We start from the raw sequence: 67,655 nt of genomic DNA on the forward strand, positions 1-67,655 counted from the left end.
GGATAATGAATATATTGTTATTATTAGCCCCCTGAAGTTGAAGGAGGGGGCAGAAAGGACAGCATAAATGTGTCCCTGTTGCAGAGGCAATGGTGTGTGTAGGTTTGGCCGTTTGTCCCCTGACCCCCAGTGTTGTAGACTCATCACAAACCCTGAGGGCCAGTGCTGAGAAGGGGTCAGGAGGAAGGTTATGGTCAAGTCTCCCCATTATATCTAGTTTTCTGGAGGAGCCCTAGACAGGAGAACTTGAAATGCAGCAACCTTGAATCTAGTCAGGGCTTTGCTGTTTGTGTGATTTGGGCCAATGCTCCTTTCCCTGTTTGCAGTTTATTATCTCAGAGCCTGTTCTGTTGAATATTCCCACAGACAGGGAGAGGGGGCAGTTCCTTCAAACTTGCTTGGAGCCTGAAGCCCATCCCTCCTCCTGTCTGACTGCCTGTGAGATCCACGCCCCCACTACCCGCTCTGGGAAAAGATGCTGCTCCCAGCTTCCTGCCATAATCCTAACAATCTCTCTCTCTCTCTCTCTCTCTCTCCTGCCTTCCTTCTCCTGACATATGTCCTGTGTCCCTCCTTTTTCAATGAGGAAACAGGTTTAGAAATGAGGTAACTGGCCCATGGTCTCCCATAAGACACTAGCGGAGTAAGGCTCTCATCTCTAGTGCTCACGGCTCTTCCCCTGGTCGGGCTCCCACCTTGGGCTCCTCTTGTTTTCTCTTCTCCCGAGACCCACTCTGCTTGCTGCCCCCCACCAAGGGTCTCAGCTTCAGGAAGCCCCAGGCCTTGGCTCCCTGGCACTCCCAGCCCCACCCAACCCCAGCTCTTAAAGTCAGGGTGAGGTCAGGAGCCAGGGAGGGCCCTCATCCACTCCCTGCCTGCCCACCTCGGCCCAGACTGGAGCCTAGGTGCCCCACCCTCGCGGGAGCTGTCATGTATAATCACAGATGCTGTCAAGTTCAGCCTAGCCACGCTCTGGGTGGGGGCTGCCTGCCTGGCCACCAGTACCTTGTAGACAGAGGCTCCTTTCACAGCTTCCTTCCATTTGCCTGAAACCAGGGTGGGGAGCTTCCATCCCTGTTGCCCCAGCCAGGGCAAGTTGTGCAACCCACAGCGCCTCCCCCAGCACTCGGCGCATGGCGGCAGGAGTGGCAGAAGACAGAACTTTCACATCTTACTTTTTTTCCCACATCGCAGGACTTGTAGGATCATAACTCCCCAACTAGGGGATTGAACTTGGGCCCTTGGCAGTGAAAGCGTGGAGTCCTAACCATTGGACCACCAGGGAAGTCCCCAGGTCCATCTTCGGTTGGTCACTTCGTGAGGGACTCTGATCAGAGCTGCCAATCACAAGGGAGGGGACCTGGGTGGCTCTAGGTGGTGGTAAGAGGGGGTGAGCGAGGGAGAAACTGGGTTTTGGGGTCAGACTGGGTGGGGCATGAATCTGCTGCTGTTCACTGGCCTGCTGACCTTGCTGAGCCGGAACGTCCCCATCTGCAAGCCGCAGATAACAACACACCCATCTTTCAGGGCTGTGCTGAATCTATAACATGATAACTCCAGTGAAGAGCCTGGTGCTCAGAAGTGTTCATTGTTATAATAACAAAAGAGGAAAGAGGGCCTTTAATCTTGGATATTGAGACTTAGATTAATGAGAAATACCTGGGTGGATGCACTTTACAGCACATTCAAGAATCTTATCAGGGTCTTATTTTGGAGATGAGAAAACTGAGTCACGACTAGCCTAAGGTCACAAGGCTGGTGATGGGTGGAAGGATTGGAACCTGGGGCCTCCTGCCTCTCCAGCCTGGGAAGTCCATCCAGGGAGGGCTGTGGACTGTGGCGAGATGAGGGGTGCAGCCCAGGGTTACCTGTGGGACGGAGGGTGGGGCCGGCCTCTCTGGGTTCACTTCCAGCCCTGACCAAGCAGAGCACCCTTCTTCCAGGGGACTGAGCTGCCTGGGGTAGCTTTTTGGGGATTAAGGGGATAACTCCACCCCCAGGGATTTCCCAGATGCCAAGGGGTTGGGGGGCAGGTGGGCACTGCAGGGACTCCTTAATCAGAGGGCCCCTCCCTTCATTCCTAGCCTCTAAGTCTGGGGTAACCTGCAGCAGCCCAGAGACCAGCCTCCTGGCCCTGTGCCAGAGGCCTCGGCCACATTAGCCACTCCCTTGGCAGGCCTTTGCCAACTGCGGCTGTTCCAGCCCCTCCTTCCCTTGGCCCAGCCTCAGAGAAAGCTCGAGAGTGTTCAGGCAGCTACCGGAGCTCCCAGGAGAGGCCTGACAGCTGATGAATTGCCAGTCGCTGGGCCTGCTGGGAACTAAAAATGTGGGCAGCCGTAATTAGAATGGGGGTGGGAGGCACTGGGTCTCTCTGGAAGCATCTAGATACTTCTCCTGCAGGAGTTCATTTCCACAAACCCAGCTCCTAACTGAGCCTTTGGCTTCTGGCTGGCCTGGGGGGTCATCTCATCTCCACCATCTCTGAAGTGGGGGAGGGCGCCAAGGAGAGGCCACGGGGGAGGGCTGGGGTTCTAGCCTCTTCTTCCCGCCTTGCCATCCAGCAGGGGACGTCCATGTCTCTGATTGTGACCTTGGCCAGGGGCCGGTCTCTATGACTCATTTGCTTCATCTGTACAGTGAGACCATCGGACTGGATGTTCTCGAAGACTCCTTCCAGCGCTGGTGAATCAACAGATTCTCCTCCACTCTCTCCCTCCCTCCCCTGCCCCGTCCTGCAGCCCCTCCCCCCAGGGATGTGCGCATGGTGAGAGGAGACAGAGGGGGCCAAAGGATGCTGAGATTTGGAATCCCCGGCGGGTGGTGGCCATTGGAGGTGGGAGCCCCGGTGGCTGGAGCACCCTCGTGGGCTGGGTGTCCTGAAAATCCTTTCCCAGGTGGAGGGGAGCTTGGCAAGGGAAGGGCAGGTGCCTGGTGATGAAGCTGGTTTGCTGAATATGCCCTCGGCTAAAGAGAGGCTGGGGAGGAGGCCAGGGGGCTTCCAAGAGCGTTTCAGAGAGGCAGGGGAGGGGGTAGTCAGCTGGAACCCCAAAATAGGGCATGTCCACTTGTGATCTGCTATCCTGGGTCTGGGGCTGTAGGAGACGGATTAAGTAAAAGGGGTGGATTTGCCAGGACACAGGAAAGCCTCGTCCAGCCTCCTGGCTGCTGTGTGTTTGGGAGGGAGTGGACGGAGGGGTCCCTGAGGCCCCGCATGCAGAGGAGAGGACTACTACGCCCCAAACGCCACATCTTCCGAAGGTTCCCCCACCCCTGCCCCCATCTCCCCTCCTTGCTACCCGATATGCAATTCAAGTTTCCTGTTTTCCTGCCTGCCTTCCAGTGTTTTTCCCTTTTCCCAAGGTCAGAGCAGAAGAGTGCAGGCTCAACCCTCTGGGGGAGGATGGTGGGGGAGCACGAGGGGGTGGAGTATCTCCCTGTCCTTTTCAGGGGAACAGGTGCCAAGTATCCAGCGAAGTGCTGAGGACGAGAGCTTCGGGCTTTCAGGCTGACATGGACCCTCCCCCAGGGATCTCTCCTCTCAGTCCTGGCCAGTTTTGTATCCCTTCTGGCCGGGGACCAACCAGCAGTTTTTTCCCTTCTCTCTGTCGCCCTCTAGGGTCTTCCTGCCGCCACCTCACTGTTTGTCTCCACCGTCCTCATTTCTCAGTTCCCTCATTCACCCCTTTACTCATTCAACAAACATCGCAAGGGTGCCTGTTTGGGGGATGCAGAGATAAGAAGGCACGGCTTGGGCTCCAGAAGCTCACAGATTTAGGGTGAGCGAGACATGCCAACAAATAACTGAATCAACAGTTTGATGCCCTGGGACTTCCTTGGTGGCTCAGTGCTAAAGAATCTGCCTCCTGATGCGGGGGACTCGGGTTCGATTCCTGGCCGGGGAATTAAGATCCCACGTGGCTCAGGGCACCTAAGCCTGCAAGTTGAAACTACTCAGCACAGACAGTCTCTGGGCTCTGCAACACGAGAAGCCCCTAAGATGCAATGAGAAGCCTTAGCACTGGGGCTGGTGAACCACAGGTGGGGAGAGAGCAGAAATGAGCCGGTCATGTTGCACAGTCCAAGGTCAATGGGCAACACCCCCAGCACTGAGTGGGACATCCCTTGAGTGATGAGGAGGTTGCACTGAGTTTCAGCAACCCCTGTCAGATCCACAGGTGTTTCTGGATCAGATCACCCTCCATCCAAAGCGCCTGGTCGCTCATGCCATTTTACAGATGAGGAAAATGTGCAGGTCAGAGATGGGGGCTCTAGCCAAGCTGGGAGCTGGGGGCTGGAGTACAGGGACCACCAGCAGAGGACGGACCTCACAAGGCCAAGAGGGCACGTGGTCTCCCAGCTAGTGGCTGGTGCAGCTGGGTGAGGGTGCGACCCCGTCTGCCCAGACCCCGCGTTCCCCCTGGGCTGTCACCTCCCCTCTGTGGTCAGCAGAATAGAGGCCCCCAAAGAAGTCCTATTGGAGAAGGAAATGGAAACCCACTCCAGTATTCTTGCCTGGAAAAGTCCATGGACAGAGGAGCCTTGTGGGCTACAGTCCATGGGGTCGCAAAGAGTTGGACATAACTGAGTGACTAAACAACAACAGTACCACAGCAAAGACCCAGTGCTGCCAAAAAAAAAAAAAACAACTGCTTGATGCCCTAAAGGCAGGAACAGACCCAAGGCTGGAGGAAACCAGGGGGAGTGAGTGGCCACTGCAGCTGGCAGTCAGGAAGTCTCCTTGGAGGAGGAGGCAGCTGAGCTGGACCTAAACCGGGAGCTCCCAGGGAACCTGAGGACAGGGCATGTGGGGGGCTGAGGGACCCTCCAGGGATTCCAGGAAAGGGATGGGAGCTGAGGTTGGAGGGTGGCGGGAGGAGAGGATGGCAGTTTCAGGCGGGGCCATTTGGAAGGCCTTCTAAGCCCTATGCCCGGTGGACATGGTCCTCGGATCCTCGGGGCAGGGAGTTCTGCTTCATTAATCCCAGTACTGGGTCCTCAGAGCACATAGTAGGTGTTCAATAAGCATGTTGGGAGGAGTGAGGGAAGGGTCAGGTTGGCATTTTAGATATGGTGGGAGGGGCAGGCAGGGATGGAAGGGGCAGGCCAGCTAGTGAGGAGGTGGGCATGGGAGGAGGGGTCATGGGAAGAGGCCAGGAGCCGGGGGCAGGGTAGAAAAGGGAGTGGTATTATCTGGTCACAGCCTGGCTGTGGGGTGTGGATGAGGAAGGTTGGGCAGGGAGGGAAGGGAAGGGGGAAGGCGGAGGGGCAGGGACAGCTGGGTGGGAGACAGGCTGGACTTGCATGCCCACCTTCGGTCTGTTTCGTGCCCCGCCCGCCCCCTCCAAAAAGTGGCATCTCTAGAGTAGGACCAAGTCTGCTCTCCCTGTAGCCCCAACCCCTGCCCAAAGCCCAGTTCTTGCTGGACAGGTGTAAAGGGTTAAGGAGATCACCAGTGCTTCTTTGAACAGCTTCCTCAGATCAGAAACAGAGCCAGTGGCCAAAGGCCTCCTCAGGTGCCCCTTCCAGCCTGAGGGAAAAGAAACTAGAGAGGGGTCATGTGTGGACACAGCCATAGGCTTCAGAGCATGGCACCCCCTCCCCGGTTCTGCAGCCAGTCCAGACCCAGGACATCTCCTGTGTGGGGCCCTAAAGGACTGAAGAGTGTCTGCGATACCAAGCTGCCTGCAGATGCGGGCGTGACGGCCTCCTTTCAGATTCCCAAAGAGCAGCTGATTCAAAGCAAGGTTAGAATCTGTCACTCTAAGAGGAGAAGGAAGATGAGCAGAATGTGTGTGTTTAGATCTACATAAAAGAATCTGCCTGCAATGAGGGAGACCTGGTTTCGATCCCCGGGTTGGGAAGATCCCCTGGAGAAGAGAATGGCAACCCACTCCAGTATTCTCGCCTGGAGAATTCCATGGACAGAGGAGCCTGACGGGCTACAGTCCATAGGGTGGCAGAGTCAGACATGACTGAGTGACTCACACACATAAGTAAAAGAAATAAATACAATGTGAGTAGCTTAAAAACAACAGCAAAAAGCCACACCAAGCTCTCCCTTTTCAAGCTCTCCCCCAGCCGGGGCTGGACACACAGTTTTCTGTAAGTGGCCACCCATGGGTGACTTGCTGTATGGCAGGCAGGCCCTGTGCCGAGCACTTTCAGGACAATATCCCCCCTTTCGGCTTCCTCCCAGCCCCGTGTGGAGCCCGGATTCACAGCCAGTATTGTTCTGAGCTGTGTTCCAGCTGTTCTGAACACCCTACCTGTAAGGAAGGTCCTGCACGTGGACCCTGCTTCCCCATTCACTGCTGAAGTGAGGCCAGGTGTTGGGGGGTCGGGGAAACAGGGGTGTTCAAAGCCCACAGGGCGGGTCTTCCCTGATGGTAAAGTGGATGACACTCCGTGCTCCCCATGCTGGGGGCCCGAGTTCCATCCCTGGTCAGGGAACTTAGATCCCACATGCCACAACTAAAATCCGGAGCAGCCAAATAAATAAAAATAAATATTAAAAAAAAAAAAAAAAGCCACAGGGCCTCCAGTCTGGGAGGAAGAAGGCCTTTTGGGGGCCCCGTTTTTCTCCCCACCGATCTGCAGACTCATGCATGGAAGCTCGGTGCCCGCTCTTCTCCTGGGTCCCTCTCATTTCTCAGAGGGAAGGACCCCAGGACCCCCCTTTCCCTCCCTGCACGCCCCAGGTACTCAAATCCACAGAGGCCTGGTCTCACCACCTGCCGTCCGGGCTCCAAGTGTTTATTATTTAGAGTCCGATTTCAATCCGCACTGCGGAGAAGGAAGGGGAAATTGGGGGTGGGGGTGGGGGGAGGAAACCCGGATCAGACCCCAGACCCCTCCCCCCACTGGAGCCCAGGGCATCTGCCCTGTTGGGCCAAGGAAGACTTTGTGAGATCCCTGAGGGCCCCAGGAGGAGGGGGCTGGGAGCAGCAGGAGAGGGCTGGGGGCTCACTGCTTCCCCGTCCGTCTGTCCGTCCGTCCGTGCCCCAGGCCACCGCCCTCAGTCTAGAGTCTACCCTTTCTTCGAAGGGCTGTAGCACCCCACTCTGGGAGAGGAGGAACGAGTGCTCCCCCTGGCTCCCTGCTCGCATGGGCATGCCCTGGAGTGCACATTATCCTATGCCCGTGCCATCTGGCCCAGGTCCCAGCCACTGGGCACGCCGGGACTCCGGAGCCTGCTCAGTCCTCCCACTGCGCTGCTTTCCCCCCTGCAGGCTCCTCCTCCATCCCCCCCTTCTCTCTTCCACCTCCTGACCTGACCCCTTTCATCTCAGAGTCAGGGGCGGCTGGGGTCTGTAGGCCCCATCTCGGGTCACGCAGACAGCCTGACCTGTCTGGGCCTGGGGAAGCCCTGGCCCAGAAGAGCACAGGGCAACGGCTGGAGGGGAGAGCCTGGCCTGAAGAGGTGGGACCAAGGGTGAGCTAAGGCTCAGGGGCCCCACGGAGTCTGTGCACTCTTGAGCCAGGGAAGGGGTTTGTGGAGGCCGTGGGGCCAGCCTCTAGCCTGCAGCCAGGGTCCTTCTGCAGCCAGCTCAGAAGGAGGGGGTTCCCCAGCCTGGAGGGTGGTGCACCGAGGGTTAGGCCGTTCCTCCTTCTGTCTAACTTAGCTCCTGCCTGCTGTCCCACTCCGTGTCCACCCAGAGGTGGAGAGGAACTGAGGGCCCTAGGGAGTGGCAGGGGAGGCTCCCAGGTCTGGCACTTTTAAGAGGATGTCCCTGGCTCCACTGGACTGAGGTCCTCAGCCTGGTGAGCTGGCATCAAGCAGGAAAGGGTGATGATCCCTGTGTTCGAAACGGCTCTTTGTTCCCTGGACTGCGTGGGTGAGCAGGAGGTGGGGTGGGGACCCTCCAGAAGCAGCAGAATCCAGCTCCTCTTTGTCTTCAGGGCACCCACCACCCTCAAGGTCTTCCCCAGTCCCGGGACCTCTTTGTAGCAGTGGGGTGCAGGCCCCACTGCCTCCCATGGCTCCTGGGGCCCTCGCCTTGCCCTGTGCCAGGGGGCATGAAGCTGGGTTCCCTGGGCTCAGAAGCCCCCACTCTCTGAGCTGCTCCGGCTGTGGTAGCTGGGAGTGGGGGTCTGGGAGGGACTTCGTGTGCGGCTGCGGGTCCGACTGCGGCTGCTGTAGCTTCCGTGGCTGTGGCCGGGGCTGGGGCTGTGGCTGGGGCTCCGGCTTGAGTAGTCGCTGCTCAGGCAGCTGGAGGAGGACGAGGGGCTGGGTCGGTAGTAGGGGATGGGACGCTTCCGGGCACTGCCGGGAGGGAAAAGCCGATTACAGGCCATTCGGGGCCCTGAGCTCTGCCAGTCCCGGGCCCTTACTCTGGCCCTGAGCCCATCCCCAGCAGTGGCCAGGGCTTGCCTGCCTCAGTTTCCTCTGATCTCGGCCTTGGAATTCTCCCCGCCTCCCCCTCCACCCCTGCCCCCACAGGATTAGACAGGCAGTGGTCCCTAGCCAATTTCATGTTGATCACTTTGTTTTTCCTGCAGGGAAAGGGGACCAAGTCTCTGCTTGATTGAAGCAGGTGCTCAATAAATATTTGTTGAATAAACGAAACTTTTAAATATAGTCAACTCACATCAGCCAAGCTAAGCAGCGGCTTCTGTGCCTGGGAGGGTTTGTGAATATGGCTCAGTCCTGCTTCCTTGTTCCTCCAAAGAATTGAGGATTTTGGTTTTCAGGTCACTCAGAGGGAACAGGAGGAGGCCCCTGGCCACTGCTGCCCAGGCCCAAGGCCCTGGCCCAAGCCCCCCAGCCCCCCACACCTTACTCCACTACCTCCCCCTGGCCCGGAGTTAGTCTGAAGCCAGGAGACTGGGACCCAGAGGAAAGAAAATAGGGTTAAGGAGGCGACAGCGTCCCACTGCGTGGGGTTAATTCTGAGAAAGAAAACAGGTATAAGTTAGTTGCAGGGGAGGAGGAGGCAGCCTGGGAGCGGGCAGAAGTGGGTGCCAGGTGGAAGGCATGGAGGTCTAGCTGTCTTTGGGCACCCTGCTTATGTGGGTTATCTACTGGGGGGGATATCCCAAGCCTGGCAGGCTGGCCTCTAGCTCTGATAGGAGAACTGAAGCCCAGAGAGGCAGGCTTATCTCCTAAGGCTGCCCAGCAAGGCTAGAGCAGAGGCAGCTCAGCATTTTGCCTGTGGCCCTTTATCCCATGTCAGGGACCTGGGGCTGCAGAGTGATTTTCACAAATGCACACCATCCTCTCACCTGGAGACCCAGGCCCAGAGCCCCAGTCCTGACAGACTGTGTGGGCACAGTGGGAGGGACTGGCTCCTCTCCCAACTGCCCCAGAGACCAGACTGCTGTTGCCCCCTCCTCCAAATTCCCTCCCCGGGGGTGAGGCGGGCTGAGAAGTGAGCAGAAAGGGTTAGTGAGAAAAGGAGAGGCAAACAGACAGCTGAACAGAGCCAGTCAGCTCACATGGGTATCTCCCCTGCGGCCTGTGGAGAGGGGGTCCACCCGGCCCCCAGGCTGGCCACAGGCCACTCAGCAGGCTGGACCTTAAGATGAAGGAGAAAAGGAGAGAGACATCATTGCCAGGAGGTAAATGAGGGGCGGGAAGGAGGAGGGAGGGGCTCCAACAGGGATGGCTGGAATCTTCCAGAGCCGAACTCCTTGCCTGCTGCTGTCCCCAGACCGAGTACCGGCCCCTCCCCTCCAGGCCTCCCGGACGCTTCCCGGCCGGAGGCCTCCCTCCTCCCGAGCCTGCCCCAGTCTTCGGGTCCCACCCCCCATTTTCCCTTCCCCAACCCCCACCTCCTCTCCTCCGGCGCCCCCTCGTCCCTGCACCAGGTTCAGGTGGGGGACCCCCGCTGCCCGGCCCCTGACTACCTGGTGATGCGCCGCGGCTCCATGAAGCTGGGCGAGTCCCGGCGCCGCTTGCGGATGGGCGAGTAGCTGCGGGAGCGGCGCCGGGCGCGGGCGGCCTCGGCCTCGGCGTGCCTCGCGCGGCTCTCCCCGTCCTTGTCCCTGCGGGGCCCGGCCCGGGGTGAGCGACGCGGCCCGGCCGCCCCCGGCCGGGGCCGCCGCCGCCGCCGCCACCCCTGGACCTGGACTTACCGACCCAGGGTTTTCTTGGGCGACGGCGAGCGGCTGGGGCTGCGGGCCCTCTTCTCCGCCGAGCGCGAGCGGGATTTGGAGGGCGAGCGGCTGGAGCTCCAGGAGCGCGGGTGCTGGCCTGGGCTGCGCGACGAGCTCCTCCCCTCGGGCCCGCCGTGCCTGCCCGGGGACGGCGAGGTGCTGGCGGGCCGGGTGCGCGGGGCCCGCTCCTTGGCCCTGGAGGAGGGGGCACGGCGACAGGAGGGGGACGCTCAGCTGGCAGAGAGTGGGCCCTGAGCAGGGGAGGGGGAGCCCCGGGTGACAGGAAAGGGAGTGAGGGGGGCCCCCTCGAGGGGAAAGGTCTTGGGAGGGGAAGGGGTTCTATGGGGTTGGCGAGGGGACGGGGGTTAGGGGGTTGGGGGAGGGGCAGGGAGTGGGTTCCGGGAGGAGGGAGCGGGGCTCTGGAGCGGGGAGAGGAAATCAGTGAGGAAGAGGCCTTTCCGTGCCGTCGAGGGAGAGTGATCTTGGGGTTGGAGGGGCAAGTAAGGAAGGAGGGTTTGCTAGCGTGGGAAGAGGGCCTGGATCTTAGCGGGGAGATGGGGGAAGAGGTCTGCTTGGGGGAGGAGGAGGGAGGGGCACTCAGTGCGTGGGGAGGGAGGACCACCAGGGAAGGGGGAGGACTCCGTGGGGGGAGGGTGTTCCGTCGGGGAGGGCAGTGCTCCGTCGGAGGAGGGTGATCTGCGGGGTGGGGGGAACTCGGTGCGTGGAGAATGACGGGGGCGAGGGCCTGGTGGGGAAAGGGGGCTGGCGGAGGTAAGTGCTCAATGCGGGGAAGGGAGCCCCGGGCGGGTCCCTGGGGCCGAGCCAGCTCACCGTTTCCCGTGCCCGCCGTGGCCTCGCTCGGAGCCGGGCTCGGGCCCGGGGCCGGGGGCGCCGCCGCCCGAGTCGCTGCTGGAGCGGGCCCTACTGAGCGAGCGCGACGAGCCCCGGGGCGGCGCTGGCCGGGCGCGCCGGCGGCCCCTGCGGCGGGGCGCGGACGCCGAGGACCGCGATCGCCGCCTCCGCCGCCGCCGCCGTCGCCGCCTGGCCGCCCCGCCCGCCGCGCGGCCTCCTCTGCCCCGCGACGACGGCGCCGAGCGCGGGCTCGGGCTCTCCTTCCCCCGCGCGGGCGGCGTGGCTGCGCCGGCCTCCGCCTGGTCGCGGGCCCTGGGCGAGGGCGAGCTGGGCTTCTGACGGGGAGAGAGGCAGAGAGGGCACGGAGCGGGGTGGAGAGGGGACGGGGCGGGGGCGACAGGGGCGGGCAGAGACGGGGCAGAGACGGGGCAGAGACGGAGAGTCCAGAGGGGGGCAGACAGAGCCGAGCAGAGAGGAGAGACAGGGGAGAGGTTAGCGCAGCAGAGAGAAAGAAGAGGACAGACGGAGAGAGAGGGCAGATCCAGAGGAGGAACCAGAGGGCGAAGGGGGACAGAGAGGGCGGGTGGGGTGGGGGGAGAGAAGGAGAGGGAGCTTTCACCGGGCCCGGGCCGGGGGCCTGCCAGTCCCGGAGCATCGCACACACGGTTCCCCGCGCCTGCCCTGCCTCTGCCTCTCCTGAGTGTCCACCTTCTGGCCTCAACAGTGCAGCTCATGCAAGGTTCTCGGCATGCAAACACAAGAGGGACGGAGCGGTGGGGGCGGGGGGGGGGGGCTGACAGGGAGGGGCATCCAGTACGGGCACGGGGGATGGGGGGGCTGGCATTGCCCCCCGCCCCTCGACGGGATGGAGGATCCCGGCAGAGAGAAGAGAGAGGGCGGGCACTGGGGAGGCCGGGCCAGGGCCAGCCCACCAGGCCAGGCCGCCCAGCGCGTGGGGGTGGGGGGGGTGGAGGTGGGGGGCACACGGCACACAGATGGGGTGGGGGCGGGGCGGGACAACTGAACTCAAAACTGAACCGAAGAAAGGGAGGAAAAACAGAAATAAAAAAAAATCCACAAATGTCATTAGATACCAAAAATCAAAAACAATGTCTGAACTCCTGGGGAACTGACATTTTTCTGTTAACATTTTTTTTTTCTTTGTTTTCCGACCCTGCAGAGATCTGTGGAGCTGTCAGTAGCACCCGACTGTCTTTCTGTTTCTCTCTTTTTTTTCCTTTCTTTTTCTTTTTTTTTTTAAGTTCTGATTTTTTAAGTCCCTCTTGGTTAACGTCCACTTACCAATAAAGTGGCACTTCCTCCTTTAGTAGGTAAGATGTGTAAGAGAAGGGAAAAGTGTGGTAGCGTAAGTTCATCATTAGATTCACAAAAATGCAAGAGAGATAGAGAGAGAGAGAGAAACGCAACCACCCCATTCTAGGCCGGGAGGAGGCCATGCCGCCTCTGGAGGAAGGATCGGCAGCGCCCGGCTCCTTGGGCCTGTGCCCAGGGGTCACCTCTGGAGCGACCGCTGGATAGAGATGTGGAATGTTTTTCCGAAAGTGGACTCAGGACACAAGGATCAGGCTACAGAAAACCGGTAAGCGCCCTGGCTGGGAACCAGAGCTCTGAGAGCCTGCCACTACCGACCTCACTGAGTGACCCTGGCCAAGTTGCTTGCCCGTTCTGGGCCTCAGTTTCCCATCCACGAAATGACAGGACCAGACTTTGCTTCTGGCTGTCCCTTCCAGAGCAAATGTTCCAGGATTCCCTGACTCCCCTTTCCATCCCCCTCCCTCCACAGAACTGACCCTTCCTCCTGTCCTTGGGCTTCTGGCCAGTAACAGTTGATTGCACTTGTCTGTGAGTCTGTCTGTCCCTCATTCCTCCCCATCCCTCAGTCACCAGCACCAACTTGACTATGAGTACCTTCAGGGCCAATTTGGTGTAGGAGTCAGCTTTGTAACCTCAGTTGTTTTTTTTTTTTTTTTTTGCTGTACCACACTGAGCAGCATGTGGGATCTTAATTTCACAACCAGGGATCGAACCCACACCCCCTGCATTGGAAGTGCAGGATCTTAACTACTTAACCAGGGAAGTCCCCTGTAACCTCAGTTTTTATCACAGAACTTGGCATCTAATACGGCCTCGATACAAGTTACTGAGGTAGGAAGTCAGGCCCTTACATGGGCCAGGGCCCAGCCAGGGAGTCCTGGGAAAGGGGCAGGCTCTGGGCCAAGCTCCTTTGGCAGCCTCTTTGGAGGGAAAAGCAAAACCACCTGCCACGTCTCAGGGCACCTTGCTGCCAGGGACCAGAAGGAGTGTGGCTTCCTTGGTATGGCCCTGGGTACTTCCAGATGGAGGTGGTGTGGGGGATTGGGGGTGTCAAGACCTCTCTGTGCAAGCATGAACCCATCAACCAAGAAGTCAGCCCCACTCGGGGCAGGGCGTAGCTAGCTCGTGATTGGTGGGTGCAGCAGTCAGTGAACACCAGCCATAGTGAGGACAGCAGCTGTTCAAAGCCAAATGGGCCATGAAGCCTGGGAGAGCTTCTGTTTAGAGCAGAGGCAGGCATAGGCAGGCAGAGTGGATATCACTGGGGACTGGGGTGCCCCTTGAGTACCCTGACCTTCCTGATCACCAGCTCACCTCTACTGGGAGACATGGAGACCGGAGTGTTCAGCCATGGCCCCTCTGAAATGGCAGTCCATTCTCAGTAGACATCACCAAGAGACCTTCATCTCTTCTAACATAGACCCCCTCCACCCCAGTGCCCAAGCTCCCAGAACTAGGTTCTGTTATCCAGCATCCTTTTCCTTCCAGAGGAGGCAAATGAGAAAGACGTCTCCAGGATCTTAACCACTAAGGTCCAGGCCCCTGGACCACACCCCAGCATGGATCTGGATGCCTTCCGCTTAGCATGTCTTGAAGTCCAAGCTCTTCTCCACTTCCCTCTCACCTCCTTCAAGGCAAATGGCTGCCAGAGCCCAAGATGATACTAACCGGCAAGGTGGAACACCTTGGGATTAGCTCTGATTTGAGTTCGCTACGAAACCTTAAGGAAGTGGTCAACTCTGAGAACCTCAGTTTCTCTGTTGGTATCGTGGGGGATAAGTGGATCTTTGCTTGGTAGGCCTGTACAGGGGTTGAGAGGTTCTCTTCAGAGGTCAAATGACTCATGGTCCCTTTACAGATGAATAGGGTCAGAGCAGGGCAGGAAAGCCTGGGGTCCCATGAGGTATCACCCAAGTCCCCAGATGGAAGAGGATAGGAGGAAGGCTGTGCTGGACAGGGTAGCAGATAGCACCTCCCTGGGGAGACTTCTAGAGCCCGTCTCACCCTGATCCATCCATGCCTCCAGAAGCCGGGGAGAAAGAATCACCCTGATCCTGCCAGAGGGTAAGCCTCATCTCCAGTTGGGCTCTTATTCTTCCCAGAAGTCTAGGGACATCCAAGTCCAGACACCATGGAACTTCATAGCTGGGCAGAACTGGTGGCCAAGGACCTCCAAACATCTCCAGGAGCCTGCTCTTAGGGACTCTTGTCCCTTCCTGCCTCTTTCCCCTTCACTTTCTTTTCCACAGCATGGCTGCTGCTGCTGCTGCTGCTGAGTCGCTTCAGTCGTGTCCAACTCTGTGTGACCCCATAGACGGCAGCCCACCAGGCTCGCCGTCCCTGGGATTCTCCAGGCAACAGCATGGCTAATTCCTATCAGTCCTCTACCCTAGCTCAAGGCCGCTCCCTCCAGGAAGCCTCTCTTGATCCTCACCCTGAGTTGGGTGCTCTCTTCTATGATCCCACAGATCCTTGTTCCTTCCCTTGGTGTGGACTGAGCCAGGCTGTGCCAGGGCTGGGGGTACCATGACCAGCAGGAACTAGCTCCTTATCCATGGTTCATCTCTTCCCTCGCATCGTTCTGAGTGACCTTTGTCAGTCCTCCGGCCTGGCAGGTGGGGGCTGTGAACCCAGGTCTGCCTGCCTCTCCCTGGCATGGACACCCAGATGGGGCCCGGCATGGAGGAGGGTCAGCAGGTGCTGGCCTAGTGTGTGCATGCAGGAATGAAGGACCTCACCTGCCTCTGAGCCTTGCTCTCAGGAGCCTCTCAGCTCCTTGGTACCAATTGCTACCTGCCATCTTTTGCTTATTATGTAAGACATTTTGGGGGGGAAAGACAAGAATAGTAAGGGAGAGGGCGCTCATCTGATCCTGGTATCCTTTAGGACAAGAACAAGTGAGCATCTGAAACCATTACCCCCTCTAACTCAGCATCTGAAAATCCCATTTCAGGAGCCCTGGTCACATCGGATACTCCTTGAAAGTGAGGCCTCCACTCTCCCATGAGGCTGGGACAGAGTCTCCTCCAGCAGACCAGCAGTGCTTTCTCCCTCCCTGAGCAGTTTCCTTCTTTGCCCTCCAGCACCACCCAGGAATGAGGGATGCTCTGGTGGGTGACCTCCCCAGGACCTACCTCTGGGGCCAACATGGGGGTGGGAAGGAGAGGATGAATAGGCAGCCTTTCTCCTGTCAAAAGCTCAGGATGGAGCCCTGCTGAGGCCTCCCAAGGGCTGTGATATCAAACTTCTGCAGCGGCTCCCAGGTGGGACAGGAGACAGTGTCAAGGGCAAGTATGGGGAGGTGAGGTCCCTGAGGACCGACTCCTGATCCTCCGCGTGCCTGGATGAGCACTGAGCTGGGAGTCCCAGGTCCCCGGATCGAGGCCTAGTTCTGCCTCAGCATCTTGGGGGGACCCTGGCCCTTGCTAACTGTCCCTTCTGGATCATCTGCACTGGGGCACCGCATTTAGCTCAAATTTGGAAGAATGGAAGGACGCTGGGGGATTGAGGGAGTCCCGGTCTGGTTGGGTTATGGTCCAGGCAGTGGGCAGGTGAGCTGAGAGTCATCCTCTCCATCTCTCAGATTGCCCCACAGAGACTGCCGAGCAGGCATCCTACTGTGTACTTCCGGCACCTGTTCCTGGCCAGCTGGTGTTGCCCCTGCAGTTCAACTACCATTTAATGCCCAGAAGATACAGCAGTGAGGCAGTTCAGCCCTGATGCCAGCTACCACCCCAGAGTCTGTGGCTCCCTGCTAGCTCCACCTGCCGCCAGGGCAGGACCGAAGGGGTCCAGCAGGCCCTGGAGGGTGGGACAGAACTGTTTCCTTAGACCTGACCTCAGCCAGAGCTTCTTCCAGGATCTGGAGGCCAACAGGCCCAGCACAGACCCCCTCCAACACTGCTCATTGCCCAGGGTGGCCCCGGGGATGGGCAGGGCTGAAGGGTCAGGGGCTTAACAGCTACTCCAGAAAACAGAAATCAAGTTGGCTCGACCGAAGCATACAATTCAGGAAGGGAACACAAACTCAGAATGCTAAACCACACAGAAATGCATTCGGACAACAAAATGAGAGAGAGAGAGGGCCACGAAGGAGGGGCTGGGGGCAGGATGGAGAAGAAGGGGAAGGTGGGAAAGGAGGGTAGAATGAACCAGAAAAGCTGTGGGGGTGGGGGGTGTGGAAAGTCAAGAAAACTAAAGGACAAACCAGGAAACACAGCTTTGCAGCTCATTTGGAGAAAATGCAAGTTACAAATGAGTAGTCACTAAAAGAAAGAAAATGGAAGGGGCAGAAAAACCAACCAGAGATTGAGAGATTGAGAGAGAAAGAAAACCACATTCAAACCAAGCAGAGTGGCGGGGCTTATCTGGAGATGGGAGCGGCGCACAGCGGAGCCGGAATACCTACCTTCTCAGTGGTCAGGGACGGGAATGCAATAATAAAAGAGAAAAGAAGGTCTCCGCATTGGGAATGCAGAATCCGGGAAGACAGTGACGCTAAGCTGTGCTCCCCCTCTGAATCGGCACGGGGCAGCCTTGCGGCTTTCGGTCTAGTCCCAGGGATGGGAGTGAGATCCTGCCCAGCCATTTCTGTTTGCTTTTTTTTTTTTTTTAACCCACGCGCTCCAAGAGTCAACCTTTCCTTAACTCTTTAAACAACAGAAAACCTCCCGAGGGCATGCAGGAAGCAGCTGATGGGAACAGAACCACAGCACGGGTGAAGGAGGGGCTGGCAGCATATGGGGAGAGAGGCCCAAGTCAGGGGGAGAGGTGGTGAGGAAGAGAAAGAGGGACACACATAGAGACAGACAGACCAAGAGACACAGAGAAACAAGGGCAGAAGGAAACACAGACAGAGGGGGGAAGACAGAGGGGAAGGTGGACCCAGACAGAAGAGAAAAGCTGTTTAAACAAGGCCGATCAGAGTGGACTGATGGGGTGAAAGGGATCATGCATTTAAAAGGGAAGGCAACCACGGACTCAATTTGGAGGACTGGCTCAGCCTCAACTCCCCTTTACCCCTGGCTTCAGTATCATTTTAGCAAAATTCATCCCTTCTGTCTTCATCCTGGAAGAAATGCCAAGATGTCCCTTCCTATCCTGACTGCCGCCCTACAGCTGTGGTCACTGCTCTTTCCTGTGGGGGTAGGGTGGGAGGGGGAGGCTGAGATGAGGCAGGTTGGGGAGATCCATGGGCACGTTTTCTTGGAGTCACTCTAGGCCACCCATTAGATGATGAGACTTGAGCCCGAGGCACAGGCCAGAGAAAGGCTGGGGGCCTTGCTCCCAAAGTCCTCTGCCATCCTCACCAAACAGCGAGGCTTCCTTTAACACTAGGGGCAGGTACAGCCAAGGCAGGTGGCCCTACTGCCTAAGGCTGCAAAACCTGCAGCCTGTGTGCTGGGGAGCGCAGAGCTAGCAAGCATGTTCTTGGGGGTGGAGGGAGGCAGGCGAGATGGGGTGGAAGGACTTGTCCCGTGAAGTCATCTTCCTCGTCTGTCCCACATAGCGTGCTTTGAGTCACTCCTTTCCCTTTCTGTGCCTGTTTATTTCCCCACATGTATGGGAACTGTGGGGGCGCAGGACTCTGTGGGTCTCTGAGGCACCAATCGTGTAGAACTGGGCTGTGTAATGTTGGGCCCACCCACAGCCTGGTTTTGGTGCGGGCAGGCTCCCGTGCTGGGGAGCTGAGAGAGCTGGAAGCTGGCCTTGACACCTGGTGGGATCCCCAGGGAGGGAAGCAGGAGCTGAGACACCCAGCAGCCACCTCCCACGTCCTCCTCCCCTTGCTCAGGGCTCCTGGAGTGGGTTTTCTATTGACAACCCTCCCACATCTTGGCTGTGCCTGGGAGTCTTGAGGTTAGAAGGCTGCGGTCTCCTTTTGGATCAACCTCTAAAAAGCGGTGTGACCTTGAGCTGGTCACTTGACCTCTCTGAGTCGCAGGGAACAATAAACAGCAGAACCCAGAAATCCCTCTGGGGCTCAGTTCTGCCCTGGAATGGGACGACTAAGAGATGTGTTGGGAGCTTAGCACTCAGTCTAGCCCAGGATGGACTTTTTCTTTTGCCTGAGAGTATCTGGCTTTGCAACCCTCACCTGAATTAAACTCTATCGGGTGTCTTCAGCTCCCTGCTCCAGGGCCTCCTAAGGATCTGAGACCTGGAAGGAATGGCACTGAGAAAGTTCAGGGCTCTGGGAAGCAATGGATGATGACCTCTTGCCTTCCCTGTGTTTCTCAGCTTCTCATCAAGGTTCCTTATAGACTGAGACACGGATGCACCATCTTTTGTTAATTTAAAAGCTGAAGCAGTCCCAGCTTATGCCCTGAGGTGGAGGGGAGGGCTGGCTGGTGCCCAAGGTTTGGCAGGAGCTGTTGGTACAGGAGTCTTTTTTTTTAAGAGTTATCTTCCCTTTTAAATCCTGATTACAAAGGAAAAAAATATAGATATGTATATGACTAATGTTCACTTGAGATTCAAAAACCATCTCTGCATTAGAAGGAGCAATCCCCACAGAAACACACAGAAAAGCAAAATTCTAGAACAACATAGAAGATAGAGGAAAAAAAAACCCGAGAGATGCTTTGCATTTCTGTACGTCACAAAATGAAAAAAAGAAAGGAAATACGAAGAAAAACAAAATAACAGGAAAAATTACATAAACTTCCCCACCCTCTCCCCTTGCCGGCTAAACAAGAAATGGAATCACAGTATTACCACGTTTCAAATGGGAGGCTAAAAAAAAACAAACAAAAACATAGACGGGGTTAAAAAACGGTGAGCTTTTTCTTTTCCCATTTGCTTCTCTCTCTCTTTTTCTTTTTTTTTTAAAGGTAGCATCCAAGAATACCTCCCCACCCTCTGGTACTTTTTCCCAAAGACATTTTTGGTTACTGGCCAAAGTCTGTGACCCCAGAGCCCACCTCACCTCCCTGGAATGAGAACTCATGTCATTTCACTCCTCTGAAAGGATCTGCAGGCAAGAGGGGATGAGGTTCGGGGGAGAGGCCTGGGATGTTCTGAAGTCCCAGACCTCCTAGGATGCAAGGGGTAGAAGGGATCTGGGGGGCATGCTTGGCGGGAAGAGTAACAAAGTGTTGTCTTCTAGAAAACTCCCAGGGCAGTGCCAACTCCTATGTTTGATAGGGAGACAGGACTGGGGTGCTGTAGAGGCTTCCTCCCCACGGCCAGAAGCTAGGCGGCCTTCCGTGATTGCCCTCTCCTGGGGTTTTACTTAATTGGCCATTAAGTCTGTACAGGCCCTGGGCGCTTTCTGGCTGTTGTTCGGGCCTCCAGGGCCGGGGGTAGGGGGATGGGGGAGATGGAGGGCCCTGATGGAGAGAACCTGCATTTCTGGCCTGTCAGAAGATAGGAAGTTTCCAGGAGAAGGTGTCTGGGGCGCTGTTCTAATCCAGCTCTGTGCCCACGGGGTTGGGGATGGGGACGCTCTATGGGGTTTGTCTGAGTTGGATGTCTCCTCTGTGGCCTATGGCACCAGTCCCTCTCCTGGCCTCCCTCAGCTACCTCTGTGAGCCCTCTCCCCTCACCTAGACAGACCCAGGGACACGGGAGTGATCCTCCCTACGTAGCCCAACGAGTCCCCTCGGAGCCCAGGAGCCTGGCACCCTGTCCAGGTGGGGCAGTTTCAAGACAGGGGATGTCCTTAAATAAAAACCATCTTGAGACTCAGAGCCTTTTGTCAGCTGCCCTTGGCTTTGCTCGCTGAGGCCATGGGAGTAAGGGTGTTTGAGAAAAGAAAAGGAGTGAAAGGAAACAGCCGAAAATCAAAATGAAACTGACCGACACGTACATGTTTGCTGCTGAGACCTGAGGTCTGGGGCGGGTGGGGGGGACCTGCTGGCCTACCCACCCCAAGTCCCCTGTGCCCATCCGGTGCCCCTGCCAGCACTGCAGTCCCCTTCTCCCTGTGAGGGGCTCCACCCTGGACTCTAAGATGGACAGACAAAAGGGGATGTGGGCCTCTGGGGGGACCTGGGAGAGCCTCCCACCCTGGCCCAGCCCATCCACCCAGGAAAGGCTTCTTCACCAGTCACCACACCGCCCATGGGTCTCCCGGAGTCTGTGCGCCTCCTAGAGGTTGGGTGGGGACAGCACCTCTGAGGGAGCCGTGTGTGTGGGGAGGTGCCTTAGGAAGGATGGGCCGAGGGAAGTGAAGCTGCAGGTTTGAGACCCCTGTCTAAGCAATGCCCCCAAAGGACAGGTTTTCCCTGGAGCAGGGACTGCAGAAATGCAAGGGGACAGACGAGGGAGGGATCTGAGAGAGGGAGAGGGGCTGTGAGGGGGCTGAGGAAGGAAGGGCTCTCCAGAGGAGGAAAGGAATCGGTGGGGAGAGGGAGACTCAGGGCGCCAATGACGCCCGGGGGGTAGGGGGGGGGCGGTCCTGATTCTTGAACCTTGTATCCCAACTGCGACCCCTACCACAGTCCACGCCCCCTCCTACCCCCATACGCCCGCGGGAAGCGGGGCGAAGGCCTGGGTTCCTTTTCAGCTCGTTACCCAACTGGCTGATGCCCAGTGGTCAGCCTGCTCTGGCCTTCAGTGTACCAAGGTCAGGGGTGCAGACTCCCCTCACCCTGACACTAAGGCCAACTGGGCGAAACCACCCGGCCTTCCTGGCCGCTCTGGTGCGGGCAGGGCCCCGGGGAGCGGGGAGCGGCCGGCCCCCTCGCACTCACTGGCCCCTACCCCGCGGCGACCCGGCGCGACCCCGCTCCGCCCCCGACCCCGCTCGGCGCAGCCCGCGCGGCGGGAACCCTCCGCAAAGCCGAGCGTACGTACATCGAGCGGGCTCTGCGCCGAGCCCGGGCGGCCCCCGTGCGCTCCGCTCCGCTGCCTGCTGCCGCCGTTCTGCTGGGGCGACCCCCATCCGCTACCGCCGGATGGGGACGGCGACCGGCTCCCGCTGGACCGCTGGCTACCCGTCTTCCGCCCGTCGTCTCGGTGCTTGGGGCTTAGCCTGCATGGGGGGAGCCGGCGTGGGACGCCCGGTCTGCAAGCTCCCGCCCCTCCCTCCTTCCTCCCCCACCCCCTCCCCTGCCCCCTCCCTTCGCCAGGAAACCCTTCCAGGGAGAGAGCAAGTTGCCAGCCCTCACATTGCCTTGGTCCCCAATCACAGTCGGGGGCGCCTTTGGGCAAGGGCAGTACCACGGTCCCAGGTGGCGCTGGGGGTAAAGAACCTGCCCGCCGAAGCTGCAGATGTAAAAGGTGAGGGTTCGATCCCTGGGTGGGGAAGATCCCCTGGAGGAGGCCATGGCAACCCACTCCAGTCTCCTTGCCTGGAGAATCCCATGGACAGAGAAGCCTGGTGGGGATATAGCGAAGCTATAGTCCATGGGGTCACAAAAAGTTGGAGACGACGGAAGCGACCTCGCATGTGCTCAGCACAGCTGTCCTAGTAAATTTACCCACTGAGCTGTTCCTGTCTGTCCACCAGCGCCACTAACCAGCCTTGGGGACTGCAGGCACCCTCTCTCCAGCAGAAAGCAAGCTCGGCCACCCCTGAGAGCCCCCTGGTAGCCTGGCACCTACCTGCTGGGTGATCTGGAATTACTGTAATGGGAGGACAGGGAGGGGCTGTGGGAGCTGCCGCTGCTGTGACGATGGGACCTGCGGCCTGGGGACTCTGTGTGCGGCCTGGGAGAGAAATCGGCTGCCCTCACGTTCTGCCCCATCTCCCTGGGGGATCCCTGTGAAGGCCTGATGGAAGCCCCTGCTTCCATCCCTCATGTAGTTTACCCCTGCCCCCATAGCCCATGGGGGGCACCCCCATACTCTCCCCTCCCATAACCTCCACCTCCAAAGCCTCCCTCTCCTCCCATGGCCCCCATACCTCCCCCCACATAGTCTCCTACAAAAATAACACAAGCCGTGCCCATCCTGGGTACAGAGCTAGTCCATGTGGGTCATTTGTCAGTATTAGGAAAAAGGCGTCCTTCTCTCTAGGCAATCCCAGCCTCCCAGGATCTCACTCAGCCCTCAGCTGGTATTATGACTGCGATGGGGGCGGAGAGGGGGCACTCTCCACTTCCTCTCTGGGTCTGAATTTTTCCATCTGGGCAGCAGGGACAAAAATGAGCTATCTTCAAGGGGCCTGATTCTGTGATTCCAGAAGGCCAGGGGGTTTTTATAGGGGGATGGGAGTGCGTGCTGAGGGTCTGGAGAGTGGGAGAGGGTACTCACCTTTTCCTCTCTTTGTTCTTTTCTTTTCGTTTGCTCTTGGGGCTTCGAGATCTACAGAAAGCAGAGACTACCATGACAGCACAGCCTGAGCCTGGAGCTGGCCTGGGGAGGGTGGGGCCTGGGGGCCCTGGGCTGTGTCCAGGTGTGGTCCTGAGGTGTGCTCCTCTCTTGGGCTGGTGTGGACCTGCCCACCCCACCCCACTGCTTTGGTCCCTGTTACTCTGCCAGGCCTTCTTCCCTCCTTCTCCTGTAAGTCCTGGCCTGGATCACCTTGCATCTGGGCCCCACTTCTGTTCCCCAGGAGTGCCATAGGAGATGTGACCACGGCCCCAGAAGGAGGGGTGACCTGCCCTTTCCATCTGACATTGGTCTTGGGAGAGACCCCTCTGATGAGTCGCCATGGTGAGGGTGGCCCCTCCAGACCTCATCTGTGTCCCCTGGGCCTCGGGTTCCCTCGGACGGGGCTCTCTAGGGCAGAGTCCAGGCCTCCTGCCCCTCTGTCTTATGTGGTCCAGGCCTGGTGCTTAGGAAAGAAATGCTTTCCCCTGGGCTTAATGATCTTCCTGCTTTGGGATTACTCTTCTGGCTCCTCTTCCATCTCATCCTGCTGTCTGGGATGAGCCCCTCAGCCCAGCTCCTTCTGCCTTTGACTGAGATGGACCAAGATGGACCAAGAAGCTTCTGCTCAGGCTTCTAAGGTCTTACCCTTTGGTCTCTCAGCCCCACTCTCCTTGATGTCACCAGACTCCTGCTCAATCCCTCTAGCCCTGAACAGATGCCTCCTTCTGACCAGAAACAAGGTGATGCTAAGAAATGCCAGAATGTGTTTCACCTCAGAGCAGAGTGGGTCGGGGGCAGGCCCAGGATTCTAGAGGTTTGGGTTCTAGAACCCAGGCTGCCTGCTTTGGGCCTCAGGCTCCCCATGGGGAGCGGGTCTGGCTCCAGCTCATCTCTAGGTCCTTCCCAGGACTGACGGGAATGGGACAGAGGATCTATGCAAGCTGATGCTGACCACTGAGGGGCAGGAGGGGCCCCCATTGGCCCAGAAGGACTGGAGCAGGGCAGGGGAGGGGGGAGATGGGAAACCGGGGGATTGGGAGAGCCAGGATTAGGTGGTGGTATTGTTTAGTCGCTCAGTCATGTCCCACTATTTTGTGATCCCGTGGACTATAGCCCACCAGCTCCTTTGTCCATGGAATGTTCTAGGCAAGAAGACTGGAGTGGGTTGCCATTTCCTTCTCCAGGGGATCTTCCCAACCCAGGGATCGAATCCACATCTCTGCATTTCCTGCAATACAGGCAGATTGTTTTACCGCTGAACCACCGGGGAAGCTCTGGGATTAAGGTGTGGCCATGGGCAAATGCTCACTGCTGGAAATGGAACTGAGAACTCTGCCCCTCCTCAGGGGTGCTGGGGGGTGGTGGGTCTGGCTCCAATGCCAACAGTGGGGATGTGACTGCCCCACAGCCTGCTGTCCTCCGCGCTGAGTTTTCTTCCACTTTCCACATGCCTGCCTCTACCTGGGTTCTGGCCTTACGCCTCCTTCTCTGCAATCCGTCCTGAAAAAGTCACTGTCCTACTGTCGTGCTCAGAGCCCCTTTCTGGCTCCAAGCCCCACAGAGTGGAGGTTTCACATTCTGGCAATTAGGCCTGTTGGGGATTGGCACCGGCCCCCCAGAAACTTCACATGTAGGCACAGCCTGCTTGCCCTATCTCCTACTCACTGAACCTTTCTACTTCAGGGAGATCCTTTTGCCTGCAGGCCCTTTCTCTGCGAATTTGGGGTCCTTATGTTTCTGTCTTCCCGACTGGCACCTCCACAGATATATCCCTTGGACACTGGATCGATATACTGTGTTGTCTGGACATTCTTGGGGCTCCCAAGGCAAGGCTGACTCATTGGGCAAATGAGAGTTGTGATGGCCTTCCTCCTCCCCCACCCTCCAGCGCTCTGTCTGGCTCTGGGGAGGAGTCCCTGGTGTGGGAAGATGAAGCAGACAGGACCCTGGCAACGCTCCTCCCATCGTGGCTTCCTCGGGCCCTGCAGGGCAGCCACTGGCCTCTGTCCATGTCCTCCTGTTCCACCTCCATGGGGCGCCACTCACCTGTGCCGCCTCTTCCTCCGGGACCCAGATTCAGACCTGTAGGGCCACAGAAGGGTTCTCTTGAGCCCACGCACAGCCTTGGTCATGGTGGGGGGCGGTCCCACGGAAGTGAGCGGAGGCCCCTGGGGACAGAGGGTACCTGTCTCGGCGGTGTTTCTTCACACTCTTCTTCTTCTTGCGAAGGGGTGAGGAGCTCCCACAGCTGCGGACATAGTGACAGGCATGGGTGGGTGTGTATAGTGAACTGGGGCCCCGGGATGGGTGGGGGTGGCATGGTGGTGGAGATGGCTGGGAAAGCCCAGGAACCTGGGGCCTTGAAGTTGGAAAGGGGATTCCAGGGCTTCAAGCCAACTGCCATCCTACAGCGAATCAAGGCCCTGAGGGTCCACTAGGTCTCTGAGAGAGGTTGATGGAGCTGCCTGCGTTGTCCCCTCGTCACCTTTCCAGGCTCCTAGGCACTGTGAGCCAGGACTGTTTCAAACCCAAAGGTTAGAGGCTCCAGTGATGGTATTTCTGGCCTCTGCGGGGAAGCGCTGGCATGTGGGCTGGTGCCCAGGCCCTGAGGTGCAAGCCTCCAGCCTCTGGGGGATGGCTCTGGACCCTCTCCCACCCAAAGACATCCTCTCCCCGCCCAGCTGGACCCTCCCTGCCCCACCCTCATCACTGACCTGCACTCAGAGTCTAGTCTCCTCTTTTTGCTGAGGGTGGGGCAGAAAGAAGGGGAGACAGACAATTGGATGGGATTAGTGTGGGCTCCAGACATTTGCCATGGCCTTACTTAGGACAAGGGAGAAGGCGCGTGTAGAGATGGGGAGCCATAGGTGACCCCAGCCAAGCCCCTCTTCCCCTGCCGCTGGCACTTGCAGGGGGGAGGGGGAAGGCGGGGGGGGGGGGGGGGGGGAGGTGTTGGGGAGGAGTGCAGGACCCCTGCTGAAGGGTGCTGGGGACCAAGAGCAGATGGTCCGAGGTGTGAGGCTGGGTCGTAGGCCTGTGCAGTTCGGGGGTGGCTGGACATTGGGGTGGGGAGGGGGGACTCAGTGGGGGAAAGGGTCTGGTGAAGGGGAGGGGCTCATTGGCTCATTGAGGGGCGGGGCCCACAGTGCGGGGTGTCAGAGCCCTGCCTGCCCGGGGATGGGCACCTGGGGCCCCGCGCCCTTCCCGACGCCTCCAGCCCGGGAGGGGGGGGTGGGGGTGGGGGGGGGTGCGGCTCTCACCGGCTTCTCCGGTGGCCGCCTTTCTTTTTCTTCTTCTTCTTGGGAGGGGGCGACGCGGAACTGCTGGACCAGTGCTTGGTCCTGGGTGAGAAGGGGGGCGGGGTGGGGCGGGGCGGGGGGTGAGGGCAGAGGTGACGGGGGAGGGGCGGCCCCCGCGGCCCCCGCCCCCACCCCCTACCCCCCGCCGCGGCGGGCGCTGACCTGTCCCCCCGGTGTCCGCGGTAGCAGGAGGCGGGGCAGTCGCAGTCCACCGGGCCGTCGTCCTCATCGAAGGGCGCGTACTCCAGGCCCAGCTCGGCGCCCTCGATCAGCCGCGGGGTCTCCGCCACGCTGCCGGCGACAAGGACGCTCAGCACCTGCTGCCCGGCGGCCGCGCCTTCCCGCTGACCCGGGCGGCGAGGTGGGGATGGCCCCGACCCCTCGAAGGTCATGGCGGGGGGGATCTGGGGAACCACACCGGGAGCCTCCCTCACAGGGCGCCAGCCTCAGCGCTGCTCTATTTTGTCCCCATCCTCAACCAACCAACCGTGCCCTATTTTGCAGAAGAGAAAGAGGAGCACCGAGCCCTCCCCCCTCACTTAGCCCCCTCTTCTAGGTTCTCACCCTCTGGGCGCCCCCTCCTCCTCAGTGCCCCTCCCCTCGCTGAGGCCCCTCCCGACACGGATTCTTTGCCCCTCGGTCCCCTTCATTGCGCCTCAGTCCCCCTCATTGAGCCCCCCTGCACCCTTAACCCCAGAGGCCTCGTCCCAAGCCCCTTTCTCCTCCGCAGCACCCCTTTTCCGCCGCCGAGCCCCGCTCTCTCTTTGAGACCCTTCCCCCTCTCTGAGCTCCCCCGTCTCTGATATCTGTCCTTCCTTAATCCCGCGGTCCCCTCGCCCCCTCCCCGCCTCCCCCCGGCCCGGTCCTCCCTCCAGCCCCGCTGCCTCTCTGAAATATTCATAGCCTCTCCTCCTTCTCTCCGCCGCCTCCGGAGGCCTGGCGGCTCTTCTCCCGCTGCCGGGCTGTCATCAATCACTGCCCAGTGGCAGCGGGCGCCGGCCTCGGCACCCTGCCCGCCTCCGGGGCTCCCCATCCATCTTGCCGCGCTCTCCCCTTCACTCGGCAGGGACCGCGGCATCTGGTCCCCACTCCCGGGCTCAGGAGCCCCCAGCCATCTTCTGCCACCGACGTTTGCTCCCGGAGGGCACTTGGACAAGCGGGTGCTTTGTCCTTAAAGGCTGCTGGGCTTAAGGCAAGGGTGGGAGCTTTGAAGCTGCACATGTGCCCTAATTATGCACTGTCCCTGAGTCGCTGTGTGACCCAGTGCTTGTCACACTCGCTCCCTCTCTGAACCTCTTTTTTCAACAGGGGAATCCTAATTATCTTATAGGATGGTTATGACAATTCCCTGAAGTCCTGATGTTGTCCAAATTTGTTTTTTTACTGGACACGCCCAGAAACGGACCCTCCAAAGGCCCAGGTCCAGGGTGATGGCCCCACATCTTGCATTTTTCATTCCTGCGCCGGCTCAGACAGCGCCCCTCCCAGATGGAGCCTAGTTTTGCCAGGCTCATCCTTTTCCTGCCCAGAGCAAGGGAGGCCAGGGCTGGGATGGCAGAGCATTAAAGATGTGACATGAGCTTTGGATTCACACAGACAGGTCTGAATCCAGGCATTACCACGCTCACTGAGCCTCTGGGTCCTTATCTATACAACTGGGAAAAGAATAGCCCAGCTTTGAGGAGAGGATTAAGTATGAGTCTGGCTATGAAGCTCCTGACAGGAGGCCTGGCCCGCGACTGTGGTCTTCCGCGCAGTCACCATTGCTAGACAGTTGGACACTCACACACCAACACCTCCTCTTCCAGGGAGAAAAGTGGTTTTGACACATGAAACAGACTGGGCAAGATCACAGCTACAAGGTGAGCTTTTCAGGCACAAACTCCAGCAGAGCACCCACTAAGTAGCTCTTTGAAGACTGATTTTTGTATTTAAAAAAAAAAAAGAAAGAAGAATGTAACCCAAATTGGTCAAGGTTAGCTAGCCTTGAGGCTTGTGTCAAGAATGTCATTTGGTGGACTTCCCTGGTGGTCCATTCTCCCTGCTCCCACTGCAAGGGGCACAGGTTTGATTCCCCGTCAGGGAATCAAGATCCCACATGCCTCACAGTGCGGCAAAAAAAAAAAGAATGTTATTTGGATCCCAAACATGGTCCTGGCCTTGGCAGCCTAGAAGTCACACAGGTGTTACAAGAGGTTTTTCTGGGTGGATGGATGGTCATGTCGTTGCTCTGCTCCCACAGAGCCAAACACCCACACATCCCTTCATTCAAACCTCTCCTCTCTTCTCCACGCTCCTCTTCCTGAAGCCAGGGGCCTCCTACTTCCTGTCCCTGAAATCTCCAACTCCACAGCCTGTCCCAGGGCCCATCATGCCCACACAGCCCTCAGCCACACAAATGCCTGACAACATACACCTTCAGTTCAGTTCAGTTCAGTCGCTCAGTCGTGTCCGACTCTTTGTGACCCCACGAATCGCAGCACGCCAGGCCTCCCTGTCCATCACCAACTCCTGGAGTTCACCCAGACTCACGTCCATCGAGTCGGTGATGCCATCCAGCCATCTCATCCTCTGTCGTCCCCTTCTCCTCCTGCCCCCAATCCCTCCCAGCATCAGAGTCTTTTCCAATGAGTCAACTCTTCGCATGAGGTGGCCAAAGTACTGGAGTTTCAGCGTTAGCATCATTCCTTCCAAAGAAATCCCATTTGGCAAAACTTAAGGGCACCACAAACATTGTGTGGGTGAGCTGGTGGGAGGAGGGAACTTCCCTTGATCCCGACAGAAGGCAGGGAATCCTTTCTTGCCTTCTGACATCGAGCTGGGTTAGCCACTAAGTCCAGGCCCTCACTGGGCCCTCCTTATTGCGCTGGCTGTACCCCTAGACACGTCCTTCCTTTCTACCCCTGTGCTGGGGACAGGGCTCCCCACCCCTGCCCCACCCCATCCTCCCTCCCTGAGACCTTATCGTTTGACCTCTCTTACTTTCCAGACCTTTCTAAGAGGCTGACTTGGGATCTTTTATCTGCTGGAAGCATGGAAAGACAGGCATGGGGTCTTCCCTGGTGTTCCAGTGGTTAAGACTCTGTGCTCCTAATGCAGGAGGGCCCAGGTTCAAGCCCTGGTCACAGAACTAGATGCCACATGCTACAGCTAAGAATTTACACGCTGCAGATAAAAAAAAAAAAAAAAAAGATCCTGCATGCTGCAATGAAGATTCCATGTGCCGCAACTAAGACCCGATGTAGCCAAATAAATAAAAAAAATTTTAAAGAAATAGACAGGCATAGAGGAGATGCATGTTTGGAGAGACATACAAGGTCTCAGAACCTTCTGGTTAAGACTTGTCCTGGCAGTTCCAGGGATGTAAACAGACTTAGGCTGAGGCCTCTACTGCTGGTTTTGTGTAGCTGGTGCCACCACGCCCACTTCGCAGGCTTTCTCAGGGCTAGAACACTGGGTTCTCCTGTTCTGACCTTCCTGGCTCATAATATAATATATATCACAAATAACACCACTCATGAGAATGTTCTCTAATGTATAAATGGTTCTCCATGGTTCACATTCCACTCAGAACCAATTCCTGATTTAGAGAAATTGCATGATCCCATTTCACAGATGAGAAAATTGAGGCCCCAGAGAGGGAAAGAAATATCTATGGTTTGGGGACCTTTGATTAAGAATGCAAGTTCACCTAAGCAATTGACTTTGAGATTCATGTGCACACAGGCCGGCCCTAGACTCTACTGGCTGGGCTTCCTCACTGTGGACGTTAGCTTAGCCACCCCTTCCCTGCTTTGTAAACACAGTTGTGAGTGTCTGCGCTGAATTCTAGATCATTTTAGTGTTTTCTGCTCTTAAGTTCACATTTGTTAGCAAGTTTACTCCTCACTACGTCTGTGGAATAGGCAGGGGAGGCGTTCTTCCCCAGTGACAGAACACACCAAGCCCCACAGAGCTGACCAAAGCAGGCCCAGCCAGAGTCCACTGCAGAGGGACCAAGGGCCAATCGGGGCTGAACCCAGCATCACCCGCGACTCCTGCTGGACCGGTGCTCCCGGGAAGGGCTCTGACCTGGGAAGAGATGCCTGTCACACGCTCTTCCTCCTGACAGCAGTTTCACTAATTAACTAGTTCTGTTTCCCTTTTGCCAGGAGCCTAATGGCCAATTGACAGATGACTGAGTTCACACAGAGGAGAAGGAGGCTTCCAGGCAAAGGGGCTGCCCTTTCTGCTCACTCAGCCTGCGTGCCAGGCCTACTGGGGCTGGGGGGAGGGGGCAAGGGTGGCAGGAACAGAGATAAATCAGGCCTGGGGCCTCTCCTATAGCTCCTCATAGCACAGGGCAAATATATGAGACTCTTTGCAACGCCATGGACTGTAGCCCACCAGGATCCTCTGTCCATGGGATTCACCAGGCAAGAATACTGGAATGGGTTGCCATCCCTTCTCCAGGGGATCTTCCCGAACCAGGGATCGAACCCAGGTCTCCTCCTTTGCAGGTGGATTCTTTATTGTCCGAGCCACCAACCAAACTGCTAACAAACTTGTCTTCTATGTCTTTGACATTTTAGTAGGATCCTGGGACCCTGCCAAGTCTATTCTCCCCTGTTTCCAGAGCAGGAGTCCTCCTTGGAGGTTTGTGTTTCCACCCAGAGAGCAGGGAGCGTGTCTTTTTCTTCTTCCCTCCCCGCCTCATAGCACAGGGTTGGGTGTACAGCACAGACCCTCAAGACATTTCTTCGGACGATGGAACCTTTCTGTGACCTCTTTCCCAACATGTTCTGGTTCTCAAATGCGTTATTCATTCATTCAAGGAAAGAGAAGATTAGGACTACTGGAAAAAGCTTGGTAGTCATCCACTAACAGGAGAGTGTTCCAGCTGGGGATGGATGGGATCCCCAGGAAGAAGAGGGAAGGAGACCTGAGGACCTAGCAGATCCTTGTGGGGAGCCAAGACCTTAGAAGTGGGCAGGAGGAAGGGAGGAGCAGAAAGCCATCAGAGGGGCAGGAAGACAGTCACAAAGGGCTGACTCTTGGAAGCCAGGGAGAGGGAAAGCAGGTTTCCAGAAGGGAAATGGAGTGGTGGCACGTGCCAGGAGAGGCCAGGCCTGCAGAGGTGCCCGGGCCAGGCCAAGCAAGACTCAGACAGCTGCAGCAGGTCACGCGAGTCATGGGGGCAGAAGCCAGATCTCCGTGGCTTAAGGAAGTGGAGACAACGTGTACCACATGCTCTATAGAAATCTGATGGAGAAAAGAGAGAAACGTGTGGGCTGGTGGCTGGAGGAGAAAGCAGGGTTGGGGAAGGACCAGAAGCCGACTAAGAGGAAGGAGCCCAGGGGAGGGTAGAGCAGCAGGTGTGGGCTGGAGGGGCGGTTATCACTGGAAGGGCCCTGAAAAGGTGGCAAAGGTAGGTTCTGGAAGAGGCCTCCTGCCCTCACACTGGATGGAAGGGGAGAGGGTGGCTGTTTTTCCAGAGGAGGCCTGGGGGCATTTGAGGGGGCACGGGTCAGACAGGCAGGACCTGATGGTTTTGGAGGTGGTACGGGCAGCGCGGACAGATCTGGCTGTCTGGAGGTTTGAGAAGGGAAGGAAGGGAGGAGCTCACCCTGGCCTGGGGGCGGGGATGAACCTGCGGGGTGTTTCTGAGTCAGCCACAGCCCCTGCCGAGGGGGTGCTGTGGGCTCTGGGAGGCTCGGGAGACGGTGGTAGTGGTGTGACCTCTTCCCACCTTGTGGGGAGAGAGCAGGCCGGCTGAGCCTGGCTCCCCTAGAGCACCCACAAACCCCCACAAGCCTGAGGCTGGCGTGACTCTGGTTTTTGGGTTTTTCCCCCCTTTTTGGCCATACCATGTGGCATCTGGGATCTTAGTTCCCTGACTGGGGATTGAACCCGTGCCCCCTGCAGTGGATGTGTGGAGTCCTAACCATTGGACCATCAGGGAAAATCACCATCACCAACTCTGCTTCGCGCTCTTGCTCAAGCCAGAGAAGTGAGGCTAAGTGGGGTTAGCAGGGGAACCCCCCAACCCGAAACAGTCTACAATTTCTATAGGCTGGGCTTCCCTGTCTTCGAGGTCCATCTACTTCTGCAATGCTGTTTGCCCTCAAGACAACAGCAAGGAAAAGCATTCAGAAGGTGCTGCTGCTGTTTTACTTTCCTGCCAACAAAGGTGCCCAGGGACTTAGGGTCTCAGCAAGATGCCCACCCTGCCGTCACATCGGGACACTTGCAGGGACAGGCCAGCCCCGCCCTCCTACGGCAGCTGCTCCACTTTATATGGTTTCGAGTGGTTGATGGTTCTCCGAGATGAAGTCTGCCTCCCTGTAACCTCCTTGTTTTATCTGAAGCCCACAGCACCCGGTGCTCCTCCTGTCCTGTGACAGCTGCAGAGATGTCACCCCTACAGAGCCTGTGCTCTCTTTACTGGATGGGCCTTTGGCCGAGCCAGTGATGGCTTTTGGTGTGCTGGTCATTTCTCTCCAGCATCCGTGTTTACTCTGCAGGCCACTATCTAGGTGATAATAGTTGGGGCGGAGGGACTATTCTATCAGCCAATAACAACACTGAGGACAGAACACTTCTCTAGTCTCCTGGTTTGCAGCCCAAGATTCCCAGAGATGAGATCTGGGCTCTCTCTCCCACCGCTGGGCCAGACATAGAACCCCAGGCAGCAGGGAGAGGACTTCAGTGATGCCCAGGTGCCCAGCGGCTCTTGCCTAGTGCCCTGGGCCAGGCCAGAGCTTCCGGTGGACAAGACCCATGGCCTCTCCGCCTCCTCTTCTTTCTTCCCACCTCCAGCCCTGACCACCTGAGTGAGCCCTGGGAAAGGCTGCCCAGGGCTGGCCGCAGGCTGCACCCTCCCCTGCCCTGGGCCTCCCCACCCTGGCAGCACTCACATGTGGCCCCCAGGCCGGTCCTCCCTGGTGAGCATTCCCTCCTTCTCCATCAGCATCTGCCGGAAAGTCCTGACCTTCTGCCGGGTCTCCTCCTCTGAGTACCTGCGGGGCACAGGGAAGGTGAGAGCTGCAGTCTGGGTTCTGGTTTCCTCCCCACCTGCCCCCCCAGCCTCTCCTCCCAGCTCTCAGTCACGTGGGCACTCTCCAGCTTGATAGGACCTGTCCAAGGTCACACCACCAACAAGGTTCTCAGCACTGGGGAAGCTCAAAGCCAACCCATTTTGCACCATACCAGTCAACCAACCAACTAAACCAACAACCAGGCAAACCAACACATAAACTAAAGGGAGTGTTCCCAGAGGTGAGGAGACCTCCTGGGGAGGTCCTCAGCACATCCCCGCCTCTACAAGGTCAAGCTGCCAAGTAGCCAGTCCAGGATCCCAGGGGTAGATCCATGGCTTCCCAGCTTGGGATGGGGTTGTGGGTGGATGTAGTCTGGGCCTTGGATGGAGGCTCCTGACTTCTCTCCTCCGCTCTCCCTCCCTCCCTGAGCCCAGTCTCAGGCTGGGGACCAAAGCCCAGAATCATCTACTCCACAACTTTGTTCCTGCATCCTGGGGTCGCTGTCACCTCTCTCACACCACCAGTGTGACAGCTGTCCAGGCCTCCCAGCCCATGTCCATGCTGACCCCTGGGGCGTCTGTGCTCACCCAGCCCCTGGCCCTGTGCCCAGCACACACCAGCTGTCAGTGGCTTTTGCTGACTGAGTCTTGTCTCCTAAGTTCCCACCCTCTCCTCCTCCTGGGCCGCCCTGGACAGAAATGATGGTGGCCAAATAGGAACTGGAGTCCCACCTCCTCTCTCATGCGGCTATGAGCTCTCTGTGCACACAGCAAGCCCACCCCCCAACCCTATCCATGAAAACGGTACATCCTTCCCTGTTAGGGACCCCATCTCTTTTCTCCCTTCTTCCCTCCTCTCCTTCAACAAGCATTTGGGATTGATTCAGCCTTTTTGGAGAGCAATTTCGCAATTCTTTTCAAAAACCTTAAAAAAAAAAAAAGGAATACAGCTTTTGATTCATAAATTAACTTCCAGGTTTACTCTGTGGAAATAACCATGGCTGAACACAAAGATGTGACTCATGGGAAGTTTACAGCAGGACGAGTCCTCCTGCCTCCCCAGTCAGGTTAGGTGCTAACATTTGTGTTTCCATAGCAACCTCAGCCTCCTGGTTCCTCCTGGAGGAGTGGTTTCTGGGCTAGTCTTCATCTGTTGACTCTTTTGCATCCTGCACTGGCCTGGGAATTCCCCGAGGACAGGGACCTTGTCTGTCTGAATTGACCTTGTGTCCCCAGCATCTGGCACCTTGCCTGCTACATGGGGCCTCCAAAAATGCTTTTGAATTCTGGTGCGACAGTTTTTGAATCTTAGTGCTCCCACTTTCTAGATCTGTGACCTTGGACAAGTCCACATGCTTCTCTTGGTCTGAGTTTGTACATCTGTGCAATGGGATAGTAACCTGCCTTTCAATATTCTTGTAGGATTAAGGGAGATGATACGTAAAAGCACTTTGCACAGTGCCTAGCACACAGTAGGTGCTCAAGAAATGGTGGTGATTGAGGATTATTTGTCCCAGATCGATGGGGACAGAGGGTCTAACTGTCCCAGGCTCTGTGCCTTTTTCTACCCTAGACCCCTCCCAGGTCAGCAGGGTCCTGGATCCATAATCACCTGAACCTCTCCCCTCTGCTCTCCCAGGAGGCAAAGGCTGAGATGGAGAAGGAGGCTGGTACCCAAACCTTCCATGCCCTGTGGGTGTAGCAGCACCTGCCAACTCAAGGGCATGCAGGAGGCCCGGCTGGCTAATAGTCAAGGGCTCGGACGGGGAAGAGGGTAGGCAGGGCGAGGATGCCTGTCTCAGCACCCCAGCCTCCTGGCTGAGCTGCTTCCCCAGCCAGTCTGGCTCCCTCGCTGCCACTTCCACCATTTGGGAAAAATGCATCAAATTCATTTTTGCTCTGGGGACTTCTTGGGTTGCCCTCTGGGGCTGGGGTGGGGTGAGGGGACAATACATTTTAAAAGAGGTCTCCAGAGTGGAAAATGTCTCCTTCTGCCTGCCTTTGCCCAGATCCAGCATTTCCTAGAAAATCACTTCCTTGGTCATTAAGTTGATCTTCATCACGGCTCTGGGGGGCGGGGGATGTTTGTGGTGGTAGTGGCCCATTTTACAGATGAAGAAATAGAGCAGGGAGAGGGGAGGGCTCAAAGCTCCAAGCCCAGCTCAACGGTCCTCATGAGAAGGGGCATGGTGGGTAGGATGTGGGGAGGGGGATGGTTGGGGCCAAGCCTGGAACATCACCTCCTAGAGGCTGGGGGCTTTGTCCCCGTCTCCTCAGGGACTGTGGGCTGCCCATAGAGACTGCCCAGGAAGATGGCACCAAAGGCAGCATCCATCACCAGTGAATTAGCCACTATCCATCAGTATTAAGAAAGGGATTGCTTTTTAATGGGGCCAAAGAATGTGTGTTTCCATGACTAGCGGGAATATTTGTCAAATGCCTGCAAACCTGGTAAATAAATGCGAATGAACCAGTGTTTCTAGAAATGGATATTAATGACTGGATTTTTAGCAGAGCAAAGATCCCTAGTGTTTGTGGAGCACTTTCTGGGGACTGGAGTAGGGTGCAGGAGCCCTGTACTTGCTTTAGTCCACAGGCTCTTCAGAACAATCCCCTATTTAACAGGCCAGTAGCTATGGCTTGCCCAAGGTCACAGGCCAGAGCTGGAAGCCCCGACTGTTGGGTTCCAGAGTGGCTGTGGCGTCTATCGGCGCGGCAGCCGGTAAGAGATGGCAGAGGGAGAGGGTTGATAACCGGAGAGCTGGCTTTATAGGAGACCCCAGTCTAAGGACCACCTGGAGTGAGGGCTTGGGTGGCGGAAGGGCCCCTGATGGAATATCTGGAGACGACCTGTTGGGTACACCCCAGCGAGGAATGTGCCTTTGATGCCAGGGGATTAGACACGGTCAAGTGCCATCCCCCTTCACCTGAGGCTGCCCCCCTGAGATAATAAGCCTGCCACGGCAGGGGGAGATAGGGAACTTGTGGGGAGGGGGTGCCGTGAGTGAGGGCCCTTAGGAGTTCTCTGAAAGGTTGGGGAGAGGAGGGCTTTCCTATGGGGAAAGTTAGGTGAAGAGGGTGGGGCTTAGGAAGGAGACAGGGCCCCATGAGGGGGGCGGGGCTTTGTGTGCGGAAGAGGGCGGGGCTTGTGAGGGGAAGTGGGCAGGGCTCTGTGAGGGGGAAGGGGCGGGGCTTGTGTGGGGAAAGGGGTATTTTCCTAGAACGAAGCACGGAAGGCTGGCTCTCGTCTGTCCCAGGCGTCTGTTCCCTAGCAACGCCCATCCGCCCACACTCCCTCCACTCCTGGAGTCTCTCAATTCAGCAGGATCTGCAGGTTTAATTAAGGTCTGGGACTCTCTCTGTATAAGGATACTCCACTCCCCATCCTAACCCCCGGGGATCTCATTTCTTCGGTCACATCCACAGCTCATCAAGCCTGTTTTCATTACCAGCTGGAAGTCTCCTGTCTGTCTCCAACAGCTTTCCACCCATCCATTCCTCTCTGCAGGGATCCTCCCCACCCCGACCTGGTCTCCAGCTGGAGGTGAACACCAAATTCCTGCGCCCTTTTCTTACAAGCCGCCCTGCCTGGCAGCCTTGGCCCTGCCTTCCTAAGGGCCTGTGGTGGCAGTGACAATCTCTGTCTGAGCCTCAGTGTCTTCTGGGCTCCACAGGGACGAGTGAGCCTTGTCTTGGCTGCCTCTTGGGGATGAACAGACAAAGGTGTGGTTTGGAAGGACAGCTGTACACAGGCGGTCTGCTCCCAGGTGGCTCCAGGCACTAATGCACTGGCCCTCCTGATTTCTCAGCTCACTGACAGTGCCAGCCTGTTAGGCAGGCCCTGCTCCCCACTTTGACTCCCTCAACAGCAAGCCCAGTAGTTTCAAAGTACTCAGGCAGATGCAGAAAGGAGCCTTGGGAAATCCAGTTTTCCTTGGAGTGGTAGAGATGGGAATGACTCTGTTCTCTATTTTTTTTTTTTTGCCTCCAGTTCCACATATGATGGCTGTCCCGTCTCCACTGGATTTTCAGGGGAGGTCCCTAAATCCTTACTGACTGATGCACAATCCTTCCTTCTCAGCCTGACGAACTCTTATTCATCCTTCAAGGCCCATTCAAATGTCTTCTCTCAGAATCTCCCCTCTGAGCTCCTGAAGCACTTGACCCTTTCCTGTCCTGCTGTCCTCTCTATAATCCTGATTCTAACCTATTTTATGGTGGAGTTGGTGTTAACATGCCTGTTTCCCTTCTGAGATGGGGAAGGAATAGGGGTTGGGAGAGGGTTCTTTGAGGAAGTGACTCCAGTTCGGCTCTGGGGACCAGTGTTGCCCAGCACAGCATCTGGCCCACTTGTGTGCCCCTGGTTCTGAACTACTGCTGCTGCTGCTAAGTTGCTTCAGTCGTGTGCGACTCTGTGTGACACCATAGACGGCAGCCTATCAGGCTCCACCGTCCCTGGGATTCTCCAGGCAAGAACACTGGAGTGGGTTGCCATTTCCTTCTGCAATGCATGAAAGTGAAAAGTCAAAGTGAAGTTGCTTAGTCGTTCCCGACTCTTAGCAACCCCATGGACTGGAGCCTACCAGGCTCCTCCGTCCATGGGATTTTCCAGGCAAGAGTACTGGAGTGAGGTGCCATTGCCTTCTCCGAACTAGACAGGGTGAAATCTAAGCTTCTGGATGTGGCTGCTGGCTGGAATTCCCTTGCTGAAATCACAGGCACCCTCACACGTAGTAGGAGCCCGCTGTGCGTTCTTGCCTGGCTGCCGCACCTAGCTTTAGACCAGGCAGCTCGAACCACCCATTTTACATATGGGAAAACTGAGGCCTCGAGTTGTCATTAACGTTTACATGCCCCTCTCCTACACCAGACTGGATGTTTCCCGAAGGCATGGACTGTGTCTCCTTGGCTGCTGTGACTCTAAGCCCAGATGAGAACTTTATATAGAGCAGGAGTTCAAGACAGCTTATTGGTAGAATAAAGTAATACATGAATGAAAGTTCAACTGGGCCTGCAATAGCTCAGATTCTGACCTTTCAGGCTCCGGGATCCCAACGCTGGCCCCGCCCTGGCCCCGCCTCGAGTCCCTCCCGGCCCCGCCCACAGCCCCGCCCCGCCCCCTTCCCCGCTCACCCTTGCTCCTCCATCATCTCCTGCAGTTCCATGCACTTGAGCTCCACGCGCCGCTTGCGCTCATGGTCCAGGATCTCGCGGTGCGCGCGCTTCACCAGGCCGGGCTCCGCGGCACGCAGTTCCTCCTCTGCCCGCGGCCAGGCCCCAGACGAGACGCCCGGCTGCGGGAAACCGTTCGCCGCGTCGGGCGGGGACGGCACGCTGGCCGCCCCGTTATTCACGGTGGATGACATAGTGGCTGCCCCTGGAGCGGCTGGCCTCGGCCCTGCGGGACAGACACAGACACCCGGCGGGATGGTCACTTCTCGGCCACCTTCTAAGCTCTTCTCGGAGCGGGTTAATCCTGGAGATTTAAAGGCCCACTCATGGCTCTAATCCGCTTCCACTCTGGCTGCAGAGCCGGGCGGTGGCAGGTTTGCACCTGTGGGTCACACCTCAGGGCATGAGGGGGCATCGGACACTGGGCTGTCCCCATCGGTAACGTGGGGTGGATTCAAGGCGGACTAGATGGCCTCTAAAGGAGGTTTGTCGCCTTCAGGGACCTAGTAACCATCCAAGACAAAGCTCTCTGCCCGGGTTCCAATGCCTGGGCCTGACTGCCTGGTCACTGCCTGTTCCCTGCCTGCACACCTCCTGGCAATTCCCCAGGTTTTATTCTTGTTTTTCCTTCAGGCTAAGTTTAATACCGGCTTCTCACTCCCCAGTACCCATTTTTCTGGCTCTGGTCCCTGGAGTCACAGACCACACGTGCTCCCCATCCCAGTCTGCTCCGGGACAGCCATGCAGAGACCAGAAGATGGAACCTTCTCCAGGCTCAGCTCCATTCCCACCACAGATGCAGTTTTCGGTTCCTACTTCGATCTGGCTAACTTTTCTAAAGTCAGCATTCCAGGTGGGGCCTTATCTGGGCTGAAGCCCACAGGGCCGTCCCCTCCTTTGTTCTGGAAACATCGCTTGTGAGGATGTGACCAAAAGTGGCACTGACGTTAGCTTTCCAGGCAGCTACATCCTTTCGCCGGCGCAGGGTGGGTTGGGAGCCAGCATGGCTTGGAAGGTGAGAAGTGGGGGCTCCACGGCCCAAAGTAGAACGTGCACCTGTATGCACCCTGCACACGCATGTATACACACACACATGCACACCAAAGACTTATCTTAACAGAGGGGAGGCACCTCCTGAGCTATTTCCAATTCCTTTCTCCAAGGCTCTGCTAGTTGCTAAGCAACAGGGAGGCCTCCTTCCCAGGGAGTGGGATGGGAGGGAGGGAAGGGGTGGAGGGAGGTGGGAAGAGAAGGAACCGGGCATGTCTGGACATCCCAGATGGGGCCTTCCTGCAATACCCCCCACCCCCCAAAACACATACTCTCCTCACCGGCCTCAAAGTGTCCAGAGCCATGGAGTATGAAAGGCAGAGAAGAGAGAGGGGGACCAGGAGAGGAAAAAGGCCTTGAAGGGGACAGTGACAGGAGCTGACAGTGGTAATGGGAACACAAGCTCCTTTCATATGTTCATCTGCCCAAGTGTCTGGATCTAGGCCAGGGTTCTCCATGCCTTGCTGTGTGACCCTAAGGATGTTCCTGCCCCTCTCTGAGCCTCTGTTCTCAACCTGTGCCTGGAAGCATCATCCAGATTCTTCGGGAAGGCTCTTCGGGCTTTACAGAACAAAGCTGTTTTTCTAAGCCCTGCCTGCTTCCTGCCTGTCCCTACCCCAGCCCTGCAATCCTAGCTCTACCACGCTTTCTCTGAGGGTAACTCACAAGTATCACCCACTCACCAAACCCCACACAGAGCTCTGCTTGTCTCATGCCCTGAGCCAGGGACATGCATGGAGCTTGGAGACCTCCATTGTCCTGGCCCACCACAGCTCACCAACATCAAGTTTGGTCCCATATTCCATCTCGACATTGCTCACATTTACCCATCTCCTTCTCTCTCATTACCACCTCAGTTCAAGCCTCTGCCTCTGGTCCATTCTGGCATCAGCATCCTGTCTGCCCACCCCCCTGCCCTGACCTCTTTCTGTTCATCTTCCATCAGCAACCTGGGAGACTGGGCCAGGAGCAAATCAGACCCTGTCATGCCCTAGTTAACAGCCTCCAGTGGCTTCCGGTCACCCTGGCTCCCAGTCCTGACACAGCTTGGACCTGCTTCCTGGACCAACCTGTCCACTGCCACGCCCACACAGATTCTCCATCCCTCTTGCATCCAGCCACACCCCCCCCCCAACTGCTCCCCTTCCCTAGGATGCTCTGCACTTGACTCTGGCATGACCTCAAAGTCATTGCTCACAGGCATCGCCACCTCCTGGGAGCCTCCCTCCTCCGCTCTCTGGAGCTCTCCCCCTCACTTCACTGTGGGCTCACAGGTCTCACTCCACCTGTGGGCCGAGGGCTTTTTAGCCCCAATTCCTGGCGCCAGCAAAGCGTCTGAAACACAGGGGACTTGGTGCCTATGAGCGGAATAAAGAGACAAACAGGGAGACAGGCCTATTGTATAGCACCTGGAGCTCTGCTCAGTGTTATGGCCCAGCCTGGATGGGAGGGGCGTTTGGGGGAGAAAGGATCCTGTATATGTATGGCTGAGTCCCTTCTCTGTTCACCGGAAACTGCTTTAACATTGTTAATCGGCTATACCCCCATACAAAGTACAAATTTAAAGTTTGAAGAAAGAGGGAGATAGGACTGAGGACTATAGGTGGGGTCCCTGATACAGCCTTCAAGACCCCTTTGTATTTCTTCTTATACAATCTTGCAGCTTTATCCAGTGCTATACTTTATCCTGAAGCCAACAGCCAGCTCCTCAGCCTGGGTCACCTGTCCCCAAACATGCACTCCCACTCCTTTGAGCCTTTGCCCACGTGGTTCCCAGTGCTAGAATTCCACTGCTTCTCTTCCCTATCTGGGGAACTCCAGCACGTCCTTCAGAGTCCAGTTCCAATGTCATCTCCTCCCGGAAGCCTTCCCTGCTTCTGATGAAGGATGAGCCGTTCCCTCCTTATGCCCCCACAGCTTTTGTCCTCACCTCTTTAGATACTGAGGCTCAATTTATTGTCTGTGTCTGACCCCTGGTCTAGCCCTTCGAGGGGAGGGGACCAGCCCTTCATTCCAGCTCCCCAGCGCCTGGCAATGCCAAAGATGCACTGGGGGTGTGGGAGCAAAGTGCTCGGGCCCCGAGAGAGCCGTGGAGACAGGTTCTCAGTGATGCTGCTCTGCATGCTTGCCCTCGATGTGGGCGAGGCTCCCCAGCCAAGAACTTGGCCTGAGCTCCTTGAGGACGGGGCAGGGGAAGCTGGTGGGAGCAGTTCTGAGTGCATTCAGGTCTCCACACCCTGAGAAATCCTATCGCCAGCACTAGGAGAATGCCTGGCCGAGATGGCTAGGCTGCGGGGGCAGTCTTTCAGAAGCTACTGAAGGAAAGGAGAGGGGTGGGAAGACAGAAGATGGATGCTGTCTGGGTTTCCACTAGGACAGATGGTGAATTCTGCCAGCTTCACCTGGTAATGGAGGGCGCCAGGCAGGAATCTGAGGCACGTTATTAAAAGAATGACTCCTGAGCCCCTAGCAGAGCGGCCAGGCCCCTAAGACCAAATCATTGTATGCTGAGCCCACTTCTTTCCTAGTCAGGGTTGCTGGACCAGCAGACCAGGAAGTTATTGCAGACATCAGGTCTGGATTGGGTTGCCATTCCCTTCTCCAGAGGATCTTCCTGACCTAGAGATTGAACCTGGGTCTCCCGCGTTACAGGCAGACTCTTTACCATCTGAGCCACCAGGGAAGCCCTTATCTGATATTATCTATTACAGAATTGTGAGATTTCATAAGGAGGGAGAGACACTGTGTTGGTGGAAACTAACATTCTGTGCTATTTTAATTGGTGGGCGGATTAACCTGTGCTCAGAGGGAGCTGATGAATGGGTCCCTGTCATATCAGATGGGGGTATCTAGGGAAGGCCCGAAGGGCTCCGTCTTCACCCATGTCCGATCTAGTATATTCACCATTGACTGGAGAGAACTTTGAAAACCTAATGACCAGATTCAGTGAGACCACCACTTGGGAAGGTTCAGAAATTCAGAGTCAGAATCTAAAAAGACTCAACAGACGGAAAAGATGGGAGGAGTCTGAAAAGGTGAAACCAGATCACGAGAAATGCCACATCCTGACTCTGGGTCCCAAACGAACTTTCTAAAATTGGAGTGAGATAGACATATGTTAGAAGGAGCATATTTAGGAAGAATTTAGGGGTTTTCAGTGGTCACAGGCTCAATTTGAGTCAATATCATAATGTGGCTGCCAAAAGCACATGTTATCTTAGCCCACATCAACAAAAATATAATGTCTGGAAGGGGGAAGTGATAAGAATACACAAGTGGTCGGAGGATTTAGGGCAAACCTGGCTGAGTCTGCTGAGAAGCTTGTTAGAAGTAGGTTGGGTTGCCTGATTTTGCAAATAAAAATACAGGATACACAGTTAAAATAATTTGAATTTCATGAATTTCATATTTGGGGCATCCTCACACTAAAAAAAATTATTCATTGTTTATCTGAAATTCAAATTAAACTAAGTGTCTTGTATTTTATATGATTCCTATCGAAACCTACTGAATCAAAATCTCTGAGGGTGAAATTGTCAGTGTTCTCCAGGTGATTCTGATACAGACCATCTGTGGAACAGCAATTGGGAGCCAGTGTCTAGAACAGCAGTTCTCAAATCTTATTTGTGGAGTCACCTGAAGGGCTTGTTAAACCATAGATGGACAGGGTCTTGTTGTTTAGTTGCTAAGTCATGTCCGACTCTTTTGAGATTCCTTGGACTGTTGCCCGCCAGGCTCCTCTGTCCATGGGCTTTCCCAGGCAAGAATACTGGAGTAGGTTGCCATTTCCTTCTCCAGGGGATCTTCCTGACCCAGGGATCGAACCCACATCTCCTGATTGGCAGGTGGATTCTTTACGCACCTGGAGAGCCCATGGCCAGGGTTTAGCCCTAGAATTTCTGACTCAGTAGATCTGGGGTGGGTGCTGATAATCTGCATTTCTCACAAGTTTCCTTTTTGCTGGACCTTGAACCCCACGTAAAGGAGCAAGCCCCTAGCCAAACTGGATGGTTTTAGAAGGCAAAGCCAGGACTCCTGTGAGGACGTGGACTTCACATAAGCCCAAGATAGGATATTTTCCCCCCTAACAATCAAAACTTTACAAAAACTAAGTAGCGGGGGACTTCCCTGTGTGGTCCAGTGGCTAAGACTCCAATGCAGGGGGCCCGGGTTTGATCCCTGGTCCGGGAACTAGATCCCACACATTCGGCAATTAAGAAAAAAAAAAATTCCTGCACGCAGCAAGGAAGGTGGAAGATCCCATGCGCCACAACTAAGACCCAGAGCCACCAAACAAATAAATATTTTAATATAAATAAAAGCTAGGTGGCTCATCCCAGGATGAGTGAGTTTCCCATTATAGGAGCTGCTTAAATAGGAGATGGACTATTATGTTTACTCAACAAACACAGCACACACTCATTTGCCATCCTCTCCCTCCCCCACCAACAAACGGAGATTTGGAGACAAACAGGACCCCATCCTGGCCCCCTGGGAGCTCACCGGCTTGTTTGGGAAACCATAGGTAATCGCAAGAGAATTGAGAAGAGTCTGCATCTCCAGGCAGTTGGTCAGGGCAGGCTTCCCAGAAGGGGGCGGAAGGAGCTGGAGACAGGGACTCCAGAGCAGCGGGGGCCTGACCAGGATTCTAGAAATAAATGGACAGACCGGGCAAGACTGCATGTGGGGTGGAGGACCTCGGATGGTACTGGGTCCCCGGCTTGGGTGACCGGGTGCAGCCATTTGCTGTGATGGAGAATATGGAGGACAAACTCGGCTGTGTTAAGGGCTTGTCAGGGTCAAACAGGCAGCTGTGAGGTCTCGAGCCATGACCCTGACCCTGACCCTGACTTGTTAAGATGCTTGGGGACACTGACACTGCGTCTCCTTGGAGACAGGGCAACACATGGGAAGTCTTTTCTCTACCCGTTCGGCTGTGAGACCCTGAATGAGTCTGTTTCTATCTCTGGACCCTTGCTTCCGCCACTGGACAATGAGGGGCTGGACTCAAAGACCCCACAAGTCTTGTCCCGCTCTGGAAGTCTAGGTTATACTAGCAATGTAGGTATAAGCCAAGCCTTCAGCCCACTTCCTCCCTGCATCTGTAGCCAGTGGCCAGAGCCACACCAGCTCCGCCCAGAGCTCAGCCTGGGGCCATCCCAGCACTGAGTCGGTCCCGCGGGTAGGCCAGATGCCCGGCCAGCCAAACCCATGTGCAGATTGAGTCATGGCGGGAGGCGGATCATCCTCCCTTCTGCCAGCCAGGAAGTGGTTAAAAGGCCTGAGCTCTGACTTCCAAGCCTCACAGCTGAGTCCCTGGGCCTGCCTCCTTCCCTCAGACCCCAGCCTGGGTCCCCTGAGCAGGCCTGGCTGAGCACAGGATGGAACAGTCTGGCGGCTGGTACCTGCAAGTCCAGCCCTGCTGGTAGACATTAATTGATGGGGCAACAGCCCATCTGTCCTGCAGGGTCCAGCCTGCTGACAGGCACAGAGGTCTCTGAGTTAATGAGCTCATCACTCACCCCGGAGCTCAGAGGGGTAGATGCTGAGGGCGGGAGTGACCAGCCCAGGTCGGGGGAGAGGGAACAGTGGGCCACGCATGCATCTGAGGAGACTGGGTCCTGCCCTGGAGAACCTGGCTTGAGGCCGGGAAACAGGGCTGTGCCCTTTGGGAACTCATGAGCTGAGTGACCTTGATCACGTAGCTTAAACTCTGTGCCTTGGTTTCCTTGCTAATCACACAAGTCACAAGTATTAGTTGCTCAGTCGTGCCCAACTCTTTGCGACCTCATGGACTGCAGCCCATCAGGCTCCTCTGTTCATGGGATTTTCCAGGCAAGGACACTGGAGTCGGTTACCATTTCCTTCTCCAGGGGATCTTCCCAACCCAGGGATCGAAACTGGGTCTCCTCCACTGCAGGCAGATTCTTTACCATCTGAGCTACGAGGGAAGCCCCTCCTTGCTGATGAACTAATAACAGCACCCTCCTTGTAGGGCTGTGGTAAAGGACTGATGTGTGTGGAACGCTAGCACAGCGCCTGGCATGCCACGAATGCCTCATAAGCGGTGGCGCTTGTCAGGGGTGACCGTCCTCTTCCGGATGTGGAGGGGGCCAGGAGCCCCTGGACATCCAGATGTCCAGAAGGCTGAGCTATGACTGAGGGCTGGGGACTGAGACCCAAGGGTGAGCAAGGTTGCTGACTATTGGGGGAGAAGAGGGCAGAGGCCAGAGCCCAGGGCAAGGATGACCTGGGCCATCATCTCCCCACTGCCACTCCACCACTGGCCTCAGCAAACATCTCCCATCTCACATGCAGTGTCTCAGTCCCCAGCCCACACGGCACCACCCCAGGGACCCCTTTTGCTCCTGTAGCTTAGAAACTTCTCTCCCCCAGCAGGCAGCATCACTCCCCGGGGGGCTCCTTCTCCCCACCCCGCTGCTGGCCAGAGACCGAGCTCCCCAGTGATGATGGGAGGATGCAGGGCTTTCGAACCCTCAAAGGTACAGGTTCCTACAGCTTCCCGTAAACTCTCGACTCATGGCCACACACAATTCAACCACCTTCTTGCCACTGAGGTCCTTCTGTTGTCTCCCACTGTCTCGGGAACAAGCAGCATTCGGTTTGGGATCAGAAGATTAGAGCTCAGAGTTCTGCTTCTACCAGTTCTCCCTGGGCGATCAGGGAATGTTACCAAATGTCCCCGAGCCTGAGCTTTCTCATCCATAAAATGGAGACAATAGTCCCAACCTCGGGACTTCCCTAGCAGTCCAGTGTTTAAGACTCTGCTCTTCCAATGCAGGAACTAAGATTCCACATGCTGCGTGGAGTGGCGAAAAAAAGAAAAAAAAATTCCCCCCCTCATAGGGTGGTGGGATCATTCATTCTTTCAGTGACAAGCTTGTTCTGAAGACAGATCCTGATTACCCCCGTCCCCACCCTGTCCCATGCCAAGGGAGCAAAAAAGAGACCAGGGTGGGTCTGTCTTTGCCTGCGATGGTCAGGGAAGGCTTCCCAAGAGCAAAGGTGTTTGAAGTGGTCCTGTGAAGGATGAGTCTAAGGAAGGGGGTGGTCCAAGCAGGGGCAGGGTGGGTGTGTGGCACAGGCTGAAGGCTCAGGGATAGTGGGGTCCGGGGGCCTGGGATTAAGAGGGTCAGGATGGAGCGGGGTGTGTGATGGCGACCAGTCTGCCCATGAAGGTGGGGACTGCAAACCCAGGGTTAGCCCTTCCAGAGAAAAAGCCCAGTGTGGAGCAAGGTCAGGGAGTGGGAGGGACTTGCTTCCTGAGTTTCCTGGAGGAAAAAAAAACAAGTCCTTTGTAACTGTCACAAAGGTGATGGAACTGATAAACACACAAGAAACCAGGCACTTAGCTTGTGAAACTAAGTCTGGGTCTTTGTAGAAATGAGTGTGTAACAACAATGGTTTTTGTCAAGATATTTGATGAATCTGGCAAAGAAAATCCATCTCCAGTACGTCCGAGGAATCTAGGTGCGCCCCTTCCCCACCCCAGTCCCTGCCCTGAAGCCAGGCTGCACACGTGATGCTGGTGAGTGTCCCCAGAGTGCCCGGTGGAGGGGTTCTCCAGCCAACCCCTCCCTTCCCTGTGGGGACCCTTCTCCAGACCTCCAGGAGGTGTGTGCAGGAGGCAGAGGTAATCAGGCCAGAACAAACTTCCCTGTGTTCCCTCCCTGCCCCAGGGGGTGGGGCTGGGGTTATGGGAGATAGCCTCTCAGCCCTAAGGGCAGGTCACTTATTCATGTCACAGCTACTCTGAGAGTCTGAGGCTCACCAGAGGGGATGCAGGGGGAGAGGCATGGTGAAGAAGCAAGATAACTGCTGGGGCAGGGGACAGGCGGCAGAGACATCAACTGAGCTAGAGCGTGTTCACGGAGGAGCATAGCTGGGAGGTCTTCCTGGAGGAGGAATCATGAAACATAAGTAGGAGCTAGTGGACATAGAAGGGGAGGAAGGATGTCTTGGGCAGAGTGTGGGGCGTGTGGGAAGAAGGCTTGGAGAGAAAAAGGGAAGAACCCTGGCTTGTTCACAGTGGGCCAGGAGGGGCCGCAGGAGCCAGGAATACCCTGCAGGCCACAGGGAGTCCATGAAGGCTGTTGGGCTGGGGAGGTCACGGTCAGCTCTGCATTTCAGAAAGATCTCTCTGGCTGCCTGGAGCCTTCAATGTTGGTGGCTTCCGCCCTGGAGAAAGGTCTGACTCTCAGGGACAGCTCGGTCCGCATTAACCAAGATGGATCAGCGAGTGACAGAAGAGCCAGCCTGGGTTCAAATCACTCACTATGGGCCCTAAGGCGACTTGACCTCATTTGGCTCAGTTTCCTCATTTGTAAAATGGGGTGAATCCAAGCACCCCCTGCCATGAGAGGTGAGGGAATGAACATATGCCCAGTGTGGCAGTGCCCAGGACCGTAGGAAGTTCCGTGTATAAGTATTTAGTGTCTGTACTACCCATCAGTTCAGTTCAGTCACTCAGTTATGTCCGACTCTGCGACCCCATGGACTGCAGCACGCCAGTCTTCCCCGTCCACCACCAACTCCCAGAGCGTGCTCAAACTCGTGCCCGTTGAGTTGGTGATATACTACCCACAAACAACACCAGCTCGTCTAAACCACTACAGGCATGAGTTAATCAGGAAGACGTACAGTAGAAATCAGAGGTTGATGCATTTGATAATGCATCAGATCAGTATCCGCTTGTGAAGACTAGCAGATTGCCACCCACACGGACCAGTAGGAACCAGCGTTCACAGGGAAAAAGACGCTGTGGGGCGAGGCCGGGGAGGACGGCTGGAAGCGAGAGGGTTAGCCGAGCGAGCTTCCTCCCAGCCTCCTTGGAGTCTCTCTTGGGAGGCGCTGGCACCGCTGTTTGTTACCCAACACTCGAGAAGACGCTGCAGGGGGCAGGGAGAGAGCTGAAAGCCTTCTCAATTATTCAACAGTCGAGCTTCCTGCTGCTCCTGTTGGAGCCAGGGGAAGGCTGGCTAGAGCCCCTGGGCTGGGTCTGGCTGACTTGGGGGGAGGGCTGGTTGTCGGAGGGACAGCAGCCCTCACGTCCCACTCCTGCCCGCCCGCCCTGCTCCAGCGCTGTCTGCGGGGTGGGGCGGAGGGGGCAGCTGTGCCTGGCAGGCAGGCTTGGAGCTGTCTCCTGCCCTGCAGACTCAGACTGTGCTGTGGAATGGAGGCAGCGGGTTGGCGAAGTTCCCAGAGCCAAGGTGGGGTGTCCGAGGGAAGCCAGGGAGGAAGGGCATGCCTGCTGTCTGCAGGAGAGGGCCGGGCAGCTTAGCTGGCACCTGTGTCCTGGGCAACCTGTCCAGCCCCCCTGCATCTCAGACACATGGGGCTCTGAGCCACCCAAGAACATGCTGGCCAACTGCTCCCTGTGCCTGGAGTGCTCTTCCCCTTCTGGTTCATCCTACAGGACTCTGCTCAGGCATCACCTCTGTGAAGCCCTCCCAGACTTCCACTGGGAGATGCGCCTCTGTGGTCCTCCCAGAGCCTCACCCTGTGGTCCCCACCCTCAATATTTACCTTGCGCTGTTGTGACTATGTGCCCCCTGACCTGGTGAGGGCTGTCTAAGGGCAGGGACTGGGTTGTGTCCATCTTTGCACCCCTATTGCTCAGCACAGAGCTTGGCACAAAGCAGCCATCTGTGAGCATTTGTTGAAACCCAGCCTGTGTTTGTACTGATGGGGAGCTCACTACTTGCGTTTTTTTTGTATGTTTGTTTTTTACCACCTCCATCTCTGGGGACCTGGGTGGCAAAGTTTCCTGGTTACCACTCTCATTATGCCCAGACTTTATATGTGTTGATATTTGCAAAGGCCACATGGTCACATACTTGGTAAGCCCTGGAGTCCAGCTCTGTCATTCAATGGATAGGAAGGCCCTGCCTGGCACTAGGCTCCTGCCCATCAGCCCTGGGCCCTGTCTTTGTTCCTGTTGCCTCTGATTTGAGTTCCTAGAGCAGAGGGCCTGGATGGCAGGTCCCCAGGGACAAAGAGGCCTCAGCTGTCTGCTCCCTACAGAGTGATCCACAGTAAAAGCAAGACAGCCTAAATGAGACCAGTGCAGATCACTGCAACCCAGGACAGGCCATAGAGGAACCAGGAGTTCAGATTAGATGCTTGCTCCTTGGAAGAAAAGCTATGACCAACCTAGACAGCATATTAAAAAGCAAAGACATTACTTTGCTGATAAAGATCTGTGTAGTCAAAGCTATGGTTTTTTCACTAGTCGTGCATGGATGTGGGAGCTGGACCATAAAGAAGGCTGAGCACCAAAGAATTGATGCTTTTGAACTGTGGTGTTGGAGAAGGCTCTTGAGCATCCCTTGGACTGCAAGGAGATCCAACCAGTCCATCCTAAAGGAAATCAGTCCTGAATATTCATTGAAAGGACTGATGCTGAAACTGAAACTCCAATACTTTGGCCATCTGATGTGAAGAACTGACTCATTTGAAAAGACCCTGATGCTGGACAAGATTGAAGGCAGGAGGAGAAGGGGACGACAGAGGATGAGATGGTTGGATGGCACCACCGACTCAGTGGACATGAATTTGAGCAAACTCCAGGAGATAGTCAAGGACAGGGAAGCTTGGCATGCTGCAGTCCATGGGGTTGCAAAGAGTGGGCCACAACTAAGCGACTGAACAACAACAACGTAGGGAACCCACAGACCAATGCAGACCAACGCAGAGCAGACAGAACTCACGATACTGGCCACTGAAAACAATACAGACCAGGTCAATCCAGGAAGCAGTCTACAGACCAGTGCTGGAATCAGACAAGCAAGCTGTGTTTTAGTCTCCCCTCCCCTGTGTTTCAGTGGAACAAAGGAATCCCTGCCCCCACCCAGCCCACTCTATTTCTTTTCACGGCCCTCAGTGGCCTTCAGAGAACTGTAGACTTCTAGACAGGGAACAGACAGCCACAGATTCCCTGTGGCTGCCTGAGCTCGAATGGAGATTTGGGGTTGCAGGGAGGAGACTGAGAAAAGAACCTTATCATGGCTGAGCTGTCGCTGATGGCCTGGGCTGCCAGGGAAGTGGTGACCTCTGTGTCCTGGGGAGGGTCCAAGCCAGATGGCCTTGGGGTGGTGTCCTAGAGAGAGCCACCTAAGGTGTCAGGACACCGTGCTCTCCGAGGACTCTCCCAAGCTGGCCTCTAGGGCTGCAAGTGAGAGTAGCTCAGTCGTGTCTGACTCTTTGAAACCCTATGGACTAGACAGTCCGTGGAACTCTCCAGGCCAGAATACTGGAGTGGGTAGCTGTTCCCTTTTCCAGGGGATCTTTCCAACCCAGGGAGCGAAGCCAGGTCTCCTGCACTGCAGGTGGCTTCTTTACCAGCTGACCCATCAGGGGAGGCCTGGAGTAAAACCAGAGGTGCCCCGAGTTGTCATCAGCTTCATTATTTCCTTTACCCGCTTCTTCTCCCCACAAAGGTCAGACCCGCCCTGGTTCACACCTGAGGGCTGGGTTAAGGAAAGGGGAGATGGGCTAGAAGCTGTATGACCAGATCTCTTTCCCTTTTCAGGCTTCAGTTTCTCCATCTGGACTAAGCACTGGGGCCTGGATACTAGTGGGGCCAGGGCAGGGCTGGGCTCTGAATTCTCGGCAGCCCAACACTTGGAGGAGTCCAAGCTGGGTGACGATGTACCCCACGCCCCTGTTGGAGCTATCAGCAGGAAGGGTGTGTGCTGGACAGACAGAAAAGCCCCTTCCACCCACTGGGGAGGGTGCAGCAGGGAGACAGTGCAGCTGCCTCTGCTGCCCACACAATCTCATTATGGAAAATTCCCTCTATTGACTCAGCTTTAATCAGGCAGGCTGCCCTGGGCATCCCCCCCAGGTTTCTGCTGGGCCGGGTGAGATCAAAGAGAGAGTCGGGCTGGGGGCTGGAGCCTCGTCTGCCATTCCCATCGATCCAGATGCGCCTCTCGTTGCTAGGCAACTGCCTCCAGTCTCTTCTGGTCCTTCCTTCCCCAGGGGCTGCAGGATTGGGCAGTAAAGGGGGAGAGAGACCCCACATTCATTCTCTAAGTCTTCCCTTACCAAGCTCGAGATCTCTGTCATCAAGCCGGGAGCTTTCCTCATGCCCTGAAGGACCCCTCATCCCGGGAGCTTGACTCTCCCACCAAAATGGACCTCCTTTCTCCTCTCACATTTGTATTCATCTCCAGAATACTTGAAACCCACACCTCCTATGCCCCCCTGCAAGCACATCAGGAAGCTAGGCCAGGGATTCACCAGAGAGGAGAAGGGACCCTCTGGAGTAGCGGGGGATGGGGGGAGTCAGTGAAAAAGTCCAGATGAAGCTGCAGGCTACCATCTTCCAGCCCAGCATCGGACTAGATGTGGGAGCCATTTAATGTTGAAAGAAAGGCTCTGAAGACAAATTCACACTTTCAGTTTTGAGTGGGTTGCCTTTTTTTTTTTTCTTTCTCCAAAACGTAGGATGCATTTCATAGTAGTTTTTTCTTTTTGTTTCAAGTGCTATAATTTAAAACTGTAAGTTGTGTTTTAAAACAGGTATAAAAATGTACTGTGGGTTTTGGGGGCTGTCACTGACTAAATAATGCAAATCGGATCATTTTATCACAGTTTAATATTTTGCATCGGTGATAAACCCTATACTGCTTCATCTTTCCCTTTTTAAAAAACCGAATGTGTGCACGTCATCCCCACAGTTGTTAGGTGGTGACCTACTTATATCACGGCTTATTTAGGATTTTAAGGTCTCTCCCCACTCTGAGGTCTTTGCAGCCCTTGGGGATGGAAAGTACTCACTCTTGCCTCTGGTACTTGATCGGACTTTTTGTTTTGTTTAAATGCAACTATGGGAAAGGAAGAGGTGATGCAGTTCCCAGCATGAAGACCCAGGGCTCAGGTGTCCAAGGACTGTCCCCGTGAGCCGCCGGCAGAGGCAGCACCTGGGCAGCCGTCCTGCCCCTGCCTGCTGCCTGCTCCCCCAGCTCCACAGGGCACCGACAACTCCGCCCCACGCCCCTGCCCAGACCCAGTCACATGCTTCAACTCTGAGAGGCACTGCTTTCCAGGGTCCTTGACAAATGGTAGCCAATTAATGTCAATTAATCTGATTAGCCTAAATAGTTAATTAAGCAGTTAATTAACAACATCATTGACAATAACCTATGGCTCTCAAGGGATGGTGGGTGGGAGGCAGGGATGGCAGGGGGGTGTGGGGGGCCCTCCTTGCTCTAGGAAAGGACAAGCCCCATAAGTTCACAGGGAAAATGGGGGTCACTCTGGCAGCTGCGGCCTCTCCGAGTCCCCACCTGGCTCTGCCTTGGGCCCCAGAATCTTCATCAGGGGATTCAACCCCACCCTGGCCACAACACCTTCCCCGGCCCCTGGCCAGATCTGAATGAGTCTGATTCTACGAGAGGCTGAATCTCAGCACAGCAGAGGAGGCAGAAAGGCATCCTGTCCGGGAAATGGTTCCACCCCAAAGTCCAAGCAAGGAGTTCCCCCTCTGCTGCCACGCCCGGCCCCACCCCAGTCCGTACACCTCAGAGTTTATAACCCCCACCAGGGCCCTGGACGCGCCCAAGCTGCGGAGCAGTCTTGGAGCGGAATTGCCCATTCTACAGATGAGAAAACTGAGCACCTCCCACGTGCCAGGCCCTGTGCTTGCTCTGGGCACCTGTGATGAGGAACTGCACAGGATCGCTGCCCTCAAAGGGCTCCTCATCTGGGACGTCACAGAACAGCGCAGCCTCTTTGCTGGGTGACGCTGGTGACATCAACAACCTCTCTGTGCTTCAGTAGCCTAGGCTGTGACCTGACTCTGTTGTAAGATGTTGCAAGGACTAAATGAGTTAGGACGTGTGAAACTCTTGCGACGGTGTCTGGCACATGCGAGATACCAAATGGGTGCCCCCGATGGTTACCGAGGGAGGCAGCCAGGAGGACAGAGTATAAAAGGTGGGGTGAGAAAGAGGTGGCACCTGGGGGCTTGGAACAAGGCGTGGCGCAAAAGACACGGGAGCAGAGACTGAAGGTCAAGGAGGTAAAGAAAGCGGGAAGAAGAGCATGCAGGCAAAGGAAAGAGCATCTGCAAAGCAAAGAGGCCCCGATTCTCGCTGCTAGCATGGGTAGTCCCCAGGGAGCCCCTTTGCTGACCACCTGGCAGTATCTCAACATGGTTAATCGGCTCTACTCCAGTATAAAATGAAACGTTAACAAAAAAATTCAGACCCCGCCCAGGCCCTACAATCAGGCTCTACATGGGCGGGTCCCAGGAACCTGCTGTTTGTGGACTGTTCTGGAAATACCGAGGCCGGGACTCTGAACCTGGAGACCGTGGCTGCCGTGGTTCTGGGTGTCCCAGCTGCGGCAGGGGAGGTCCCAGGCCACGTGATCTGTGTCCTGAAAGCTTACCGCCGGCCCCCGTCCACTCCATCTGTCTAGTCCTGCCTGCCCTTCAGAGATGACCTTCCTGAAACTGCTCTGGCCATGTGCTTACCTGCGGGAAACCTCCCTTGGTTTCTCTGCTGCCTGCAGGAGAAAGCCCAGACTCCGCAGCCTGGCATTAAGGCCCCTCATGAGGCCTCCCTCTCCCGCCTGATCCCACGTTCCTTAGCCTCTCCAGCCACCCTCTTCCCCAAGTGCCCGGGACTCTTCCCACCTCCAGGCTGTTCTTTCTGTCAGAAATGCCCTTCCCCTTTCTTCCCCCTGGCAGACCTGTCCTCCTCCTCTGGGGACCATCTGTGAAGCTGGCTCCAACATCAACCAGGTGGGCCACCCTGCCCTCAATGCCAGTGCCCCAGCAGCTCTCTGGATGGTCCCACATAACCTGTATTCCATCCTCAAATAGTCACCAGCTCTTGGGCCTGACTCCCCACTAGACTGAGGGTTGCTCCTGCTTTTCTCCAGTACTGAGCACGGGGCTTGGAGATGACAATGATAACTGAGTGTTTTAATTCAGAGGAGCTGCTGAGCTCATGTTTGATGAATGAATGAATGACCGTCCCTACTTTCTGATGTATGAGGAGCAGAGGACAGAGGAAGAGAGAATTCGGGAGGCAGGGAAGAGAGGTGTTCTGGGGTCAATGAGGGATGGGTCATAAGAACAAGGAAGCATAAGAGAGACTCTGCCAGGCAGGGAGCAGGGACAGGGCTGCCTGTAGGCGAGACCTGGTGCAAGTCCCAGCTTCCGCTCCATCCCAGTCTGGCCACCCACTGGGAGAAGAGGTGGCTGGGCCCCTCTGCCCGGCCTGAAGCCCACCTCCCCAGCCTGCTTCTTCGGTGCTGACAGCTGTGTCAGCCACTTCCCCCCGCCCCCCACTCCAACTCCAACCATGCCCAGACCCCTACCCCCTGGTAAGCCTGGCCTAGATCCACCCCTGTCAAACCTCCTGGGGCACATCCCCCACACCCGCCCCACTGCAGCTGTGCCCCCTGACCCTAGCCTCCTACCCTTGGTCTTTCTCTCCATCATCCTCCTGCCCAAGGCAGCCAGATCGGGCTTCCTTAAGTGCGGGTCTGATCATGACACTGCTTCAAAGCCTTCCCTGACTCCCATCCCTTTCCAAACCAACGCTCAGCACGAAGCGGTTTTCAAGGTCCTTCAAGACCAGACCTGGCTGGCCACACCCCTGGGGCTGCCCTCTAGCTTCAGGCATCCCATGGCTAAGTTAGATCATCGACTGTCCTCTTAGTTCACTGGGACTTCTCATCCCCGGGCTGTGGCCCCCACTGTTATAAGGAGTGCCTTACCTTTACTTTCTCTGTCTAGCATCTTTTCTGTCTCTCTCCAAAGCCCGACTTGAAGGTCTCTCTCCCTAGCACCTCCTCTGGCTGTCCACATCTCTGTGGACATCTTAGTCCCCAGCAGAAACTCAACGGCCATCCCTCAGTTCCCTCACGCCTCCCACTCCTACTAGCGTGGGAGCTCCTCAAGGTGAGGGCGGGTGTCTGCTTCACGGCTATGTCCCCGCTGTTCATACGATGCCGGGAAAATAGGAGGCACTCGGTGGATGCTAACGGTGTGGTCTCACTCAAGTGACCGCCACCTCTGGGCAGTGCACTGGGTCTTGTCCCTCCTTGGGTGCCTTGGCACTCGCCACCCGAATCGCTTGTCAGCGTGCCCCTGGTGTTATTGTGCCCATTTCACGGGGAAGGGAAACAGACCTGACTGTGGAGGTGAGCATCTAGATGCGATCAGAGCCCAGGAGATTGGCAGTCGCCTGATTCCCAGTTCTGAGCTCCTTCTTCTAAGGTCTGAGTGGGTCCAGGTTCTCACCCCGCCCAGGGGGATGTAGGGCTGTCTCCTGCTCCACCTCCCCCGGCAGCCTTGGCCCTCCCCCGCCATGGTCCCTGGCAGAGGGAGGCAGGCCCCCCCCTCCCCGCCCCAGTCCCCAGCTGACCCTGGCATGGGCCCCAGCGTCATCCTCCCCAAGGGAAACCCATGACCAGCAGACCCCCAAGGTGTGCCCCACCCAAGAGCGTAGGAGGAGAGCAAGTCCCTCCCCACCCCCGCAGCTCTCCCTGGCTCCCTGTGAAGCTCTCCACCAGTGCCCAGTGTTCATCTGGCCTCGAAAAGTAGGCTTTTTGCAGAATCTTTAAAGATATCAGAAAATTCTCACTATAGAGTGAAAAACAGCACGCCCACTTAGCTCAACAGGGTGTTCCCAGTTATTTAACACCGTGTATCTATGATCACACGGACAAAGTCCTGGTAGGAAGGACCCGTTTGTTCAAGGTGGGACCACACGCGCCCTTTCTCTCCTTGGTTTTTCTATCTCCTGAGTCTAACCCAATGAGGATGCACCATTCTTAACATCAGAAGAATTCAACAAAACTTACTTGTCTCCATCCTAGGGAGTTTGGGGGGATGGGGGTGGGGATAGGGCTCAGTCCTAGGAGAGATCTCAGAGCCACAGGCCATTCTGGATGCTAGAAACAGGCAGGCTGAGGGCACCCCCCTCCCACCCCACCCCACCCCAGCTCAGCTCAGTAAGCTGCTTGGGCCTCAGGGTCCGATTCCCTGGGCTCAGGTCCCCCTCCAGTCCTCCCAGGCCCCGGCAGGATGCTCCAGCTGGCACAGCAGCCTCTGCAGTGGGCAGGAGGCCAGGGCGGGGGCGGCAGGATGCTGAGGCCAGGCTGACTGCTGGGGAAGCAGCGACGCAGACGGATGGGCGGGCGGCTTTTGGCTATAAGCGAGGAGACCCTGGGGGTTGGGGGGCTGCTCTGGAGCCCGGGCACATGTGGCCACTGAGGTCTCTCTCCTGGGCACAAGGGGCAGCCGGGGCCTGCCTGGCTCGCTTGCCCAGGCCCCCTGAGAACCCTGTCCTGGATGACACAGAGTCAAGAGAGCTGAAGCCCTCCTGTTCTCATGACCCAGAAGAAGGTTAAGGGAGGGGAACCCAGCAGTGTCAGCGGCCCGAGACCCCAGTGAAGACCTCGGCTGGGCCAGGCTGGGGTCTGTAACTGTCGGTAACAGTCCCTCCCCATCACGGGCTCCTCCTGTGCTCTCACTCCGCCCCCTCCCTTCTCTAACCCCCTCCTCCTCTCTGATCTCACTCCCCTCTACTGAGCCCCGCTCCCCTCTTCTAACTCCTCTCCACTCATGGTTACCCTCCTTTCTCTGAGTACCACCTCCCTGTGCCTCCTCCCCCTTCCCGAGCCTCCATGACCCACGGTGTTGCCTGCCTTCAGCTGGGGCCCTCTTCCTTTCTCTCCTCAATCCCTTTCCCCTCTCACTGAGCCCAGATGTTGGAATTGAGAAGGAACTCCCCCATGTCTTGCCCGGTTGCTCCTCCCCCAACACAGCCTGAACCAGAACCAGTGGCCCTACCAACCCACTCCCCTGGCAGGGCTCTGCCTCCTTTCTTTAGAGCGTCAGCTGCAAAGTCTCTTCCTCTCCCCAATATTCTAAAAATAAGCCTCCACCACTGTACCCGGGCTGCTCCCCTGGATGTAGGACTCATGTATATGTGTTCTGCTGGGGGAGGTTCCTGGGATTTCCTGAACAACTCAGGAAGGAGTGTGGAGAGCATCTTTAGTGTCCCTGCAGGTCACCTCAAATCTTGGGCCAGGAGGGCTTCATCCTGGCTCAGCCACAGAACCACGATCTCCCGATGAACCACTGGGCCTCTTCCAGCCACATTTTCCTCTTCTGAATTAAGACCCCAGGTTTGTAATTTGGAGGGATATGGGTGCGTGGGCCAAGTCGCTTCAGTTACGTCCAACTCTTTGAGACCCTATGGACCATAGCCTGCCAGGCTCCTCTGTCCATGAGATTCTCCAGGCAAGAATACTGGAGTGGGGTGTCATGCCCTCCTCCAGGGGATCTTCCCGACCCAGGGATCAAACCCACTTCTCTTACGTCTCTTGCATTGGCAGGCAGGTTCTTTACCATTAGTGCTACCTGGGAAGATCCTAGGAGGGGAATGGGTGAATTTTAAATCTCAGTTCCAATGAATAAACCTAACCTTCATACACTGGGGGTGGATTCTACTTCTGCTGATGGAACCATAGGGTTCCCGACACACAGATTTATGGAGCAGAGAGATCTTAAAATCTTAGTGCTGGTAGGGCCTTCAGCAGGGGGCCGGAGTGGGGTGTCATCTGGTCAAACCCTTTTATTTTATGGTTGAGGACATTGAGGCCCGGAGACAGGAAGGAACCTGTTCAAGCTCACACAAGCAGCCAGGGTCAGAGATGGGCCCAGAAAGAAGATCCTTGAACTTCATCACATGCCCCCCTCCCCCGCCCCCCATCCACCTCCTGCCAAGCCCCAGTGCCCTGGCTGATCCTCACGCAGGAGAGCTTGGGAATGGAGGACAAAGTGGCGTTGTGGGAGCCACCTGGGCCCCTGAGGCCATAGCCTGGGATTGCGCCAAGACCTCGCTCCGTGACCTTGGGAACATCACGTCACCTTCAGGTCTCGTCTTGCTCCTCTGTGAAAGGGAGATGGTGGCAGCTTTGGCACCCGGTTATGTGAGCATGGAATGAGATAATGCGTGAGAAGTGACAGGCCCGTGGCAGGGGCTCAGACTGTGTGTAGGAGTTAAGGAAGGCGGTATGGGGGGGCTCTCCCCCATCACCTCAGAGGCACCCTGGCTGGCTGCTGGGACAGGAGGAGCTACAATTCTGCCCCACTGGCAGCAAGAAGAAGGCAAAGGAAAAGCTGGTAGGGGAGGCTGACCCCAGCAATGCTGGCAGTTGCTCTGGACCATGGCCTCATCACAGTGGTGAGGGCTGACCACCCAGAGAGGAACAGGCGGCCACAGGCTTGCCGAGGTCAGCAAGAGGCTGGCAGGCAGAAAAGGTGAGAGTGGGTGGGGCAGTGAGCAGATGGGCCTGCCAGACCCAGGCTCCCTCTCTGGCAGGTGTCAGGGTGGCAGGGGTAGGTTGTGGTGGGGGCACCCAGTTGGACAATTCAAAGCGTGTTCCACCTCCAAATATCCCAGCGACCTCGGGGGAGTCAGTTCCTCACTGCATCACACCTCCTCACCCATATGCCTCAGGCTTCTCACCTGGAAAGCTGGCATCATGAATCAAGAAACTGACATTTAGCTGGGTCTTGATATCAAGGGGCCAGGACAGGATATCAGCTCCACTCCTGTCCCAGGGAAGACAGCTTGGGTGGCTTCATGACCTTGCGAAAGTCATTCAAGTCTCATTTCTCAGTTGTGAAATGGGGACATTGATGGCTTCCTTGTTAAGTTTTCATGAGGATGAGCTGAGTTAACTGTAGCCTATATGGCGCCTGATACGAGACCATCAGCCAGTGTCCACCCACTCTGGGAAAAGGAAGATATGCTTCAAACAATACTGAAAACTTTTCCCTCTTTGCGTAGCTTCTCCTTAAAAATTCTTACTTGCATTTGATTTGCTGAAACTTGCCCAGCATTGCACAGCTTAAAACTAGTTTCCTATCCAATAAATAGTTGAATTATTTCTTTGACCGCCAAAGTAGATACTGTTAATGCTATACCTGTTTTACAAATTGGGAAACAGGCTCAGAAAGGTTAAGTGGTTTACCTGAAGTCACACAGCTTAGATGTGAACCCATGTCTCTCACACTTCAAAGTCCATGACTTTCTACCCACTCAGCTCTACCTTTTAAAATCCAAACCACTCTTTATTCGCTCTTCAAGAATTCCTCCTCCATCGCTCACAGGAGAGTGGGATGGGGCATAAAGTTAGGGAACCGAAAAGCTGATGTTGTGTGGGAGCAATTTCTGAGCCAGCTTGGTCCTATTTCTGGCTGGGGAAGGATCTGACACCTGCTGGGACCATGACCTTAAGATGTTCCCTCTACAGAGAAATTCTCCAAACCCTGCTCAGGTCTCCATCGAAGAACCTGCCTTTTCTCTTGTCATGGGACAAAAGGTCAACCCAGGCCCCTTGAGGCCAGAAGTGGATGAGTGAGTGAGGTCTTTGGAGAGTGAGAAGTTATGGTTGGGATAGAGCACAGACACTGGAGTACCAGGTCAGACCTGGGGTGCCCTTCTTTTGCTCCCCTTCAAACCCATCCCCACAATGGACCTGCCGCCAGGAGCAGGAACTGCAGGAGGCTTCACACTGTCCAGGCAGGAGCTCTGGCAGGGAGGGTGAGGAGGAGGCAAGAAGGAGCCTGCGTCTCTTCTCTCTCTCTCTCTTTTTAAACCAAGAATTTGTTCTGGGGTTGGTCGGACTCACTGTGAGCCCCAGAAACCCTCCCTGGGCACCCAGAGAGACCACAGAGAACCCCCCTCCCAAACTCCTAATGGTTATTATCTCTTCTGTGTCCTTCATTTTCTCCCCAGTGAGAGAGTAAATGCCATCCTGTGTGAGACCCAGTTCTTGTTGCCAGCTTCTGCCTCCCCAGGGGCATTTGGGCAGCTGGGAAAGGGGCCAGACTGTCCCTGATGCTGCCACCCTGTGCTGGACAGAAGCCCAGCATTCAGGTGGGGGCCTGCTCCCTTCATCCCTCCCAGTGACCAGCATCTCCACAGGGTCTCTTCACTGGTCTTTCCCTTCCCTAGGGAGCAGGTCCTTCTTCTCAATTGCGAGAGGGCAATTAGACTGCAGTCGGGTGCCTCTCTAGCATCCTTATGGACCAGGCCGTGGTCATTTAAGCTCAGTGGAGTCCTGCCCGTGACCCGGCAGGGTTCTCACTTTCTTCATCCCTCTCAGTGAAATGAACAACGTTCCTCATCTCTGTTCCCCAGGTGCCTCGCACCCCCCGACCAAACACACAGACAGTCCCCCACCCGCTACCGTCCGCTCTGGGTTCCGTGGACTCTGGGCCCTGGCCCAGCTGGAGAGGCCCAAGATCCAACCCAGCCCCAACCCCTCTGGGAAATGCCCCCGCCCCAGCCGGGGCTCTCACCTTCCTGCTGACTGCTGAGCTCCGCCGGGTGCTGGAGCCAGGCCCTCTGGTCCCGCTTGTCTGGGTGGCCTCCGGGCCGCCTCCTCGGCTCGGCTCGGCTCGGCAGGGTAGCTCCGCGGCCCCCGCGGCCCCGCGCCCTCCGTCTCCCCGCGGGCGCCGCCGCCGATTGCTGAAATGCTGGACAGCGCACCACCATGGAGGCGGCCTCCCAGCCCGCCGCTTGCCGGCCAGAGCGGCCCAGCACCTACAGCGCCCTCCACAGTCCTGGAGGCCGCCCGCCTCCGAGGGAAGAGACTGGGCGTCTGTCGTGGAGGAGGGGGGATTGGGGGAAAGAATTTCCACTGCAGTGACCAGTTCCACGACTTAGGGGTCGGAGGCGGGGCAAGAGATCCCTCTGGGATGCCCCCTTTCATCGTGCATCCTGGTGGCCTGACCGAGGCCAGGCGGGGCGGTGGGAGACATCCCAAAGGAGGGAGGTTTTTGAGAATGGGATCTCTGGACCTTCCCTGGTGCTGCGTTGGCTGTCTGGAGTCCTGAGTTCAAGTCCCCCTTTGGTTACTCTCTTCGTGACTTTGGAAGCCTGTTATCCTACAGCTTCCGCCTGAGTTTCCTTGGCTGGACAGTGAGCCGGCTGAGTGGAGGGAACTCAGGGGTGGGACGGGCTCTGCAAGGAGCATTGGAAGTACGGGAGTTCTGTCGTGGGAGGAGGCCCAGAAGGACAAAGTTTTTGCTTGGAGCCACGAGCAGTGACCCTGTGCTGTCTTCGGAGGCAGGGCTGAAATCCCAGAGCAGGTCGCAGGCTGGGGAGGGACAGCGCGAGGCAAGGGAGGCACTTGGGGTGCAGATTATAAGAAGGCCCTTTGTGGGACTTCTCTGCTGGTCCAGTGGTTAAGAATCCGCCTGGCAGTGTGGGGGACCGGGGTTTGATCCCTGGCCAGGGAACTAAGATCCCACATGCCCTGGGGCAACAAAGCCCGTGTGCTGCACCTAGAGGCCTGTGGGCCACAGTGGAAGATTGTCACACTGCAACTAAAACCCTATGCAGCCAAAATTTAATAAATATTAAAAAAGAAGAAGAAGAAGTACACCTTTGCATGACACTGAGAGTCACCCAAGTAAATTTGCTGTGAATCTGCGTGGGTTTGTGTGTGTGTGTGCGCATCTGTATATGTGTGTGTCTGCTTCTATATTCCGTCTGTACCCTCCTCCCCTCCCCTCTCCTTGCCCCCATGTTTCTTCACCTACTGTATGTCTTTAGAGTGTATGTTGGGGTCTGTGTGTGAATGGTTGGGATCCGGGCACTGCAGGCCCACTGGGTCTGCAGAACAAAGCTTGGGGGTGGGGGAGAGGGGTGGGCTACAGCTGCTGCTGCTGTTACTGCAGCCCCATAGCCCCAAGGGCGAGTCCTCTGCTGGTCTCTTGCCTTCTGGCTGCATGAATATTTCATATGCTGGGGCCTTGAGCTGGCCTAGCACCAGTGTGTTTGCTCCCCCTGTCTGGGAGGGGGCTGCCCTCTTTTGCCTGGCTGGGACTCCCAAGACAGAGCCGGGAGTAGGCAGATCAAGGGCTGGGAGAGGGCCCCTTGCCTGGGGAGCCATGGCTGGGTGTGTGGAGGGGCGAGGGTAAAGGAAGCCATAGGAGGAACAGGGGTGCGGCACCCTCCCAGGGTGAAGCCTGTGCCTTAAGTGAAGTCACGTGAATATTTTGAAACGTCACTGCACTGATTCGGTTCCTGACCAGCGCCAGCCTCAACTCTGTTTGGGGCTAGTGCCTGGGAACACACTGCTCCAAGCTGGGCAACCCTCTTCCTGCCCTCCCCTCGTCTGCCTCTGCAGCCCCTGCTCCCTGGATTCACAGTGGGAACTGCTTTAGTGGAGAAGGGCAGAGGGACCTGTAAGCAGGCTTCCCCAGCTGCCTTGGGCCCTCTCTTCTACCAGACCTGGGATGACAGAGCCCTGGAAGCCTAGGTAGCCTCTTACCGCCAGTCACCCCCTCACCCCTGTACTCCCAGTTCAGAGGAACGGACCTCTATCTTGGTTTCCCTACCAGCCTGCCAATTTTCCAAAATGAGCCCCTTCCCTTGTGTTACTTATTTCAGCCAATGGCATCGCCACCTGCGCTGGTTTTCCTCTGCTTGCCCCTCTGGCCCCTGCTCCTCCTTCTCTGCCCTCTTCTGGGTCTTGGGAGGCTGACCTCTGCAGGTTGATTACCCAGGTTCCCTTGTTCTTGGCTGCTGACTGGGTTCATCTGAGGGGATGCATCCCCAGCAGAACGAAGGGTGGGAGGAGAGAGGTTAGGTGTTTATTCCTCTGCCCAGTTCCTCTCCAGCTCGGGTCCAGTGTCCCCACATCCACCGCTCCATTCTCCTGGGCAAGCTCTGGCATTGTTTCCTCCCGGTGGCACTTCAGGCCTGGAGGTGCTAATGGCTCCCGCTGTGATAAGTCGCTGGGTGCTTCTCTGCCCCTCACTGGTCCATTCTCCTATCCCCAACCCCATCTCTGTGTTTAGTCCCTTCATCAGACTCTCTTCCATTAAACTTTTGGAAGTGCTGGTGACTTCATTCTGGGTCCCTGGCCCATCACCCTCCCTCTTAAGTCCAGTCTCTAAGTCAGAACCCTGTGAGTCTTTGAGCTTTCCACTTCCCCCTTCTCCCTGAAGACCTTCTACCTCCTTGAACTGTGTCTTTTCTTCACCCCCAGGGTGTCTGCCTGGCCCAAGCCTGGGTCCTGGACGCCGGCTAGTGCCTGTTCCCTCCCCGCGCACTCTCCCCTGAAACATACATCTTTGCTTGGCTAGCACTCAATCAATGAACCCTTCCAATGAACCTCACAAAATAGCATCTCCCAGTCCCACACTATCGTTCTTTCTTATTCTCCTTTAAAAAAGTTTATTGTGGTAAAATACTCATGACATCAGTCGGCCATTCTAAGTGTTTACAATTCAATGGTGTTAAGTGTATTCACACCGTTGTATAACCATCGTCCAAACCCAAGCTGAAACTCTACCGGTGAAACTCCCCTGGTACCACCGTTCTAGTCTCTGTCTCTGTGAACCCCACAGCGCTGGGGGTTTGCCTTTTGTGACTGTCTTATTTCACTCAGCAGAATGTCCTCAAGTTTCTTCCATGTCGTAGTGGACTTTTGGGTTGTCGCCACTTTTTGGCTATTGTAAATAATGCTTCAGTCAACATGGGTGCGCACATGTCTGAGTCCCTGCTTTCAATTCTTTGAGTTAATACCTAGATGGAATTATTGGATTATGTGGTAATTCTCTGTTTAATTCTTGGAGGAACCACCATACTGTTTTCCATAGCAGGAAAGACCCTGAGATGAGAGGCTAGGCTGGGCCAGGCTGTAGTGTTTCACTCGCCAAAGTTCTGAGGCCAGAGAATGACTTACAGTGGCTTTGACCTCAGAATTGGCCCTGCCCTTTCTCTCTTATGGTTCCCTGGTGGCTCAGAAGGTAAAGAATCCACCTGCAATGCAGGAGACCCAGGTTCGACACATGGGTTGGGAAGATCCTCTGGAGAAGGGAATGGCTGCCCACTCCAGTAACCTTGCTGAAGAATTCCATGCACAGAGAAGCCTAGTGGGCTACAGTCCATGGGGTCACAAAGAGCTGGACATGATTGAGCCACTAACACTTTCTCTTTTCCTCTGCCCTGTCTCTAACACCTCTCTCAGTGCCAAGCTGCATCTGGAACGTGAATCCCATGATGGTGGGGCTGTGTCGTGCCCACCTCCCATCACCCACTCTAGCTTGGAGGAGGCAAGAGTCATTGCTTACTGAGTTGAGTTGTCTGGTTTTCTATCTCCAAGCTGCTCTCTGTTCCCCACGCCCATCTCCCACTTTAGTTTTTTGTTTGTTTGTTTCTCTACTCCTCAGACAGTGGAGTCCTCCCTTTCTCTCTCCGTCTGCCTTGTCTCTTTCCATTTATCTTTCTGTACGATGTGATGTAGATGAGCCCCCTGGGGGCACTTGACTGAGGAGCCAGCACCCTCTCTTCTGGCACTTCTCAAAGTGTTTTTTCCACCCTCTGCATCGAAACCACCTTAAGTGCTTGTTGAACGTGCTGGTATCAGAGTCTCTCTCCAGACCTACTCTAATGGTTATCTACTGCTGTGCAACAAACACTCCAATACTTAATGACTCAAAACAACAACCGATATTTCACAAGTTTGTGGGTCAGAAATTTGGGCAGTTCTTGACTATAGGATTCTTCTGCTCCACGAGGCACTAAATGGGGACACTGGGTGGTTTTCAGCTGATGGATGGGTTGTGGACTGGAAGGGCCAGAATTTCTTCATTCACATGTCTGGGGCCCTGGTGGGGACAGCTGGCAGGGCTGAGCTCAGCTCGACTCCTCTCCTTCCGTGAGTCTTCTCAGGATTCTCCATATGGTGTCTCCAGCAGAGTCGTCAGACTTCTTACACAGCGGGTGAGGGCTCTGAGAGGAAGCGTTCCAAACGACAGGAAGTAGAAATTAGAGGGAAAGTAGAAATTAACTGAACTTCTAAGGCAGGGCAAGGCTCAGCAAACACAACATCACTTTCCCCATTTTCTACTAGTCAAAGTAGCTACAGAGTCCACTCCATTTAAAGCAGTGCTTCCATAGACTTCCCTGGTGGCCCAGTGGTTAAGAATCCGCCTGCCCATGCAGGGGTTGTGGGTTCAGTCACTGGTCCAGGAACTAGTCCCACAGGTGCATTGGATGCTCAGTCGTGTCTGACTCTTTGCCACTGTATGGATTGTAGCCCGCCAGGCTCCTCTGTCCGTGGGGTTTTCTAGGCAAGAGTATTGGAGTGGGTGGCCATTTCCTACTCCAGGGGATCTTTCCTACCCAGGGATCAAACCCACATCTCCTGTGTCTTTTGCATTGGCAAGCGGATTCTTTACCACTGAGCCGGCTGGAAACCCCCGAGAACCCACATGCAGGGCAGCTAAGCCTGTGTGCCGTAACCACTGAGCCCATGCTCTAGAGTCTGCACTCTGCAACAAGAGAAGCCATCGCAGTGAGAAGCCCACACATCGCAATTACAGAGTAGCCCCTGCTCGCTGCAACTAGAGAAAGCCCACGCTTTCCAGCAGCAACGAAGAACCAGCGTGACCAAAAAGAAATAAATAAAAATAAAGTGGTGGTGCTTCCTCACTCATACCCACAGGTAGGGGACAGAGATCGCCCCTCGTGATGGGCAAGGAGTTGGTGGCCGTCTTTAATCTGCCAAACCTACTGAGTCACACCCTTTGGGGGTAGACCCACAATTGTGCTCCTGACCTTGAAAAATGAAGGCTATGGCCCTCATCTACCTGAGACCTTGCCCTCCTCATCCCCTGGGTTGTTGCTTTGCCTCACGGCTACTGGAGCACCCTGGGAGGGAGAGTCTTGAGCTGAGTCCAAAGGGTGGGGAACGTGCGACTGACCCAGTGGGAGGAGTGGGGTCTGGAGTCAGACCCAGGCCTGAAGCCCTGGTGTGCTGCTGACTAGCTCTGTGGATCTAGGAAAGTGATTTAAGCTTCACTGAGCCTCAGTCTCCTCATCTGTAAAATGGGGCCAGCAATACCTGTCTCTGAGCGTTATGCGCCTTTCCTAATTAGAGATCATCTCGTGGTCACAGGCTGCAGCGAACTGGTGATGCAGGTGACAGGCCAGTGATGTTCTGCTGTCTTTATCTGGAAAATGACAAAACCCGGTCGTCAGGGTCCCAATACCATAGCTGTTCACTCTTCTCCTGATCCAACCCCAAATGCATTTCCCCCTGTTGTCCTTTCTCTCTCCCTGCTCCCTTCCTTGTCACACGGCCGCCCCCTTGGAGCCCAGCACTCTGCTGGGTCCTCTGCCTTCAGGGACCACGGTGCCTCTTTCTCTCGGTGCCTCTCTGCCTGGCCTACCCCAGGCCTCTTCCTCTCTGTCTCCCTCCCCTCCTCCCAGCGCATCACTCTCTCATTCTCTCCACAGAACCTGGGAAATTGAGGACTCCCTTGCGGCAGACGGGCAGGGCTGACCTTGAAGCAGATCTTTAATAAAAAATGAGCAGAGGCAGCAGCCTCCCTCCCACTCCCCTGCCTGCTTCCCCTGCACTCCCCTCCAGCCTGGGCTCTCTGGTCCTTCGCCTGTAAATCTGCCATAAGGGGCCATTGCTCTGGGTTAAGCACTGCCCTCATTATGGTCCTTTTTGCTGTTGTTCAGTCGCTAAGTCGTGTCTGACTCTTTGTGACCCCACGGACTGCAGCACGCCAGGCTTCCCTGTCCATCATCAACTCCTGGAGTTTACTCAAACTCATGTTCATTGAGTCGGTGATGCCATCCAACCATCTCATCCTCTGTCGTCCCCTTCTCCTCCTGCCTTCAATGTTTCCCCGCATCAGGGTCTTTTCCAATGAGTCAGTTCCTCTCATCAGGTGACCAAAGCATGGAGCTTCAGACTTAGCATAAGTCCCTCCGGTGAACATTCAGGACTGATCTCCTTTTGGAGGGGCAAGTCCCTGGGCTGTGGGAGTGTGAAGGGAAGAAGGTTTTGTTAGAATGGGTGGGGGTTGGGGTGGGGCAGTGGTGATAGTGAGAGGGGAAGGGGGTTCTGCTCTGAGGCTGCGGGCCCTGCCTGTCTCTGCCTTAGAGTCTTTCATGAGAATTCCCCTCCCTGCTGAGGCCTCACAAGCAGCTCAATGGTTCAGCCCCACCCTGGGCTGGACCCGGGGGCCTGTCGTCAGCAGCCTAGGCCTCACCTGCAGACCCGGGTCCCACTCGGCCTGGGCGCAGGAACAAGAGGGACGCGCACTTTGAGCACTGCCGTATCCTAGCATTTGGCCTCATTCCCTCTGAACCTCCCAATGGGCCCCTGCGCCAGGGATCACTGTCCCATCTCACAGATGACAACACTGAGGCTCAGAGAGGTCCAGCGCTGCTCACAGCCACCCAGCCCACACGCGACCTGGGCGATGACTTGAGCCACCGGCTTCTCCGCTCAGCTGCTGCAGAGATGCCTCCTCCTGGGTCATTCCTCTCTCCTCCTGCCTTCAGTCTTGCCCAGCATCAGGCTCTTTTCCAGTGAGTCGTTTCTTCCCATCAGGTGGCCAAAGTATTGGAGCTTCAGCTTCAGCATCAGTCCTTCCAGTGAATATTTAGGGTTGATTTCCTCTAGAATGATCTGTACCATGCAATGCGTGGGATCTAACCAACAACCCCTGCAGTGGAAATGCGGAGTCTTAACCACTG

General features: G+C 56.3%; 1 protein-coding gene across 4 annotated transcripts; it reads right to left on the reverse strand.

The window, feature by feature from the left end:
• Window positions 1–7,549: 7,549 nt before the first annotated feature.
• On the reverse strand, window positions 7,550–60,633 carry SRRM3 (serine/arginine repetitive matrix 3). 4 transcript variants are annotated; one of them, XR_003508618.1, is made up of 17 exons: window positions 60,443–60,633; window positions 37,993–38,257; window positions 32,738–32,839; window positions 26,004–26,132; window positions 25,803–25,883; window positions 25,257–25,286; window positions 24,728–24,790; window positions 24,589–24,624; window positions 22,483–22,533; window positions 21,832–21,936; window positions 21,082–21,259; window positions 10,927–11,282; window positions 10,075–10,290; window positions 9,847–9,984; window positions 9,436–9,515; window positions 8,589–8,654; window positions 8,194–8,263 (listed from the first exon to the last, which is right to left on the reverse strand). XR_003508618.1 is itself a non-coding variant. In XM_027526922.1 (15 exons), the coding sequence occupies exons 2-15, from the start codon at window positions 38,223–38,225 to the stop codon at window positions 8,038–8,040; spliced, it is 1,944 nt and encodes a 647-aa protein (XP_027382723.1). In that variant the 5' UTR covers window positions 38,226–38,257; window positions 60,443–60,628; the 3' UTR covers window positions 7,550–8,037. The 4 variants fall into 4 exon arrangements, 3 of the variants coding, with proteins under 3 accessions (XP_027382723.1, XP_027382725.1, XP_027382726.1); XM_027526922.1 differs by lacking the exons at window positions 8,589–8,654; window positions 9,436–9,515 and having other exon boundaries at window positions 7,550–8,263; window positions 60,443–60,628; XM_027526924.1 differs by lacking the exons at window positions 8,589–8,654; window positions 9,436–9,515; window positions 25,257–25,286 and having other exon boundaries at window positions 7,550–8,263; window positions 60,443–60,629.
• Window positions 60,634–67,655: the final 7,022 nt, after the last annotated feature.

This window comes from Bos indicus x Bos taurus, chromosome 25, assembly GCF_003369695.1.
Source record: "Bos indicus x Bos taurus breed Angus x Brahman F1 hybrid chromosome 25, Bos_hybrid_MaternalHap_v2.0, whole genome shotgun sequence".
NCBI lineage: Eukaryota > Metazoa > Chordata > Mammalia > Artiodactyla > Bovidae > Bos > Bos indicus x Bos taurus.

What these genes read in the sequence shown, in the direction of transcription:
- SRRM3 (XM_027526922.1), bottom strand. Translation starts at nt 38,225, where the DNA reads ATGTCATCCACCGTGAATAACGGGGCGGCCAGCGTGCCGTCCCCGCCC. An exon ending in CGGAGGAAGAGGCGGCACAG is followed by an intron (nt 22,534 to 24,588) that starts GTGAGTGGCGCC and finishes TGCTTTCTGTAG; the next exon opens with ATCTCGAAGCCCCAAGAGCA. An exon ending in AAGAACAAAGAGAGGAAAAG is followed by an intron (nt 21,937 to 22,482) that starts GTGAGTACCCTC and finishes TTTCTCTCCCAG; the next exon opens with GCCGCACACAGAGTCCCCAG.